At 41.4% G+C, this 72,089-nt stretch overlaps 1 non-coding gene across 1 annotated transcript; it reads left to right on the top strand.

Annotated features, from left to right (window-relative positions):
- The first annotated feature begins 558 nt into the window (after nt 1–558).
- Trnat-cgu lies at nt 559–633 on the top strand. The gene has a single exon. It is a non-coding gene; the product is annotated as a tRNA-Thr (tRNA).
- Nucleotides 634–72,089: the final 71,456 nt, after the last annotated feature.

The following is a 72,089-nucleotide window of genomic DNA, read 5'->3' as shown; positions in this document are numbered from 1 at the left end:
ACGTTGTCAGGCTTCAGACTGATTATATAAAGGTTAAGTGGAAACTTGAGAACCAGATTTTAAAAGTGGAGGAGATGTGGGTTTCCACCCGGAATTTGGCCTTCCATGCTAAAAGTTCTGAAAGGACAACCAGAGATTCTGAGACATTTCACAGGACATTCGGCATTAATTTTCTGAGATCACATCCACACACACTGACGGAAAAAAAACGCAGCGCCAAGAAGGACTCGTGCGACTAAAACGAAAGTTGGCAGGCGTATTTTTACGTCTGAAAGATTATGTCTCTACGAGTTTACCAGTTTCGCGCCAGTCGTGTAAGAGTGGGGCTTGCAGCGCCACTATGAGGACGAAAGTCATGTTTGCTTTAAATACACGCTATAGAGGCCGTGAGTGTTAGTTTCCTTTCAGACCGTTGGGGACCCGGTCAGATTGTCTACCGCGAGTAATGAGTGTAGTGGGCAGGGGCTCTACGAATGGAGTGTGTGGACATTAAGTTGGGAATGTGGGTCTCACGGGGAGCGTGCAAGGGATAAATCCCTACAGTCGTACCACCTCTGTGCCTTCGGTGGCTCAGATGGATAGAGCGTCTGCCACGTAAGCAGGAGATCCCGGGTTCGAGTCCTGGTCGGGGCACCCATTTTCTACTGTCCACGTTGTATATCAATGCCTGTCGACAGCTTAGGGTCTTGATTCAATCATCTTTTCATTCGAGTTTGAAAGAGGTCGTGTATTACGACTACGAGAAGATGGATGTTCCTTCTGCGATGTGGTGAAAAGACTTGGCAGGAATGTAGCCACTATAAATGACTGCTGGCAGCGGTGGTCTCGGGAATGTACGGTCTTAGAAAGACCGGGCTATGAACGACCACGTGCCACTACCAACAGGGAAGACCATCGTGTTTGGCTTATGGTTCTGGAGCATCGTACTACACGTGCAGAGCCGGCCGCTGTGGCCGAGCGGTTCTAGGCGCTTCAGCCTGAAGCCGCGCAACCGTTACTGTCGCAGGTTCGAATCCTGCCTCGGGCATGGATGTGTGTGATGTCCTTAGGTTAGTTAGGTTTAAGTAGTTCTAAGTTCTAGGGGACTGATGACCTCAGATGTTAAGTCCCATAGTGTTCAGAGCCATTTAAACCATTTTGAACTACATGTGCAGCAGCAATCTGAGCAGCAGTTGGCAACACTGTGACACAACGAACCGTTACAAATCGACTACTTGAACGATAGCTCCGAGCCTTACGCACTGTAGCGTACATTCCACTGTCCTCAAACCACCGCCATTTGCACTTCAGTGGTGTCAAGCGAGAGCTCACTGGAGCGCAGGTTCAAATGGCTCTGAGCACTATGCGACTTGACTGCTGTGGTCATCAGTAGCCTAGAACTTAGAACTGTTTAAACCTAACGAACCTAAGGACATCACACACATCCATGCCCGAGGCCGGATTCGAACCTGCGACCGTAGCTGTCGCTCGGTTCCAGACTGTAGTGCCTAAAACCGCACGACCACTCCGGCCGGCTGGAGTGCAGGGTTGAGGTCTGTTGTGTTCCTAGAGTTAAGGTCTTGGGTGCGATTTCTTGTGACAACAGAAGCACTCTCGTGGTTATCCAACGCACCTGCCTACAGATTACGTCAGTCTGTTGATTCGACCTGTTGTGCTGCCATTCATGGGGCGTTTTCCAACAGAGTAATGCTCGCCCACATATCGCTGTAGTAACGAAACATGCTCAACAGAGTGTCAACATGTTGCCTTGGACTGCTCGATCACCAGATCAAATGGTTCAAATGGCTCTGACCACTATGGGACTCAACTTCTGAGGTCATTAGTCCCCTAGAACTTACAACTACTTAAACCTAACTGACCTAAGGACATCACACATATCCATGCCCGAGGCAGGATTCGGACCCGCGACCGTAGCGGTCTCGCGGTTCCAGACTGCAGCGCCTAGAACCGCACGGCCACTTCGGCCGGCTGATCATCAGATCAATCGCCAATCGATCGCATATGGGGCATCATCGGACGAAACATCCAGCGTCATCCATAAACAGTATAACCGTTCCTGCATTGGCCGGTCATCTGCAAACAGGCATGGAACTCCGTCCCACAAACTGACGCACGGCACCGTACAACACACTGCATTCACGTTTGCATGCTTGGATTCAACATTCTGGTGGCTCCGTCGGTTATTAACGGACCAGCATTTCACATTTTCAGTGGCTTACGTCGCTCTTACATTAACCTGTGATCTCGTAATGTTAATCAATTAAATATGATACCTAGACAAATGTATTCGATGAATTTCATTACTCTATATTAATTATTTTCTGGTGTCGTGATTTTTTTTCGGTCAGTACTATCGTTAAAACTCAGACAACCACTACATTAAAATGAGTGATTCACATGGACCTCAACGATAAAACAATAAATGTGAAAAGCATTTGCAACACTACAAGAATTGAATTTAAAGTACAGAAATGGAATTATGACACATGTCAATTTTCTTTAAAAAGTGTTTCCCGTTATTATCATTAGAAATAAAGCTACTTTCCGGGTATCTTTAAATTTCTTGATGAGTGCCCCATTGCGGGAGTATCTTATCATGCATTTTCAGCTATACCTATAAGAGGTTTAGCTTAGCAGCCGTAGAGAGTCTTCAGCCTCGGAAAATGTGAAAGGAAATGCCAACTTGTTTTTCCTTCGATCGCGCTATAGACTTGAGTCTGGCTACCACGCGCAGTTGACCTATTTATAAAAGTGATGGAGCGCGCAGTTGACCACTTCAAAGGCTAGTAAAATTTTGGGCCAGCGCGCATTCCGGATCACCAGCCTGCTGCAGCCGTATGAAAGTAATAGTCGCAGTCAGCTCAAGGGAGGTATTGGCCCCGTGATTACGACACAGGAGTCCGATTCGGGACGAACTGGAAACATTTTGGAGATCACTTTAATCTGTTCGATACATCGAGCTCTCACGGTAGGCTTGCGCCTGGCCTGCTAATTCATCTACTGAAGTCGGAGCTCGTAATTTAAAATCCGCTATGTAAGAACATAGAGGCTCAGCACGGCCACATTTTAATACAGCTAGCCTGCCTGCCACATCCTTGATATGTTTCGTAAGTTACAGTTTTCTGTCGTAAGTACTGAATTTGGATAGTTCTTCAGCTTGTCCACAACACTGGGATGCAAGTAGAGTAGTTGCCAGTTGTGACATATTGCATACTGTCAAATGTTAGTTTGCTTATTTTCATGCCCAAAAGAATAGTTGTTTACTTTTCAAATTTCTTTATTTCCTCGTAGTCTACGTGTTCCTTCTTGAGTACAATTCAGGGGAAATTTTCCTCACCTCTTTTCATTTACTGCAGTGCCTCTATTTCTGCCTGAAATGTGTGTTTCGGCAGCATAAAGACGCTCTGGTTTGATGACTGTGTCGTGGTGTCTCAGTTTCGTGCATTTTTCAGTTGCCTTTTTATAGAGATATCTTTTCTTAAGACTGAAGGTTCTTTGCATTTTGTGGCATCGAATTTCGTAATTATTTTTTTGCGGGCAAGGCTCTTGAATGTTTTCCCCTAAATACTTGAACTGAAAAGGTGACTCTATTGCTCATATTTAGTTTTTGGGAATTTTGTGTCAGGTTGTTGCAAGATATGAATGAGGGACGTTCCAAAAATACATTTCTTCATTGTTTTTCATACGGAAACTTGATTGCGAAAAACAAGTACGCCGTGACATCATGATCTATACACCCTGAACTAGGTTTCTACATAGTCGCACCGACATAGAGACAATTGTCGTAGCGTGCAACCAGTTCAAGAAATCATTCTCGTAGAACTAGGTGCCTTGCGATTCACAGTGTCCTGTACCGTAGCGATGTTTTCATTCGTGGACGCTGAGGGACGTTGACTTCGACCTACATTCTGCGCGCTCTGCATTCCTTCTTTGAACATGCAGCAACAGCGACCAACCATTCGACAAGACATGGTCTCTTCACCATTCACTGTCTGTAGGCATTCATTTATAACGAATACACTAGTCGTAAGTGCCCATTCGTACCGGATAACAGCACGCACTTTCATTGGCATCCACACTGTCAGTACACGCCCGCCTGCCATCGTGGTGTGTACTCGAATAACCTCGGGGACGTCAGACGGCTGCTACTCTCTCTTCTTCGGCGCCCTGCGCATGCGACATTCCTTCTCGGCTGACGGCCATTCCCCTCGTTGACTCCACGTCACCTGTGTCACCTGGTGTAGCGTCTTCTTCCTCAAGAACAATGACGAAGCTTACTTCCGCAATGTCCATCGTATTTTTTTTCATATAATATTTGGAGACCAACTCTTTCTGTAGTTTCTTTAATAATGCCTGTTTATTTTTGTTTTGTGTGAATAAACTGACGTGGAATCACAGGTTATCTGATAAAGCTAAGGAGTCTATCTTAACTTTTATGTCTCTCTCCTGTTGTAGTTTCAATATATTCCCAAATTTTTTCAGTGAATTCTACCTCAGATTTTGTGTCACTTCCTGTTTCACTTTTAACCGCAATGGTTTTTGGACCCAAATCTTGTGCTTTCAAAATGGAAGACAGACTTACGGTCCATCGAGTGAATAATTGTTATTGTTATCGATCTACGCAGCCCAGATAGCCGAAAATCGTAGTACATCTGCATCTACATTTATACTCCGCAAGCCACGTAACGGTGTGTGGCGGAGGGCAGTTTATGTGCCACTGTCATTACCTCCCTTTCCTGTTCCAGTCGCGTATGGTTCGCGGGAAGAACGACTGCCGGAAAGCCTCCGTGCGCGCTCGAATCTCTCTAATTTTACATTCGTGATCTCCTCGGGAGGTATAAGAAGGGGGAAGCAATATATTCGATACCTCATCCAGAAACGCACCCTCTCGAAACCTACACAGCAAACTACACCGCGATGCAGAGCGCCTCTCTGGCAGAGTCTGCCACTTGAGTTTGCTAAACATTTCCGTAACGCTATCACGCTTACCAAATAACCCTGTGACGAAACGCGCCGCTCTTCTTCAGATCTTCTCTATCTCCTCTGTCAACCCGACCTGGTACGGATCCCACACTGATGAGCAATACTCAAGTATAGGTCGAACGAGTGTTTTGTAAGCCACCTCTTTTGTTGATGGACTACATTATCTAAGGACTCTCCCAGTGAATCTCAACCTGGCACCCGCCCTACCAACAATTAATTTTATATGATCATTCCACTTCAAATCGTTCCGCACGCATACTCCCAGATATTTTCCTGAAGTAACTGCTACCAGTGTTTGTTCCGCTATCATATAATCATACAATAAAGGATCCTTCTTTCTATGTATTCGCAATACATTACATTTGTCTATGTTAAGGGTCAGTTGCGACTCCCTGCACCAAGTGCCTATCAGCACCAAGTAATATATCTACGGAGATCTGCATCGGCGTGGGCTTTTATCCACAGAGTACCGGATATCCTCGGATATTTTTCCGGATATTAGCATCAGCACAGACCTCTACTCGTAATCATCATTAATCGAATAAGGGTAGTGCGATTTGATTCTTACGCGAAGAGCGCGGTGGCCGTTTGTCTTTCGTGTCCTTCACCAATCAGAGCGCGTGCTCCGCCTGTAATGGCTGCGTTTTGCTTCCTCCTGGCGCCAGCCCGGCTGCGGACTTTTTCCGCGATACGGGCGCGAAAGCGGCCCCGCCCTGTTTTACGCGGCGGCTGCGACAAGACAAGACAAGACCAGACAGCGTGCGCTTTCACTGTGCACCGCCGCCGCCGCCACGCTCGGCTGGCCTGTCCGCGGCCCCGTGCCTATGTCTGCTGTCGCTGCACATTTCGGCGACCACGCCTGGCTGAGCCGCGCAGCGCAGGAGTGGGGCCCGGGCTGGCGGACCGCCTCGTAAAAAACGCGCGGCTTTCTTCCTCCTGGGTGGGGCAGCAGACCCGCCTGCGGAAAACTTCTTCTGCTTACTGGCAGGACCCACACGACATGACTTCCGCTTATCCTTACAGGCTCTACATCTGACAGATCAGTCGTAGTAAACTACACAAAGACAGACACTGACTCTGACTCAGTGTCAGACACAGGAAGTGAAGACGGGATACACATTGTAAGACGTCGTGGTCTCCTGACCTTCATTGCTTACATATTCCGCCCTCACAATCATATTCCGCACATCAAGACGCTTCATTCGAACCCGAACTCCATAAGATAAAGTTAATGTTGTACGAATTCATGTAAACGATATGCAAATAACAAGTGCGCACCAGGGTTGAAATACTCGAGGCTGGCGTACGCACATACATTCCAGACACGACGGTCACAGGAGCTTTTAGTTCGAGAGAAGCAGACCACACACCGGGAGGCCGGTCCCTTCAGAGGACGAGTCAACCTCGGCCGCCCGTGGAGCAGACAGTGTGTGTCCGAGTGAAAGGGGGAACGACCCCGTGTTCGGCTTAAAAGCAAATTCCGCTACATTGGGTGGGAGCGTCCAACCTATGCATTCTATACACATAGCGCGCAATTTCAGAGATTTTCACAGGTAGACAGCTAACGCCAAACGCCGATACTACGGATTTCCAGATTGGTCGCCTTAAACGAAACGTCATTCTCCCGTTTTAGAAGAGCAATGTTGATTGGCAGACGATATTTCCGACGCCTTGAGCTGAAGGAGTAATGGAAGAGACCAAAAGATATACCCCTTCACGTCTGGCGTGGAGAGGCACCGTTCCGTTGTCGCTCTTGGAGCGAGGAACAAGTCTCTCCTCAGTACTTCACCTCTGTCGAGAGTGAATCGAAGTGCGACTCTATATTGAGTCCTTGTGATTAAGCATTGTTCACTGTGTTGGCCGACACATTTATTGTGCGGTGAACACGGACAGAGTTATAGTTAAACGCCTGCGAGCGAATTTTTGAGTGGCATCGCGGTGGACTGGTTATCTGACCGGCGTAACACGCCAATAGTTGGACTATGGGCGAATAGGAATCCTTGACTTCATCAAGACATAGGGAGAGTTTGATTGGCGAAGGTCAATCCAGATAGAACGAGAGTTATCTTATTTATCAGCAGCGAGCGGCGCAGACAGCAGTCATCGCAGCTTACAGTATTGTGCGCTACAGCTATCGCGAGCCACAACACTACACTTCGATAAAAATGGTTCAAATGGCTCTGAGCACTATGGGACTTAACTCTTATCTTAATCAGTCCCCTAGAACTCAGAACTACTCAAACCTAACTAACCTAAGGACATCACACACATCCGTGCCCGAGGCAGGATTCGAACCTGCGACCGTAGCGGTAGCGCGGTTCTAGACTGAAGCGCCTAGAACCGCTCGGCCACTCCGGCCGGCCACAGTACACTTCACTGCATTTCACACGCGACAGCCTCGACCGTACCTAGCAACATTCTAAAAGATAATTATTCAAGTTGAGTAGGCGCGCCTCTCAGCCATTCTGCCAAGTCAATAACAATCTTAGATTTTGTATAGAAATTTCATTAGCGAATTCCGAAAAGAACCAGGATATAACTTGTTCAATTCATAACTAAAAGTGCCATTGTGATTTCTCAGAATTTTTGCAAAATAAATAATAATTTTCGTTACTTTCATGTTTTTCTTACACGAACTAGCCCTACTCCAGTACCCAGTATCCCACTACTTACATAAGAAATTTTGTGAATTTGTGTGTCATTTCCTTACAGCGGACGACTCCAGAAGATATTTACTGCTGAAAGTTTTTCAGGCATTTCTCTTTAGAACGTTAGGAGCGTCTGTCTGACTTCTGTAGTAGTGTGGCGGTGGAAATTGCATCTTGCAGGAGCCACAGAGTAAAGGGTACATCTCAGATTAATCCGTTGCGCAGAATAACAGAATAGCAGATCAACCCCACATGCTCACAACATACAAACATAGCAAAGGTACGTTAAGGTTTTCAGACACTAAATAGAATTAATCTGAAAATGTAACTCTCTATGTCGTTGGTTGTTATACAATTTCATAACATGTAACACTAACTGAAGCTGTGACGTTTCTTCTTCTTTCGCTGCATCAGATGTGACTGCCTCGAAGTCTTACCGAGCTCTCGCACCTGCTACTGACTGTGACATATTAAACCAACTCCCAATCTCCACTGTTACCTGAAGTTCGGAAACATTTTGTGAACTAATTAGTCAATATATTATTAATTATTAGCGTAGTTAAGACAACACATGTAACAGACTTGCAGCAAACATGTAGAAAGTATAAAGGTAAGAACTCTCACAACATATTTAAGCCAACATTATTGTCACCTCTTATTTCTCCCATTAAATACAATTTTTAATTTTAACTTAAAATACAGGGTGCGTAAAAAAAATGGATACACACTTTGAAGCGTCGTAGAAAATTTATTTCCCGTTCTACAATGTTAAATTTCTGGAAATGGAATGCTTAAAGTCCAATTCGAAAAATAAATGTACTTTGCAAATGTGATTAATGTTCAAACTGGTGGCCATCAATATATTTCTGAGTACGAGTCACCACTGATTCCCTACATCGTACCAAAGTGTCCAATGAGATTTCTCCGCACCCCGCCTGAATCTCATTCCAAAGTGTGTCCAGTTTACGTGGTTTACGTTTGTACACCTCATCTTTTACTGTGCCCCATAAGAAGAAATCCAGCGACGTGAGGTCTGGAGAGCGTGCACGAAACTCGATTGGTCCCCTGCGTCCTATCCACTGCCCTGGCACATTGTGATCCAGGTATGCTCGTACGTCCCTATGACAGTGCGGCGGGGTGCCATCTTGTTGGAAATAAAACTCATCATTACCGTATAATGCACGAATGGCAGGGAATATGTCGTCAGCAAGCATTGTTAGGTACGTTTCTCCAGTAACAGTACCTTCAAAGCGGAAAGGCCCAATGAGTCCCCTTGCAGACAAACCACACCACACATTTACACCAGGCAAATTCACAGCCTTTTCAACTGTAATGTGAGGATTATCTTCAGCCCAGTACACACAATTGTGCCTATTGACAATTCCATTGAGTTTGAATTGGGCTTCATCCGCCAAATTATGCTACCCATAAATCCCGGTTGACGTCTCACGCTTCAAAGCTCAAACGCACGTCCGCCATGTTGCAGTTACTTCCTTGCCACTGCTGCCACCTGTTGAAGAAACATAACATTACTTTCTCACTACCTCCCATCTGTAGGTGACAGGTATAAGTTGTCTGGTTTACATTTGAGATTTAGTATATATGATGGGCAGTCAAATGAAACCGAATACCTCCCTGATAGCCGGCCACTGTGGTCGAGCGGTTTCAGGCGCTTCAGTCCGGAACCACGCGGCTGCTACGGTCGCAGGCTCGAATCCTGCCTCGGGCATGGGTGTGTGTGATGTCCTTAGGTTAGTTGGGTTTAAGTAGTTCTAGGGGACTGATGACCTCAGGTGTTAAGTCTCATAGTGCTTAGAACCATTTGAACCATTTGAACCACCCTCATCGGGACCATGGAATGGTTCAATTCGACAGTAACCATCACACGCGTTGACACATTTGTCCTACTGGTCGGCGAGACGATCAATTCCCGTTTCATAGAACTCCGTCAGCGGACGGATCCACAGCCGCACCCACTCTTACACTTCCTCGTTCCATTGAAACCGACGTCCTCTCATGTCTTCATGTCTTTCTTCAGGAAAATCTTGCAGTGTTTCCCAAGCAAATCGCTGAAGCGTAGCCTTCGTTCGATTGGAAGTGTGGGGATGGTCGCTGTCGTGCAGCAGGGTGATTCCATCCGACTGCATTCCGACAACCCGAAGGCTAATGGTAAAGCCAACAGTGGAAACATCCCACACCTCCCCCACCAAATAAATTCAAAGCAGTTTCGGTAAGCTAATGATGGGCTTATTCGATTCAAAGCTCTTCTGTTCGTCGAGTTCCTTATGCGTGGTAGCACGATCAACGGGCAGTCCTATGAAGACACTTTGCAGAAACTTCAACGAGCGATAAAGTCGAAACACCCAGGAATACTGTCATCCGGTAACGCGATAACGTCCCCCCTCCTCCCCCTCCTACCCCCTCCCCCCGCCCCCTATGGGATGAAGGTACCCTGCAATGATTTGGTTGGGAAACATTGCAACATCCTCTGTAAATCCCGGAGGATCTCTCACCGGGTAATATTCACATTTTCGGCAAACTTACGAAATACATGCGTGGACGTCGGTTTCTGTCGAACGAGGAAGTGCAAGAGCGAGTGCGGTTTTGGATCCGTCAGCGGCCGACCGCTTTCTACGAAATAGGAATGGACCGTCTAGTCTCCAATTGGCGATGAACGTCTTAACGTTTGTGGTGATTACTTTTCAACTGAACTATTCCATAGCCCTGTTGTGGTGGGTGTTCGGTTTTCATTGACTGCCCTCCTTATACTTCGCATTTACAAACGCGTAATTACTTCACCAGCAGTGACATTGTTAAGAGTAGAGCTGTACATCAAACTAACGCACGAAGGAAACGTAAGATTATGTAAATGTAATGTAAGATTACGTAAATAACAATCGCGGTTTTAATGGAAAAACGGCTTTTGTAAACAGTAAGTACATTGGCCGAAAGGATATAGTTTGAAACTTCCAGGCAGATTAAAACTTTGTGCCGGACCGAGACTCGAACTCGGGACCTTTGCCTTTCGCGGGCAAGTGCTCTACCAACTGAGCTACCCAAGCACGACTCACGCCCCGTCCTCACAGCTTTACTTCTACCAATACCTCGTCTCCTACCTTCCAAACTTTACAGAAGCCCTCCTGCGAACCTGAAAGAATTTTGGATCTAGTTTGTTTCCAAACAGTGCCGTTGAAGAAAGAGATCATAAGAGACGGAGCACAAGACCGGATTACTAAAGGAGAGGACAGGAACCCTTTCAAAGGAACCACGAAGGTATTTGTCTTAAGCGATTTTGGGATACCTTGGGAAACCTAACTCTTTATAGCCGAATGCTAGTCCAGTGACGTACCATCGACATTCAGACTGATGTACAGGAGGATACTTTAAGAAATGTGTCATACATGTCCTTCCACGCCAAGACCATGGCGCAAAAAGAGCAGGGTATTGTCAGAAGAGAGTACATCTTCCTGATATCCTGGAGACACAGTTCCGCTGGAGTGTGGAGAACAAGTGCATCACAGTGTGAGAGTGAAATGACGTGCCAGCTAGAAACGTGCTCCAAACTTGTAGTGCACGTAGCAGTACGATTACAGTGGGGAAAACGTCTGAACTGTGCTTAGATTCACTGTGAAATTTTGGCGGTATATGCAGTGTAGCGTCCCGTCGTAGCGAGATGGTGGCAACAATTTGATCAATGCCGCACAGATGTGGGTGATGCCGTTCGGAAAGAAAGACGATCAATATCGACCACAGACGACAATTTCCAGGCAGTCGAGGAATTTTCATAGTTATTTTAGAGCTCATGCTCTCCTGACGTTTTTGCTTTCAGTTATCGTTTCTGTCATATCCCTGAATACTGAGTATTTCTTCTGGGTCACCCTGCATATTGACTCTTATGAGGGACACCGGGTGTAAAAAAACTACTTACACAGCAATTTAGAGCTTTTAGAAGAGATAAAAAGGAACACTTTTTACATTGCACGGCAGAAATGTCACACATGAGCCATTTTCCCTCTAATAGTCCATGAAGGTTTCGAGTCTATTGACATTCAAGGTTGATGCCGAAAATGTCGTCCGTTTACATCAATGTGCAACTCGTCTCTGCGTACTAATGACTGTCTAGCACGCTTAGAAAAACCGGATGTTCCATGAATAATGTTTGCATTTCAGCTACACGAGCAATCAGCTCTTCCAGTGTGTCTGTCGGTGCCTCGTACACCGAACACTTCATCTTCCCACACAAAAAGAAACCCGTAGGAGCTCATCAAAATCTCTAAAACAATATTCATCACGCGGCAGTGTGAACACCGTCTTTCAACATTACTACCCGTAAAAATTTTGTGCGCATGCATAGTTTTTTTTACACTTTATGTGTAACAGCTGCGTAGTCCTGACGTAACGCGTCGCCAGAAATAACTAGACACTGTCGAAACACATGATTTTGAATGATCAAGCAGAAAATCGTGGTCTCAGTTACCTAAATGGTGCATGTACATCGAATAACATGCAATTACAAGCGCGTAAAACTGAATGTGGGACCTGCTCACATCGTTCCAACATCTAAACCTTCTGTTTCCCGCTCTCACGCCTTGGAAATGAAGCGAGAACTGAGAACCATGATGGTAGGATGTTCACGTCATAGTGCTTGTTTATTCTCATGTACCCTTGAAGGCATTTCAGCGGCGTTACAAGACATTAAATCAGATAAAGCTCAAGGTCTTGATGGGGTACACCCAGCATTCTTTCTGCACTGTAGTAGATATGCTAAGACATGGCTAGCCCAATGTTTCTCTAATATTCAGCAAACAGGACCCATTCCACGACTTATGAAGCAAACGAAGATCATTGTTAGCTTAAAATCAAATAAACGCAACAACAAAGATATAGTCCCACTGCCCTTCTGCGTATGATGTACAAATTACTTGAGAGGCTGCCGTATAACAGAATACCTGTGTTCGAGATACTTGGAAAGATTCCTACCGAACACGCCAAATTCCGACCAGAACGTAGCTTTGCGGACAAAATACCTCATCAAAGTATACATAGAAGCTGGCTTCCAGAAGCAACTGTAGAGCTCTGCTGTATTCATTCATCTTCCTGCAACTTACGACACTGTACGGAGGCAGGGTGCTGGCTATCAGATGCTCCATCTGATAGCGCAACTTCTTAGCAATTTGCTGACAGACCGGCCATTTCCAGTAATTATAGGCTATGCCACTAGTAACCTAAAGACCCTTAACAGCGGCCTGCCTCAAGTCTCAGTCATAACGCCGCTACTATTGCAAATATGCCAGCCAACTCACCACATAACGTTCGGTTATGGTGAAAGAACTAAGTAGAATGGGAGAATATGTTTCGTAAATAGGAACCGCTACTACTGCAAATATGCCAGCCAACTCACCACAGAACGTTCGGTTATGGTGAAAGACCTAAGTAGAATGGGAGAATATGTTTCGTAAATAGGAACCGCTACTATTGCAAATATGCCAGCCAACTCACCACAGAACGTTCGGTTATAGTTAAAGACCTAAGTAGAATGGGACAATATCTTTCGCAAACAGGAACCCTAACAAAACTGAATCCGTCTGTCTTCATCGAGTAATATCCTTGCCAACACTGAACTGGATATATTTTTGGTGAGTAAGCACCTTGCGCATAACAAATATCCACTATACCTATAAGCTATACTTCAGGGAACGCTGGCATTTAAACAACATTTAATAAAGACTGCAGCTAAATTGAGGTCAGAAAATAATTTTCTCCGAAAGTTATGTCGTAGAACATTGAGTTCTGTAGTCTCGACCTCACTATCAGTTGCCCTCGACTTATCTACTCAGCTGCAGAATACTGCTCCTGTGTACGGATAAACAGCTGCAACACAAATGCGGTACATACTCAGCTAAACCAAACAGTGCGGCCTGTTACTGGTACACTCCAGAATTATGTCTACCTGCTCTGAGCATCATTCCATCACCAAACTGAGAAGAAAGAATGTTCTTCTGAGGTAATATAAGAAAATCTGCAACTACACAAGAATGGTATAACACTCCATCAGAGCTCCATACCTTACTCAAAGTCAACAATAAACTGTGGAATGTCGATCTGACCCGTAGGACATTCAGTACACTCAACAGGATCCGAACTATCTATTATGCAGGTAATGAAAGACTACGACTCCGGACTGCATCTGTGGCCGGCCGAAGTGGCCGTGCGGTTCTAGGCGCTACAGTCTGGAACCGAGCGACCGCTACGGTCGCAGGTTCGAATCCTGCCTCGGGCATGGATGTATGTGATGTCCTTAGGTTAGTTAGGTTTAATTAGTTCTAAGTTCTAGGCGACTGATGACCTCAGAAGTTAAGTCGCATAGTGCTCAGAGCCATTTGAACCATTTGAACTGCATCTGTGGCTTTCCAAGTCAGATTGCCAGACATATTATTGAAGAGTGTCTTCGAAATTCGTACCCCGAAGACCACTCGGACTTCTTGAACACTAGATATGATCAATTACGTAAATAATATGTCCGTAAATTTGTAAATTATGTATATGTTTTAGTTGTATTTATAAAATGATATCTAACTACCATACCATTAATAATACACTACTGGCCATTAATATTGCTACACCAAGAAGAAATGCAAATGATAAACGGGTATTCATTGGACAAATATATTATACTAGAACTGACATGTGATTACATTTTCACGCAATTTGGGTGCATACATCCTGAGACATCAGTACCCAGAACAACCACCTCTGGCCGTAATAACGGCCTTAATACGCCTGCGCATAGAATCAAACAGAGCTTGGATGGCGTGTACAGATACAGCTGCCCACGCAGCTTCAACACGATACCACAGTTAATCACGAGTAGTGACTGGCGTATTGTGACGAGGGAATTGCTCGGCCACCATTGACCAGACGTTGTCAATTGGTGAGAGATATGGAGAATGTGCTGGCCGGAGCAGCAGTCGAACATTTTCTGTATCCAGGCACGTACGGGACCTGCAACATGCGGTCGTGCGTTATCCTGCTGTAGGGTTTCGCAGGTATCGAATGAAGGGTAAAGCCACGGGTCGTAACACATCTGAAATGTAACGTCCACTGTTCAAAGTGCCGTCAATGCGAACAAGAGGTGACCGAGACGTGTAACCAATGGCACCCCATACCATCACTCCGCGTGATACGCCAGTATGGCGATGACGAATACACGCTTCCAATGCGCGTTCACCGAGATGTCGCCAAACACGGATGCGACCATCATGATGCTGTAAACAGAACCTGGATTCATCCAAAAAATGACGTTTTGCCATTCGTGCACCCAGGTTCGTCGTTGAGTACACCATCGCAGGCGCTCCTGTCTATGATGCAGCGTCAAGGGTAACTGCAGCCATGGTCTCGGAGCTGATAGTCCATGCTGCCGCAAACGTCGTCGAACTGTTCGTACAGATGGTTGTTGTCTTCCAAACGTCCCCATCTGCTGACTCAGGGATCGAGGCGTGGCTGCACGATCCTTTACAGCCATGCGGGTAAGATGCCTGTCATCTCGACTGCTAGTGATACGAGGCCGTTGGGACCCAGCACGGCGTTCCGTACTACCCTCTTGAACCCATCGATTCCATATTCTGCTAACAGTCATTGGATCTCGACCAACGCGAGCAGCAATGTCGCGATACGATAAACCGCAAACGCGATAAGCTACATTCCGACGTTTATCAAAGTCGGTAACGTGATGGTACGCATTTCTCCTCCTTACACGAGGCATCACAACAACGTTTCACCAAGCAACGCCGGTCAGCTGCTGTTGGAAACTTTCCTCATATCGGCACGTTGTAGGTGCCGCCACCGGCGCCAACCTTGCATGAATGCTCTGACAAGCAAATCATTTGCATATCACAGCATCTTCTTCCTGTCGGTTAAATTTCGCCTCTGCAGCACGTCATCTTCGCGGTGTAGCAATTTTAATGGCCAGTAGTGTAATTGTTTGCGTATGGACGCTGCTGTATCAAGCACTGACATTAGATGTGTTTTCCTGACTGTCTACATGGCTCTCATTCTCTCTCCTTGTGCTATTTTTACGTCTTCAGCCCATATGATTCTTGTCGTTTTGATGGTAATTCTCGGGCTGTACTACCCTACAGTTTTCCTTTTGATTGAACAGATTTCTGTCTTGTACGTCCACTGCTTCTATCTTCCCTTTCTCGAGGTCCTTTCCACCTTCCAAAAGTTTTTGTCCATACATTGTAACAGCCAAAATCACTGTGCCTGAGACGATGTTTTCCGGAAACACTATTAAAATTTTTTAGAGAATATGCATCTGCAGACGACTGCAGAACTATTCTAGCCGGCTCTAACGCACATTTGGCGAAAGGATCGCGAAGACCAATGGAATTAAGGCTCCTACAGAGGTATGTAGACAGTCCCTCGCTCCAGTTGCGAGTGGGACAGGAAAAGAAATGACTACTAGTGGTACACGGTATCGTCCGTCATACAAGCACAGTGGATTGCAGTATATGTATGGAGATGGCTTTCTTTTCAACTTCTTGGATCCATACCATATTATCTAATCTTGTGTTGTCATACTAATGTTTTTCTCCTGGTACATTGTACATCCGAAGATGACAGCTGGCATCTGTCTAAACCGCTCATTGAGGGAACAAAAATATTACAGCACACAATCTTCGTGCCAAATAGTCTCATTTACCAAATATCAGAGCTCTCCTATCAAAATGTGCAACTTACATTGTTCAAATGAAATATACTTTGGAATGCAGCGATCTGGAACGAATGACATAGTATCGCGTTCAGCACCTTTACGACCTGTTGTTATTTTAGCTCATGTGGTACAAAGGATCGTTGCGATTAATGTTTCGTTGACAGAGCGGTGGGTACAGACGATGCGCTGCGCTCGGAGTGTTCATCGAACTTACGGACAACCCAAATTTAGATGGCAGGACGTTGATTTGGGTCCCACACTTCCTTATCGCAATTCCGTTTACTTTACGACTGTGTCACCATGCTTGGTTTGAATTCGATGTGGTAGAAATACAACTGTATTAGCCAGAAACTACCCTCTTTAGTTTATATAGTGATTTTTATGAGCTATAAAGTTACCTTTTCATCGATTACGGCATTTCTTTCTAATGTCACCTCGGCAAAGTCCAGAAGTACAAGAAAAGAAAAAATCCTCCATAAGTACAACACGATTAGTATCGCTTTCAAAAACGATGGTCTCCATTCAGCTACACATAATTCATGAATTAGCCAGGATTAATGAAGAAGGAGCCTCTCGAACATTTAGGAAAGGGGAAATGAAATAGTTATACGTAGTGCAAAGGAAATATTTCAGCGTAAGCTAAGAAAGACATTAATCTGTCTGGAAGTCTAGATAAGAAATCAGCTGCATAATTATTTTTCTACGAGAAAAGAAAGAGCGAGGATCGTAAAGTCATATTTGTCTTTCCACATCTGCTTAAGACAGTATTTAATTTCTTAAACGTAGTGGATGCGTCATAGTGAATGTTTGGTTGTGCCATATAATGTTACATTAATCACATAATCTTGACAGTCACATTAATTTCCAAGACCTTGAGATTATACGAAGTAGCAAGCAGCACGATCTTAGCTGGTATTTCTCGAGCCGCGCTGATAGACAGGTTTTAGTTCAAGAGCCTGCAGTGCCACCGTTCCGTTTCTTTGAATTAATTCTGTGCTAATGGGGCATGACCTTCATTTGACCGCGAGACTCCGGACTGCGGAGCGATTATTCTCGCGTGCAGTAGCAGCTCAGTAATTGCGTTTATCAAAATGCACTTCGTGTAATTTTTCCTCCTATCTATGTATTTATGTAGTTCTAAATTCGTCCCAGCAATCAATCATTCATGATATGTAACACAGTCATAGCACAGTCACTCAAAATGATTCAGAAATTTTACTTCTTAGAATGAAATCAGGCGATGATTCTTCTTCTCTGGAGGCTCGTGGTTTGCAGCACTCTGCTAATCTGTACAAATAAAATGCCTCATAATTTTGGGAACGTTGTATAATCAGTCGGGAAACCTCAGATCAAGCAGATATTTGGCTTTGACGAAGTTTAACGTTCCGAAGAAGTGATGGAGCTCTTGGATAATTAAATGCAGGTTCGTATCCAGTCTTTCGGAAGTTCCCTTCTGATTAACAACTACGCAATATATCGATGAATATCATTAATTCTCAAATGTCAAATACACACCTTTTGTATGAAGGAGCAATATATATATATATATATATATATATATATATATATATATATATATATATATATATATATATATATATATTGGAAAGGGAAATATATATTTATTTATTTATTTATTTATTTAGCCGAGCCTCAGGTACAGGGCGGGTCGCAGGTGGCGGATAGCGAACGATCCATCAGATATGGTGGACAGCTGCGAATAAGGGGAAACCCAAATAAGCAGTTCCGGACCGAGGCGGCAGCATCACGAGGGTGTGGGAGGGTTTTTGGCAAGGGTCACACTCATTCAAAAACCACAGAACACGAAGACGTTGCTGTGTCATGGCGAGTAAGTGCCGCCATTACAATAAGCACTGTCGACACCCAAATCCAGGACGCGTCTGAAGTGGGAAACATCGGCATCCTGGTCAGTGTCTGTTCACACAATGTGCGGCTGGTCATAATGCGCCAGGAACTAACAATCCCTGGTTCTAAACACTCAGTGGAAACACTGGACCAACTTGATTACAAGCAAGTATGACTCGTGCAAGTAATAAGAAGATTACCCCAGGTGGTAACCAATCCACCCATCAACAGATGGCAACCAGGAATTCGGATTCTGGGGAACCTGGACTTACACGATTACATCAGAGAAAGTCGGAGCTCTCTGGCAAACTTCCACTTAAAACACCTACATACATTGGAACCTTTAACATAAATACATTAATCCAACCAGGAAAACTTCTAAACCTTACAACAGAACTTGAAAAGCAAAAGATAGTAATACTAGCTTTACAGGAGACGCGTTTTACAGATGAAGAAACATCAGATTATGGCAACTATCGCATCTTTAAGAGCAAGACGGATAAACGAATCGGAAGAGGAGCCCCCCATCTCGGGATGGCGTTTATCATACACAAGAGCGTGCTCAGCTCCATCAAGGAAGTTACTCCCGTAAATAATAGGATAATTACGATGCGCTTACAATGTGCCAACAAAACATACACAATGGTTAATGTTCATGCTCCCACAAACGGAGACAACAAGAAAAACCCAATAGAAACAGAAAAGTTCTGGGAAAATTTGGAGAATATAATGGCCAAGATTCCAAAAGATGATACAAAAGTTCTACTCGGCGATTTTAATGCCCAAATTGGTAGAGAGAAAATCCACCAAAAAACCGTGGGCAAATATCCTGCACATAAATTTACCAATAAAAATGGTACAAGGCTCGTCGAACTATGTAAGCAGAATAACCTGAAGATAATGTCAACATCTCTAAGAAAATGTCCAAGAAAACAAAAGACATGGAGATCTCCTATACAACAAATTGGCGAGTTTCAAATAGATCATGTGGCGATTTCATACCCAGTACAAAAAGAAATTTACGACGTCCAAGTACGCAGAGGAGCAAACATTGATTCAGACCATTACCTAACTAGAATTAAAATCAAGTTTACAGCACGAAGAAGTCATCAGAAGAAAACGGAAATACAGAAATATGACACCAAGAAGATTAAAGAATCTAAAGTAAAAGAAGAATGGGAGAAGGAAAAGGCAAACACATGGGAAGAATTTCATTCTAAAATCACGCGAATAGCTAAGGAAACTATTCCCTTGAAAAAGATATTCAAACACCCTTGGTGGGATTCAGACTGTGAAAATGCATTGGAAAGGAGAAAAAAGGCATTTCAAGAATATAACAGTAAAAAATAACAAGAAAGTCTACATTTATTTAACGAAGTTAGAAAACAGGTTTCAAAATCTATTAGGCAAGCAAAAAGGAAGTACACAAAGGCACAACTGGATGCCATAGAAGAAAATTTCCAAAACTATAATACAAGAGACTTCTATAGAACTTTCGCAGATAAAATACGAGGATATATCCCTCAAAATTTATGTTTCAGAAAACCAGATGGTAAATTAGCCCTAACAAACCAGGAAAACTGTCAAGTATTGGCTCAATATTTTTCTAACCTACTAAATTGCCCAGAACCTAGTTTAAGGTTTCCCAAAGAAATCAGTGCCAACGCTCAACCGGATTCATTACCACCAACACAGGAAGAAATCAAATGTCACATTAAAAACTTAAAAAATAATAGAACATCTGGCGAAGATGGCATTGTTGCAGAGCTATTAAAAAACCTAGGACCAAGGACGTTGCAAGAGCTCACAAAAAATAATAACAAAAATATGGGAAACAGAAAAATTACCAGAGGATTGGAAATGTGCCCTTATTCACCCGTTACATAAAAAAGGAGACAGAACAAATGTCAATAACGACAGGGGAATCTCACTTTTACAAGTCACCTACAAAATTCTCTCAACATGCCTGCTGAAAAGAACACAAGAGCAGCTGGAACGCCAAATTGGTGATTATCAAGCAGGCTTCCGCCCCGGTCGCTCATGCATAGAACAAATATTTAATTTAAAGACAATATTAAAACACAAAGCAATTAGAAATGCCCCCATAATTTGTACATTTGTAGATTTTAAGAAAGCGTATGACTCAATTGACCGGCACTCTTTGTTTAACATTTTAGAGGAACTTGGACTTGACTCCAAAACACTAAGGCTTATCAAAGAATCACTGACAGACAGTGTATCTAAAGTTAAATTCAGGGGAGAAATCTCTGAACCTTTTCTCATAAAAACTGGAGTACGTCAAGGTGACGGGCTATCTCCACTTCTGTTTAATATAGTCCTGGATAAAGTCATTAAGGAATGGGAAAAAGAATTAAAAAATCAATCCTACTGGAAACCAATCCATCTTGGTAGAACCAAAGACAACGTGGAGATATCTTGCTTAGCATTCGCGGACGACTTGGCCATACTTGCAGATGATGAAGAAATCGCCACCAAACAAATAGAGATCCTTAAGGAATGCGCGGATAAAGTAGGTTTACAAATTTCGTTTCAAAAGACAGAATTTTTCTGTACGAAATTCCATATACACAGTTTGAACACAAAATATGGAAAAATAAATAGAGTAAAACATTTTAAATACCTAGGTGAAATTTTGGAGCCAACCGGAGGAGAGAAAGTTGCACAGAAGATCAGACAACAGAAAATGAAGAGAGCATATGGTATGACACATGAAATATACAATAAAAAATGCATCTCCTCGAACACAAAAATCAGACACTACTGGGCAGTAATTAAGCCAGCAGCACTATATGCTAGTGAAACGCTCACACTCCACACAAAATGTGATTTAGAAAAAATACTAAAAGAAGAACGCAAAATTATGAGAAAGATTTTAGGTCCAAAATTAACAGAAGAAGGATACCGGATACAATCAAGAAGAACCACAGAAACTATATCAAACCTGGCAGCAGACATAAGAAGGCGAAGATTAAAATTTTATGGACATGTCACTAGACTTCCCCCCATACGACTCACCAACAGAATTCTCACTTACATAGAAAAAGTCAAATCAACAACACCATGGATTAGCCAAGTAAAATTAGATTTACAAAAAGCAAATATTGAACTTAAAGATGTCAAAGATAGAAAAACTTTTAGAAATAAGGTGGAAAAGTGGATTGTACTGTCGGAGAAGGAAGCACTAAAGAGACCAGGAACAAAATGGACAGAAGAAAGAAAAAGAAAACATGGAGAACGAATGAAAGAAGTATGGAAGAAACGACGTCAGAAAGCTTTGCGTGATCCTTCTGGGTCCATTCGCGATAAGTAAGTAAGTATTTATTTATTTATTTCCCTTTTAATCGTACAATTTCGCATCAGTTATCTTCTGTCATAAATCTCAATAATCAGATTACAGTTCTTCAAACAAAGCTCAGGCTAATCGGCACGAAGACAATCTCGGAAGCTTTTTTTCTAACAACCCCCAGAGAGAGTACTACAAAGAATAATTATGCGCTCATGGCATAGCTATTGTATGAAACTACTTTGCGCATGGATTCTGCGAGTATGAAGATAGAAAATTAGTAAACGTCATTTAAGGGTAGAATTGTATCAGAATAATTCATCGAATATAAAGAGATATTACAATTGCCCCTCGCAGCGAGCAAAGTTAATGATAACTCACTTTACGAGCTAACAGGAAAAATTTGTTGGGTTGTTTATTCAAAAGAGGAATATTTTGAATTAATAGTATTTTACTGTAGAGAGTATGGGTAACATGTTAAGACAGTAAGTTACGAGAATACCTGAGCTGTAGCTTTTACATGTACCTGGGTATATACGCATCCCGAGTACATAACCAGGGAATATGTAGATTGGTGTAGTTACGAAAAGGTCTACCCATTTGGGAACTGGCCTTCACGGGGATATCCTGGAAAACCCGGAAGAATAGACCCCAGCTCAGGTATTAAAGAAGATAGGAAAGCCTAAATCCAGTAATTTTGAAATATATAGAATCTCCATAGATTAGATCGAATGAAAAGTGCCTCATAGCCAAAATAATTTTACAATATTGCTCAAAAAAATTTTCAAAATTCTTCTTTCGACGATGTAGCCGGCGATCTCGTTCTGAAGTCGATGGAACAGGAACACTGGATACGGACAGCTGGTAGGCGACGTACAGCGTTTGATTGAGGCGGTACGGATGACAGGCGATGGCTTATGGTACGGGATAGAAGCTGGTAATGTGCTGTAGAAACAGCAAGATGATCTCAGGAACAGATGGTCAGGGACGTGAACATGGAACAGGTTTAAAGTGGAATAAGAAAAGGTTCTGGCTGAATAAATCCCTGGAAGAGAGTGGATTAAGGCAACGAAGTCCATATTTCATCGTTGAACTCAAAATCGGAGTGGATTCTTATATTCTTACACCTGTACTAGACTGGAACATCCATCAGTCCTGACAATTCCGAATTTTTTTGTAGTCCTCAATACCAAAGTTGGTTTGCATTACAACTGCTGATTGTCCAAAACCTAGCCAAATAGACTGTGGGCATTTAAATTTTGTTGTAGCTCATATCGATTGTATTCCTCTCAAAAAAAATTTTTTTTTAATCTAATCTTCGTTTTGTTATAGTGCAGGTGGAAGTAAAGCATTGAATCTGTCAGAGGTTTGCTTTCAGTTACGAAATTTTGGATAAAATTTAAGTTTACACCTGATGAAAATTTTTAAACATTGGCATATGACACTGCGTCCACAAAAGGAATAATTTCTAGAAAAAATTCTCTGAAAAATTTTCATTATTCTTATAATTAATTGATTTATAGATCCACCTGCAAATAAATATCATTAATGATGACGTATGTTCATTTAACAAATCAGCCACTCGCAGAATCTTCTTCATTCTCTCATGAACATTTATGGAAATATATTTCAACAATTATGTCCATAATATGAAACACATAAAAATGCTACTCTTAAAATGTTAATTAAAATTCTTAAATTAATTCTCCTGGTAGAGGAGGCATAATGAAAAATCTAAAAATTATAATAATTTTCTCTCGGACAACCACAGAGTTTCTTCAATTGTTTGCAGCAGTGACGTTATCGACTGTTGCTCCATTTCACAGTTCATTTGTTTTCTCCCACGAACAGCGCACATCATACACACAGCGTATTTGCCTACATATCCCGCACTGTTCAAGTTTCACACGCAATTCTCACATAAGTGCCGTGTCTTGGGGAAATGTAGATGCACTTTCATTGTATGGCTTCTGCTTATAGTCCACACTTAAAAACACTAGTATTTAACAATTTCTTCTACCTATCTTAAAATTTTGTGCTAAACTATCACAGGAGTAATCTCACTGTCTCTTAACCTATCACAGGAGTAATCTCACTGTCTCTTAACCTATCACAGGAGTAATCTCACTGTCTCCTAACCTATCACAGGAGCAATCTCACTGTCTCTTAACCTAGCACGGGGGCAATCTCACTGTCTCTTATCCTCTAGTCAACATAAACTTCTTGATATTTATATACACATTCGACTCATAGTCAAATTCCACTCTAAATTCTTCTCCATATTTGGTATCACAGATCTATGATCCTTCAAAAAATTTCTTAATATCATTATGCGGGAATAATCCCTTTATTCTTTTCGATTCGGGATATGCCAACAAGTATGATCCAGGATTTGGTATATTTACAATAACATATGATCCGGTATAAATAAGATTCCATTTCTTTATGTTCTTCATCAGTTTCGAGGAATAGATGTGTCGCCTCAATGAAACCTTTTCTCCAAGATGAAACGTCTGAATCCGGTGAATCCGTTTATCATATGTCAATTTCCGTTGTATTGCCTTTTTAGTTAAATTGACAAGTGCGAGTCGAATCTTTCTCTCCCATTTTAAATTCTGGTCTTCATACTTTGGCAGATGGTTTATCCGGAAGTTCTTTTCAATCTGACTAAACATAAGCTCTGTTGGAGTAAAGTTAGTTGAGGTATGTGTCAGATTATTAAATATTTGTTCAAATTCTGACAAATAATCAGCCCATGATGTTTGTTTACTGTGACAGTATGTACGCATAAATCGGTTTAATTCTCGGAAAACTCGTTCTATTGGACTATCTTGTGGATGATAACATGATGTCAAAATTTGTCGAATACCAAGTTTGTTAATGTTTGCTTCCATTTAAATCCAGTAAAAATTCTGGCATTATCTGTAATTATGGATTTCGGTAAACCTACATGCGGAAGATAGTCACGCACCAATCTCACTACAACACCTCTGGTAGTAGCACACTTAATGGATATAGTTTTACATATTTTGTAAACACATCAAAGAATCCAACAATGAATTTGACTCCTCCTCTTGATCGTGGGAGAGGGCCGCAGATATCACACGAAATTAACGCCCTTGGCTCTCGTGGAATAATTGAATGCAGAACATGCTTACTACCTGTATTATCCGGTTTTGCCTTTTGACAGGGTAAAGAGTTTTGTATTGTTTGGTGCACTTTTCTCCGAATATTCGGAAAATAACAGTATGCTCCTATTTTATTGGCACATTTAATTACACCAAAATGTCCCCATGATAAGTGGGTAAACCAAATTAATTTTTCCTCATATTCCTTCGGGATACATACACACCACCGTGGATTGTTGTCCTTCCCACATCTGAAGAATAATACTCCACTTACTAATTTATAATGATCTAAACTAGCCCTTGGATTTTGTTGTTCCTTTAGCTGAATTATCTTCTTCCATCGAGGGTCTTTTCGTTGTAAGTTTCCCATATCTGTCCAAAGATGTACATAATAAGTCTTGTAGATATTGTCCTGCAACAGTAATACTGGAAAATCCGAAGTATTTACTGATTCTATTTCCGGCGTTAAACCTTCTGGGGATCTTGACAGCGCATCCGCAATAATATTTTCTTTGCCAGACACATGAATAATTTTAAATTGGTACTGTTGTAGTGTCATTGTCCAACGTGACAGTCTAGGATTTAATAATTTACATGTTTGCAAAAAGGTCAGTGATTGATGGTCACAATACACAATGGTTTTCGAACCGTAAAAATAATAGTTAAACTTCTTGAATGCCCAGATAACCGCAAGTGCTTCAAGTTCTGTGGTCGTATAGGCTCTTTCACAGGGCGATAACACTCAACTAGCAAATGCTATCGGACAAAATGTTGGTACCCCTTTTATTTTCCTTATTTGGAAGAGACAAGCACCTAATCCAACATCCGATGAATCCGTGGACAGACAAAACTCACAATTCATATCAGGGTGATATAATAAGGATGCGTTAACGAGTTGGTCTTTAATGTCTCGAAAAGCTAGTTCACATTTTTCAGTCCATTGCCATGGCACATCCTTCCGTAGAAGCCGGTTTAATGCTTCAGAATTCATGGCTTGAGTCTTTATGAAACGACGGAAGAACGATGCGATACCTATAAATCCCTTCAGCTGTCTTTTATTCCGTGGTGATGGAAAATTTCGAATTGCACTTATCTTCTTCTCGGTAGGCAGGATACTGTTCGCATCTATCATATGTCCTAAGACTTTAATTTGTGGTAAAGCAAAATGAGACTTTTGTAAGTTACTGTAATTCCGGTTTTCTTGAAAACAGCAAAAATCCTTTCCAAAATATGCAATTGCTCTTCCCATGTTTTCGTGGCTATTAATAAGTCGTCAACAAACACAGTTATACGACTACGCAATTCTGGTCCAGAACATAATCCAACCCTGAAATAAATATTCCGGCACTAATATTAAGTCCGAACGGGACAACTCTAAATTGGTAACTTCTCCCAGCATAGATAAACGCGCTATATTTCCTAGATTCTTCATCCATTTGGACCTGCCAGTCCGAACTTCTCAAATCAACACTAGTTAAGTACGAAACATCTTGAAAATTTTGAATTAATTCATCTATATTTTCCGGATGAGTTCTTACAGGTACTATTATTTTATTAATCTCTCTCGCATCCAGAACTAATCTAACGTTACCTCCAGGTTTTGGGACGACTAAGAGCGGAGAACAATATGGACCAGTTGATGGCTCAGTCAAGTTCCATTGTAACATTCTATTTATCTCCCTTTGAACGGATTGTTTTAAACGCCAGGGGATCAGATAGTGCGTGTAACAGTAAGTCTGATGTGGCTTCACTTGTAGGTGACAAATATACCCTTTAATAATTCCTGGTTTCTCATCAAAAATCTCTTCATATGCCTCTAACAAATAATGAAGCTGCTGCCTTTGTTCTCCGGTAAGCTGATTTGATTCACTAGCTTTTATCATTGTTGTTTGGTTAAAGTCCTCCTGTTGTGTCAAATCCTTTGAAAGCTCCTTCCAACGACCGTTTGTAGTGTCAATTAATTGAATTATGGCACCGCGACAATATTTCTCATGCACCGTTTCCTTTCTATTTAAATCCAGTGCTATCTCTTCTCCATTTAATCTAAATTTAACTATTCCTTCCAAAAAATCAATCTGACAATCGTACTCCTGCGTACTCCGAGTACCAAGAATACAGTCCACTAATAACTTCTCCACTACAAGGAACGTGCATTTTATTGCTACATTTCCCATTTTCATCTCTAATTGTGTTTGTATTTTGACATTGGGAGAGCGTGCTCCAACAGCTCCGATGATTTTGCAGTTCTGTACTGGAAAAATTGGTACCTTCTTCTTCCTAATAATTCTCCGAAAAAGTGCGCCTGAGATGACATTGGCGGAAGCGGTGGTATCTAATATCACATTCGTTGGAACTTCCTCTATTTCAACAAATACTTCCGATACCGGAACACTCGATCTGTCATTATGATACGTTATTAAATCCTTTGTTAACTCTTCAGCCAACAGCTCACCATCATTATATCTTAACAATTGTAATTTTACTGTTTCGCCCCTAACAGATCCCCTGACCACTCCTCCGGGGCACGATGCGGTCATGTTTAGTTTGACTGATTATTGGTCCGATTGGTATTTGTCTCGTCAGCTACTTCAGTGATTATCGGTTGTTGTGGTGAATTCTGTCTATGTTGTCTTGCTTGATTCGTGTAATTATTGTTGTTGTTCTGATGGTGTTGGTAGAACTGTCCTGTGTTGCCATACATTGGGTTATATCGATTAAAATTCCTACTGTTCCTAAAATAGCCCCTCGCTGCACCATTACTAAAGTTTCCATTATGGTAATAATTATTGTTTGCATTTTGTCCATTGCTAAGTCTCCTCGGAGAGTGTAGTTGGTTATGATTATTGTTACTGCTACCATTACTGCCATTCCCACTCGAGTTGCATCTCGGATTCGCTTCTATTGCTCTTCTTTGATATGACATTTCTCTTGCCCTTTTATTGTCCTCCTCAATTATATCAATACGATCAAGCGTAGTCATAAATGAGCCTATATCCTTATCACTTATATATAACAGCTGATTCCTTATACTGGTGGGTAGTCTGGGCTTGAGTATTCAAAGTATATCCGGCAAAGGAATCGGTACATCCCAATACAAAGATTTATTAATGTATTTCTCAAAATATCTCTTTAGAGATCCTCTAGAAAATGAGAAAGGCTCAGGATATAGTACTTCCTTCCTAAGTCTTTCTTGTATTCCAGCAGACCAATATTTTGCTAGAAAAGCCTGCTCAAATTCTTTGTAACATTTACAAGAAGATGTTTGTTCTGATACCCACAATGCTCCTGATCCTTGTATATATCCAGATACAAAACTAATCTTTTGCCATTCTGTCCAAGATCGTGGAAATAGACCTCTGAAACTTCGAATAAAGACCACAGGATGAACATTCTTTTTGTCAGGGTTAAAGATTTGAAATTGTCTCTGTTTAATCATCTTTTCCTCAACGGTACTACGATTCCTAAAATCATCCTGTTCGTACTCTTCCCTGTGGCTATCCGTTATATCGAATCTAACTTGTGAGGTTCCACTTCTGTCTGCATTGGATCTTGACGTGGACGGAATTTCACGCGCAGATTGAGAATGTTGTTTCCTACTTGTCGCTGTTTCTAAATCCTCCTGCGAGAGATTTAGTGATCTTTCGATATTTTCTTTCCAACGTGAGAATTCTTCGCCAAGTTGTTCTCGAACTTCCTTTAACCCTTTGTCGAAAAAATTCTCCTCTAAACTCTCTGAAATTGACTGTAAAGCTACTTTCACAGTTTCTTCTATGGTTTCCGAAGCAAAATTTTGCCGCTCTAATGTCATTTCTGAAAACTTTCCCGCAAGTACGTTCATTCTATGTTCCACTGTCTCCTGTTTTTCCTTCACTTCGTCAAATTGCTTCTTTAGATTATCTTGGGATTCTATAATTTCTGGTATCATAGCTACGGAACACTGTATGTCCTCTTGAGCCTGTATTACTTGAGGAAACAGTTCTACTTGTTTTTGTATCGTGTCAATTTTGAAGGATACACATTCGGTTAGTTCCGCTTTTAATTTACTATTGTTTTCTTGGCATTGTTGGCGGACCTGCTCAATTTGAGCAATAAGATTCTGTTCGGTCCTTTCTGCCTGTTCTTTTATTTCCTGTGTCTGGGTATTTAATCTCTGATGTCATTCGGTAAAGGTTGCTCTTAACTGACTTTGTAATTCTGTTTGATTTTCGGCTAATTGATTTTGGAGTTCATTTTGTGTAACGGATAAGTCTCGCTTTACCTCCGCTTGGCCTTCGGCTAATAGAGACAACTGTTGCATAATAGCAACTAATGTGTCAACAACAGTCTGATTGGCTGTTGTATGAACGTTTTCTGAACCAGCGGTATTATTTATATTGCTACCGCTAGCCACAACAGTCTCAGAATTGCTATCCGTGGCCGCTGCTCTTGCGCAAACAGCTGAAGGCTGTTGCACTTCTCGTTGCTGATTCAATAACGTTTTAAATGCCGCTCTAATCAATGCCATTAAATAACTGTCAATATCAGGTTCTAATCACTAAATACAGTTTCAAATTTACTGTCGTAGACACACTTAACTTTCAAATTACTTCACAGATGGTATAAAGTTCAATGTCCAGATACGAAAATCACACAATATACAGTTCTGCAATCTAACTACTATCTGGAAAAAAGTTCTTTCTAAATTGATTTCAAACTATTTTAACCACAGGATAAAAAAATTAGATTTCTCTGGCCTTGTTCTGCAGTCTCGGTGTTGTCCAATAGTTGAAATCGTTTCTTGGTATCAGCAATCTTTTACTATGGGCAGCGAATCTCTCTTCAGATTAGTTACCTCTCGTTCTCGTTGGTTTTTATGAAACAAAAATTACATATATTATACAACAATCCAAGAGAGTCCTGTCACACTGGCGCCACTGTAATTTTTCCTATCTATGTAATTATGTAGTTCTCAATTCGTTCGAGCAATCAATCATTCATGATATGAAACACAGTCATAGCTCAGTCACTCAAAATGATTCAGAAATTTTACTTCTTAGAATGAAATCAGGCGATGATTCTTCTTCTCTGGAGGCTCGTGGTTTGCAGCACTCTGCTAATCTGTACAAATAAAATGCCTCGTAATTTTGGGAGCGTTGTATAATCAGTCGGGAAACCTCAGATCAAGCAGATATTTGGCTTTGATGAAGTTTAACGTTCCGAAGAAGTGATGGAGCTCTTGGATTATTAAATACAGGTTCGTATCCAGTCTTTCGGAAGTTCCCTTCTGATTAACAACTACGCAATATATCGATGAATATCATTAATTCTCAAATGTCAAATACACACCTTTTGTATGAAGGAGAAAATATATATATATATATATATATATATCCCTTTTAATCGTACAATTTCGCATCAGTTATCTTGACATAAATCTCAATAATCAGATTACAGTTCTTCAAACAAAGCTCAGGCTAATCGGCACGAAGACAATCTCGGAAGCTTTTTTTCTAACAACCCCCAGAGAGAGTACTACAAAGAATAATTATGCGCTCATGGCATAGCTATTGTATGAAACTACTTTACGCATGGATTCTGCGAGTATGAAGATAGAAAATTAGTAAACGTCATTTAAGGGTAGAATTGTATCAGAATAATTCATCGAATATAAAGAGATATTACATTCGTTAAACGATTTTGCACGCTAGCTTCCACACAAATGTATAACTAATTAGAATTTTAGTTAAGTGGAGGAACGAATGTTTTATTTTACTATTATCTGTTCCGTCACTTTGAGATGACCGCTGGTGACACATTACTGCAATTCACTTGGTTCAATTGGCTCTGAGCACTATAGGACTTAACATCTGAGGTAATCAGTCCCCTAGAACTTAGAACTACTTAAACCTAACTAATTTAAGGACATCATACACATCCATGCCCAAGGCAGGATTGGAGCCTGCGACCGTAGCGGTCGTGCGCACATTACTGCAACCCCTAGAATACCTCAGCAGAAACACTGGTATCTGCATGCATTGTATGGAGTGTGCCAGAACTCCCCATTACACTGAAAACAATATAGCCAACTTAGCGCTATTCTTTGCATTGTGTAAGCACTCAGTCTGAGGGCGAAACATGGGAACGCGATTCTAAGCATTTTTGTGAGACAAGGTCCGTCTGCGAGAGTGGAAGTAGTAGTGTCGGTCGAGAGCTCGGAGACAGAAGACGTGTCACGCTGCCCTCACCTCGGTGATGGCAGATCTTACCACTCTCAAGGCCTGATTTCATTTATATAGCCAGGAGAGATTTAAATGGCTTAACTACGCTTGAAGAGGGAATTCAACGTAAAATTCGCAAGCGTAGCGCAAAAGCAATTGCAGGTTTAGTCTGTGATTGTTAGTCTGAGTTTGCAATAATTCCATGTTTTGCTTGTCAGTTAAAGAAGCCTCCTTGTGCTCCAAATAACTATAATTATTCGCAATATCTAACTAATAAATAAATACTGTGGTTATCAAATGTCAACATAACTTTGAAATCGAAATAAAATGTTAATCTGGCACTTAGCTATTATTGATGCCTATGTCATTGTCATTGTCATTGTCTACTATTGGTCATGATGAGTTTTAAATAGACTTCATTTATGAAATCCCTTCTCACAGGTTATTTAGTAATTAACAGGACCGAAGCAAACTCCATTTTTATTTATTCACTGTTTGTAACAATAAGTTTTAGCCACTGCTGCTGCATGCTGCTGCGAATTGTTGTAAACCACATGGAAAAAAGCAGCCATCGAAAGAGGTGAATGGAAAACTTAAGGCCAAAACAGAGACACTGGCACACCACATGATGTCATTTACTCTAATCCAGTAAATTTCGTTTCACAAGTCAGATTCTGTATCACTTGTAAATTCTTGTTCAAAAATGCTGTCAGATAGCTTACCCAAATGTTAGTTTTAAGTTTTTCATGTAAAGATCTATTGAGGCTTAAATGACTGTGAAACTGACAGTCATACAATAGCACACAGTGTTACACAGGTTAGATTTCGATTACTGATAGCTCAGATTGCTTACAGAGTCCATTTTCACAGACGAACATAGGCAATGTTGGTTGTAGCTACGTTACGTATTTTTTGTAGCTACGTTACATGTTAGATGTAGGTACGTTGCAGCATTTATGGTCACGTACTCTGTAAATAGGTAAAACACTTAAAATGCACAACACATAAGTCACTAATATTCAGCGTTAAGCATCTAAGCAACCTGCATTGGGCTGAAGGTTGAATGCCCGCTGTGATAAAAGTTAGCAAAAATCCACTGTGTCGACTGTGTCGTAATTATATGAAACGTATTAATTAACTTAACTCAATTTCAACACCCTACATTCGTACTGCAAAAACACTTGAATTTCATCACATGTAAGGAACTTGAGATTTTCACTGATTTTATTCATCACGGTGCCTACGCTGTTTAATGGAGAAAATGGCACATTACCTTTAGAAGTCAACTTCGATGTGTAGAATGTTATAACTTATTAATTTTAGACCAGTTATGGGAAATTTAGACTTGGAAATCATTCACGATATACATAATAGAGCACATAACACACAATTCAGTGAATGTACAAACAATTGTTCAAAAACTAAACATCACAGTTGAGAGATACTTGATTTATATGGAACACAATGTAACTTTGTGCAATGGTTCCCTCACGATGTATTCACTAATTTTCAGAACACTCATAATATAGATACATCTGGCCACAGTTGCTTCAGTGGGCACTAACCTTGCCACCATCGTGAATGCTACACAACTTCATGCAGCTACTTCGCTTCAGAAAGTAGCTTTCAGTACATACAAACTGCCAGATCCCTTGTAAAAACTGCCAGTTAACACCCACGAGGTACAGTTTTACATGCATTTCACGGTTGTCATAATGGCTATTATTTACTTGCAGAAAGTAAGCCAAATTACTCCACTTAGACGATATATGAAACACGTATGTAACATAGCAGCGATGGCGAGGCATTGTAGCATCTGAGTTCAGAGCAGTACTCTATCTGTAGTCGTTGCGAGTCGGTCAGTCAGTCGTTGCGAGTCTGTAGCTGTGTCTAGTTGAGAGCAGTACTCTGTCAGTAGTCGTCGCGTGCAGTACGCTAATAGTCGTCATGGAGAGCGGTCGGTCAGTAGTAGCAGCCCAGTGCGGTTGTGTGATGTAGGCGGTCGGCAACACTGGTCAAGATGGTGAATAAGGTATACTGTTAATTAATATAATCATTAGATAATGAAAAATTTTATTTATTGTAATTATTCTCCAACAAGCCCCCCAATAATAATTTTTATTTCAAAAGCATTTTTTCAAAAATTTGATTTTTTATTGAACTAAAGATTTCGTTGCATTTCCCATTTCATTCCACTTCTTTTGAAGAAAAATTTCACTAAAATCACAAAAAAAGAGAATATTATTATTTGCAATGCAGTTCCTCCAAGCGGTGCGCAACAACAAGAGCAGAAATGTGACATCCATTTATTCTGAGGTAAGACTTTAACTCTGATTGTTTTACACAGGGCCAAAGACCGATATTTCGGTTTAATTGAATTTTCTTATCACTGAATGGACTTTAATTTTTTTTTATGAAAAACTTATATTTGAGTCAGATTGCGAATTTCACATTTTGTTGCCATTGTCAGTACATTTCATTGTGGGCAGGTTACGCTTAGAGCAGTGTCCATTAGCATTCATAATTAAATATTGTCGTGTTTCTTTCTTTCAAATTTTTGTGGGGAGGTTACACTCGGCTCCCATTTGTATTAAGTATTGTCTCTTTAATTCTTTTAAAATTACGGTGGGGAGGTTACACTTGGCGACACCCAGTCCAGGATCGTATTTCGTTGAGAATCTTTTGAACAACAGTCAGATATCTGCTCTTATTTGCTTAGATATAATTAGGATTTGGCGCAACGCTTTTATTAACTTGTGACTTTCTTTCTACAGGTCAACGGCAATTCGTTGCTCTGTTGTATTTGTTTGTTGCCTTTTTGCATTTGTGCTTATTGTTTTGTGAATATTTGTGACTATTGTAAAAATGCCGCGAAAGACTGTGAATAGTGTATCGCGAGGTATTTTGCATGAAATTACCGACTTAAACAGCGTGACCGATAGTAATTGTGACACGCAGTGTAATGATGACAATCCTGCGTTCACCAACAATCAGTGCATTACAACCACTAATTATGACTTTTACCTTAATGATGAACAAACGAACCCAATTGTCTCGTCTGTTAATTTAACGACAATTGATGACGCGGGACGCCCTATTGTAATGAGCGCTGCCGAGCTTAACACAACCGATTTGGAAAATTCAAGCAACGTACAGACAAATTTGTCTAATGAAAATGAACAGGATGCACAAAGTAGGACGGATTTATTTAATTCCGAAATAGTGTCTGACAGTGTACATCCGATTGATAATCCTTTTTGCAAATTACGGAATGACCAAATGGTCACACAGAGCGTGACAATTGCATGTACTCCATCACAGAGCACTGAGAATGCAAATGCTACTTTTGATTTGAATCAATTTATGGCAATAATGCTACAGTTTAAGAGCGACCTTACCAAACAACTTAGTGAACAGTTCAAACAACTTAGGGAGGATATCAAACAAGATAACGAAAAACTCAAACAACAACTTGATGAAATTTTCGACAACCATTACAAACAACCTGGCGAAACAATTGATAAAAGTTTCGAACTCACAAACGAAAAACAAGACGATCTTAAAGAACAGAACAAACAAGTTAGTGAGCAGATTACAGCTGTTACCGTGCAATGTCAGGACAGTAAAGGACAATTACGTGTGGATACTAAGACTTGTGCTAATAACAGTAATGAAGAAGTTGGCACTGTTGCACAAGAATTAAGTAGCACACGTGTGGGCACAACAGAATCACATAAAGACAAGATTAATGCAGTCACTGAACAATGCCTTAAAAACGCAGTACAGATTCGCGACGAGATTAATTTAGAGTCAGTGGAAGTTTCACACACTCCGAATACGGAAGCTGACGAGAAATTTGCACGACAGATCAACCAAGTTGACGAAAGTGTTACAGTAACAGAGTTGAAAACTATTTCAGTCACCAATACGTCACAGAATCCGCCACTTTGCGAAGATTTGTCAGACTTACGCAGCGCGTATAATGTGAGCAATTTACAGAGACTACGAGACGTAAAATCCGAAAAGCCACGCGACTTAAAATCTGAAAAGCTACGCAACTTGAAGTACGAAACGACACAGACGAACAGATTCACACACAAACCTGAACGTGTTATCAAACTGAGTGACGAGAACGTAGATTTCGAGCAATTTGCATTTGTAAGAAAATGTAAAGAATTTAATAATGACAGAGCACAGATACACGATTTACACTGTATACGACAATTTGTTTTTGTACTTTCACCGGTATTGCCTGTAATGCAGAAGCTAGCTTTAAACCTGATGCGACAATTTGCTATTGCATTTTCATCAGCGTTGCGTGTAATGAGGAAACTTGAATTAACGTGCTTACAAAAATTTACTTTTGGAATTTTACCGCTATTGCGTGTAACGCAAAAGCTAAAATTTATTTGCAGTGCGTAATTGACCTCAGGGGATTCATTACGCTTTAATGAATATGTGCCGTAGCGAGCATAGGGCCCCGAGCTGTAGTAGTGCTGTTTCATCTTTAGTTTTCTGCACTGCTGCCTTTTCTTCTACTATCCTTTATATCTATCAAAACTGCTCTTTAACTATTGCTCTACCTAGAATTAAGAAAAATGACAAAGAAAACCGGATACGACAAATCTTTTACCGAATGTGACAATTTTCAGTAGGCACTCCAGAACCAGCGTAATTTTAATTACAGATAAAATCGTAATCATCAGTATGTGTAAAATTATCAGCAATAGCAAACCACATTTTTGTAACAATAGACGTTTTCACCGCAACAGCATGAAAGTCAACCGCTTAGCATACCTAACCAACAATGCAGTCTACAAGGTCAAGCAAACTTTAATGTTTCGCCGCGTGCACGTATAGTCCCAGCTCCAACAAATAGTAACGCATGGCAGCAAAGAAATAACTACGTACAGACAACACACTATTTCAACTCGTATCGCAATACACCGTATAGGAATGACTACCACGACAGACGTAAAAATGATGAGCACAATTTTCAGCGTACATTTAATACAAGTCGATCTCTTCAGTAGCAACAACATCAGCAACAACAAATAATCATGAATGAAACAGACAATAGGTGTCATCGATAGCGTAACACGTCAGTAAGAAATAACAGAACAGTTCATATAGTGGATATGCCACAACATTCTCCCGTAAATAATAACACGTACGATAGATTTTAACCAGATACAGCACAGATTGCATATTACAGTAACGCAAACATTACTTTTGACACGCAGAATTTTGCTCACGAGAATGTTATTTGAAACATGCTTTGTTGAATGCTCCACTTTTATCGCACCCAGATCTTACCAGAAATTTTTCCATTGCCACTGACAGTTCCAACACCGCTTTAGGCGTACATATTTTTCAGGAAATTGAAGAAGATGGCTCTACAGTAATTAAAAACATCGCATTTGCAAGTCGCATTCTGTCACCTGCTGAGCGAAATTATTCCGTTACAGAACTGGAAACATTATGTGTTGTATGGGCTTTTACGAGATTTCGGCATTTTCTTTATGGCAGACATACCACAGTTTACACAGACCACAGAGCGATACAATTTTTACTTTCGGCTAAATTCACACACGACAGGTTAAGTAGATGGAAACTATATTTACAAGAATTTAATTTTACAATAGTTCACATTCCTGGCACACAAAATGTTATAGCAGACGCACTATCGCGTTCTCTCGGCAACAATCAGCAAGACGTAGCAACCAACTTCTGCAAAACAAATTTCAGTGTCATGTACATTCAGCAAGTTGCATTTGAAAACTTTATTTCATCGTCATTACAGGACATAGCAAAGGAGCAAAATAAAGACAATGTGTGGAAAGAAATTAAACAGCTTTGGCAAGATAAGAATAATGTTACGATTAGGAACCATTACACTGTACGCAATGACATTCTGTTTCGCCGCTCTCATCCTGACAGCAACAATTGGTTATTATGCATTCCTGACGAACTGGTTAACAAATTAATTTGGTACACTCATTTAAGTTACGCACATTACGGAGCACGAAAATGTTTTCTTATACTGAGACAGAACTGTTATTTTCCCAACATGGAGAAACGTATACGACGAGTTTTAGCGTCTTGTAAAATTTGCCAGAAAGCTAAATCAGACACCACTTCACATATTCCTCCATTATATCCCATTATACCTGTTAAATTAAGACACATGGCTGCAGTAGACATTTTTGGTCCGATTCCCAGAACTAACAGAGGTTTTTGCTACATCTTTGTCGCTGTTGAGCTCACTTCAAAATTTGTTACTTTCACTCCATTACGCAAAGCTACTGCTAAAACTGTTTCGAAAGCATTTGTAAAACATTTTCTATCTCATGTAGGGCATGTGATGAGAGTAATTTCTGACAATGGATCTCAATTTCGTAGTACCGTATGGACACGCATGTTACGAGCCAGAAACATTTCTCCGATCTATATATCCAAGTACCACGCTTCTTCGAACCCCTGTGAACGATTAATGAAAGAAATTGGTAAGCTGTGCCGAATATACTGCCACAAAAGACATATTGATTGGGATACATACATACTCTCATTCCAAGATGTAATTAATTCCATTCCAAATGAATCCACTATGCTATCTCCGTCTGTTATACTGAAAAATGCTGAACCACCTAACAAAATTAAAGAATTAATAACATTTCCTACATCTCGTCGATTACGACACCACGAAATAATTGACATTGCGCTGAACAACATCAAACGTGCCGCAGAGCGCCGGAGAAAACAGCAAACACAAACACGCCGCGTCTTTCACGTTGGACAGAAGATACTAGTACGTACACACTATTTATCCAGCAAATTAAAAGGTAAGTGCAGTAAATTTGAACTTCTATACGCAGGTCCATATCGGATTCGCAGCATTCCTCACCCCAATGTTGTACATGTCGAAACTTTGAGAACTAGAAAATCGAAAGGCAATCACCATATCTCAAACATTAAACCGTTTATTGAGTGAAACCACTGTATGATTCAACACACTATGATGCCATTTACTAACGCAATTATTTCACCTGACTAATTACTGATGATTATCGTATTTTTTTTTGGCAAGTGCCCGACAAGGTAAGGTTAGCAGGTCGCTTTTCTTGTCGTTACACATCAGACCGTGCATATTTTTTCACACTTACGTATTTTATGACTAATTATGCAATGTTAGCTAATGACATGTTAATTTCATTACATTTTTTTTATTAAAGTCTTTAATTCTCGCCTTGATTAATTACACTACATACAAGCTGAACACAACGAACGTCACATTTTTGTCTTTTTATGTACGATTGTTTACATGTTTGTTTGTATGCATTGTGAAATAGCTAAGATATAACACACACCAGTTGACTTTGACATTTTTTTTGCCTTATGACATCTCAAGATCGTGACTGTTTTACATTTTTTGCTGCTGCATCGTATTATTCTGTGTACATTTTTGCATCTGAACACTGTCAATGTCTTTGACATATTACGTTTTCTGTCATGATATGCTGTATGCTTAAGTATGTTACCATAAACCAGTCATTATTTAGTGGGTATATGATTTAAATGCAGGACATTAATCTTTGTTCATGAATTTCAGAAAGAAATGATGCATGTAAGAAATAAATTCAACAGAAATGGGAATTTCACCTACGGAATAAACGAAAGGAGATGCAATGACTTTATGAGGAAGAGTAAATGGATCAGGATTAACAAGCATTAACAAGAATATACTATACTCATCATAGAATAGCAGTCTTAACTAATTTTTTCTTTCAGAATATAAGGTAATTGATGCAGGCTGTCAGACTGAACTACACATCTTAGTTTTAGTGATGAAATATGCTAGAGATAAGGAATAGTTATGTAATGAGTAATGAAGTGATTTTTTTTTACAGATGATAATGAATGCTGATGAATAATTATGAAGAATATGCTGTTATGAATAATGAAGTTTTTCTTTACAGGTGATGATAATAATGAAGTTATGATGATATGGATAATGAAGTTTTTTTCTTTACAGATGAGGATAATGTTGAAGTTATGTATTTATGCTACGTAGTTATTTAAGTATTTGTTGCAGTTTGCTTTGACAGCAGGTGTTACATTGCATAGTAGGTTGACAGAAAGTTTTGGAAAGGACAGCTATGGAACACATTTTTATACACATTTCACTACCTGTTAATTCGAGGTTCACTACTTTTCAGCATACTAATGCGTTTCTTCTTTCAGGTCAATAATCCATTTTGTATTTTTTCAAGAGAAGCTTTTCATGATACTTGCTAAACCTGTTACTTATTATACCTGTTCTAGTACTTGCATTTTTATTTTTTACCCATTTGTGTTTATCATTTATGAATGTGATCACATATACTGCCTTGTTACATAACCTTGGTACAGCTGACTCATGACGAATGACGTTACCTATCCTCATTTGCAGCAATAGGTCAAAAACAAATAGTGTTATGCCTCAGCAATCAATTATCGATCCCAACGCAATGCATTGCTAACAAAAAAAAAAAAAAAAAATGTATTACCAGTCCCACATAATGTCACTAGTTTATGATAATTCTGAATAATACTGATTAGCTCTGAATAGTATGTCACTTGAGTAATGACTTCTTAATGAGACAAAAAAAAAGTATATATTTAAAATAATGCTTTGTCACTAGTTAATAACTGCCACTGTTTATTGTAATGAGACTACTTATAATGCCTATGATTACTAATGCTATGACTGTAATTAGCTGATTTTAATACTACTGAAGGAGAAACACTGTTTATTGTAATGAGACTACTTATAATGCCTGTGATTATTAATGCTATGACTGTAATTAACTGATTTTTAATAATGACTTCGTAATAATCTGAATAATACTGAATGATGAACTATGTTTTATTCTATTCAATACTTGCTGGCCACTGAGTGCCAATAATTAATGTCACTCGATGAATTGTCATTAATTATGCCATTAATTAGCTCTTGTTTTCAATGTTCATACTTTGTAACCAGAAAAGAATGTGACTGTTTAATAATGCTTTGTAATTAGGAGAAGACTAATGATTCTTACTATATTAGAATGACAAATGATTAATTAACTGTAATTAGGAAAAGGCTAATGATTATTATTGGAATGACAAATGATTAATTAACTGTAATTAGGAGAAGGTTAATGATTCTTAATTATACTCTGTAAATGAAAAGAATGCGATTATTTCATAATGCTTTGTAACCAGGAAAAGAAGGCTACTGATTCCATGTAAAACAATTAATGAACATTTTTCTGTAATACTACATACTTGGTACAGAAATGTTCAATAACTGGGCTATGAATGCCACAAACTAATTAAGTCTCTAATTGTCAATATTATGTGACTTGATGTCCTTCACCTCATAAGCTGACTACCCTGAATTATTGCAATGTCCATTTGTCCTGTTTATCCTAGTGATCATGGAGCACTATATTTGGTTTTGCACTAATTCTACGTTGGTGCGCCTTGTAAGAGCGTGGTGTTGACACGACATGCTGTCCACCACCGTGAGCGATGAAGACGTTATTATGGTCCCACTGTTTGGTGTACCTAATGTACTGCCAAAATGAAAACATGGAATATTACTGCGACAGTTCAGTGTCTTGGGTACGCTGATAAATTCTGATGGGAAAAGAACTTCAAGTTGTGTCACTTGGTGTTGTACTTCTGTGGAAAGATATGGACTTTCAGAGCAGCTGTGTGCAATCTAAAGTGCTACAACCATGATGCAATCCTTCCCTTTCCTATCCTGATTCTTGTGCGAGTACACTTGTGGCACTGGTAGACATGATTTTTTGCCATTATGTTTATTTGTTGTGAAAATGCTAAAGACATTTCTCCAGTGCGTGTGCACTTTGGACATGATTTTTTGTCATTATGTTTATTTATTGCGAAAATGCTAAAGACATTTTTCGATTTGTTCTGAAGTACAGTATGCAGTATACGTATGTACACTCTTGTCTTTTATATTGTATATACATTTTTATTTTAATGATATGTTCTGAACTACAGTGCATGTGCACTTATGTTAGGCGTTAATATGTTTTCTATTGAACTTCAGTGCCTGTACACTTTTCTCATTTTTCAATATGATTTCTACTATTCTGTATATTCAATACTTTAATGCGAATGCACTTATGTCATTTGTTACTAATTGTACATACATTTCATCAATTACTGATATGTTCTCAACTGCAGTGCATGTGCACTCATGTCACTTGTCAACATAATATTTTGCCAGTCTGTTTATTTGTTCTGAATATGCTAAAGAATTTTTTTTCAGTGCCTGTGCACTTTGTTATCTGTCAAATAATTTGTATATACATTTTTCTGATTTGCTACTATGTTTTGTACTCACATTTTGTCTTTGTCTGATATATTTTGTACTTAGTGCGTGTGCACAACATTTAAATAATCTGTAAGTTGTAGAATTTTGTTAATTAAAGAAAAATTTTGCCGCGCTTGGCAAGTCCAAATGACTCACCATCGCTGCCAAATTTTTGCCCCCCCAGTGGAGGGTTATGAAACACGTATGTAACATAGCAGCGATGGCGAGGCATTGTAGCATCTGAGTTCAGAGCAGTACTCTATCTGTAGTCGTTGCGAGTCGGTCAGTCAGTCGTTGCGAGTCTGTAGCTGTGTCTAGTTGAGAGCAGTACTCTGTCAGTAGTCGTCGCGTGCAGTACGCTAATAGTCGTCATGGAGAGCGGTCGGTCAGTAGTAGCAGCCCAGTGCGGTTGTGTGATGTAGGCGGTCGGCAACACTGGTCAAGATGGTGAATAAGGTATACTGTTAATTAATATAATCATTAGATAATGAAAAATTTTATTTATTGTAATTATTCTCCAACAAGCCCCCCAATAATAATTTTTATTTCAAAAGCATTTTTTCAAAAATTTGATTTTTTATTGAACTAAAGATTTCGTTGCATTTCCCATTTCATTCCACTTCTTTTGAAGAAAAATTTCACTAAAATCACAAAAAAAGAGAATATTATTATTTGCAATGCAGTTCCTCCAAGCGGTGCGCAACAACAAGAGCAGAAATGTGACATCCATTTATTCTGAGGTAAGACTTTAACTCTGATTGTTTTACACAGGGCCAAAGACCGATATTTCGGTTTAATTGAATTTTCTTATCACTGAATGGACTTTAATTTTTTTTTATGAAAAACTTATATTTGAGTCAGATTGCGAATTTCACATTTTGTTGCCATTGTCAGTACATTTCATTGTGGGCAGGTTACGCTTAGAGCAGTGTCCATTAGCATTCATAATTAAATATTGTCGTGTTTCTTTCTTTCAAATTTTTGTGGGGAGGTTACACTCGGCTCCCATTTGTATTAAGTATTGTCTCTTTAATTCTTTTAAAATTACGGTGGGGAGGTTACACATATAGCTCTTGTATCTCCGCATACTCCACAACCAGCATTTTTATACAGTTTTCCGAGGCACAGTAAAATGTACTCACCTGCGTTCGTGAAAGTATATTGTAAGAAAGACGTCTAAACTAGTATTTGTATGGGTCTGGTTGGCATCTGATAAATTGTCATAACTTATTTTGATATCGAAGTATGTGAATCTCAGTGCAGGGCAACATAACTATGTAAAACTTAAATTTTGAACGGAAATATGCGGAGCTCACGCTACACGAAGCGAAATCCAGACTAGCCGGTACATCAAACAATTCGCCTACAGAGAGCAATCCGTTTTCAATGAAATTTATTTAGTATTTGCCTACGAAATAAATGACTCGGATTAAAATGTTGGTCCTGAATATTATTAATCTTTATTTTTAGTCTTGGAAGCAATGACTGTACCAGAACTGTTAATTTAATTGCACAGCAAATGACTTTCTGATAAAATTGCTTGAAAACTGACAAAACAGCACTTTACTGAGATCTTCTACTGGTATTAAGCTTCTGACCTAATACATTATTTCCACAAGTAACCCTGTGACAATCAATGTGCGTTACAATGGACATGAATTTTGATGATAATTAACTTCTCTGGCCTACCTGAGCGCACGGAACACTTGTCTGTTCTGGAACCCACTACTATTAGGAATATTGATCTGACTGTCCAAAACCAAATTCATTTCGAGTACGTGCTATGTGCAATGCAAGACAGTATCTTATCACTTTTCATGAAAATGCTTGTGCAGCACACAACTCGTGCAGCGCAGTGCGAGTACACAAACACATTCATAAAGGTAAAGAATTGGAAATGAGGAACTAAACTTATCGTCTGATAACTGAGAACTAAGACTCCAGGTGTAACTATGCTTCATTGCACCGTAATAGCAATACACACTTTCATAAAGTTCTCACAACTAGACAAGTTAGTAAAATATTTCTTCATAAATTTCCTGTGTACGATTACTTTCCTTGAAACTTGTTTCAATTATAAGGCAAAACCATACATTGCATTATAAAATTTCTGCACTAAACTTCAATCGTACGCAATGTTCTAATAATAAGAAACTATACAATTACAAATATTAAAAAAAAAACTGGATTATCTTACACGTTGGCTTACATAATGCATGCTATAATACAATCCAACTTACTCAGTATTTTTCATGAAAACATATTATTGCAAAATTCTTTCCTTCTAAACACTGCTGCCTCCCCCGCACGACAGACCAGCTTCCATCCTTCAGACCAAACACATTGCCATACTGTCTAACACACACTGACTGCTACTCTCGTCAAAAAAAGTAATCTCTCTGACTCAGATCTGCGGTCTCAGGAACAAACTTACAAAGAATATGATTACGTCAGTACTACGGAGGTCGAGTACATTTTTCAAATTTGCAACTTCATTAACACTTACGGCCAAAACTTTTTGAAACTCGTCATGGCAAAGGAGGCAGTTACCTTTCAGAGCAACTTCTTTCTATGAATCTCAAAGAAAGACTGACTAATGAGAGAGGCCGAACCACATAGCGCTCTTTATCGCGTGGTACTTCCCCTGGTCGATGTTAGAGATAACCTTTTACAGCCATTGCTCTTTTGTTGAATACATAATTATCTTGACTATATTGTTTATCAGTTTGTTTTACATATGGCATAATATCAGTGTTAAACCTTTTAATAATTAAAATATGGTAGAGAAAACACAATAAAGAATTCATTTAACTACTTCATATCTTTGGCCCTAGGTGACAGCAACATGCAGTAAAGTTCTTAGTGCGTCATGTCACGCTACATGACGCTTGCTTTATTTTCACAGCTGCCGCTACAAGTCACAGGCTTACACGTAATTCATCTCAACACTGATGCTGGCATTCACCCAGATCGTCCGCCCAAAATATATCCGTTGCCAACTTAGAAAAAGAAAACATATTCTGATGAAATCATAATCATAAGGTGTATTGTTACAAGCTCCAAAGAAAATAATGAAGCAAATAATGTTATAAAACTGCTCACATGAATCATGCTAATACAATGCAGAAAAGATACCTATCCACCTTTAGCAAGGAAACCGTTTGATCTTCGTACATCCATAGTTGAAATGGAGGACAGTGGGACGTGAGCTGGTGTAAATTTATATTAAAAATGAAGAAATTCCTCCAGCTGTATTTAAGGGTCGATTTTATTTTGGCAACTGGTTTCAACGTTGTAACAACGTCATCTTCAGGCCCTATATGTAACATCAGTAATCTACGAGTTATTATGTAAACAAATATATTATAGAGATATTATATAATGGACAAATTAAATAAAATTTAGTATGATGCAGTGTTATGCAAACATAACTCTATTTCTACCTTTACCGCCCTTTACTATTCCTTAATAATGGATCTTACCCTATATATGTCTGATTAGCAATGCATATTCTTTTTAGCACTGTTTATTGTCCACACGCGTAACGGCTTGTCACCTAGGTTTATATATATATATATATATATATATATACACTCCTGGAAATGGAAATAAGAACACCGTGAATTCATTGTCCCAGGAAGGGGAAACTTTATTGACACATTCCTGGGGTCAGATACATCACATGATCACACTGACAGAACCACAGGCACATAGACACAGGCAACAGAGCATGAACAATATCGGCACTAGTACAGTGTATATCCACCTTTCGCAGCAATGCAGGCTGCTATTCTCCCATGGAGACGATCGTAGAGGTGCTGGATGTAGTCCTGTGGAACGGCTTGCCATGCCATTTCCACCTGGCGCCTCAGTTGGACCAGCGTTCGTGCTGGACGTGCAGACCGCGTGAGACGACGCTTCATCCAGTCCCAAACATGCTCAATGGGGGACATATCCGGAGATCTTGCTGGCCAGGGTAGTTGACTTACACCTTCTAGAGTACGTTGGGTGGCACGGGATACATGCGGACGTGCATTGTCCTGTTGGAACAGCAAGTTCCCTTGCCGGTCTAGGAATGATAGAACGATGGGTTCGATGACGGTTTGGATGTACCGTGCACTATTCAGTGTCCCCTCGAAGATCACCAGTGGTGTACGGCCAGTGTAGGAGATCGCTCCCCACACCATGATGCCGGGTGTTGGCCCTGTGTGCCTCGGTCGTATGCAGTCCTGATTGTGGCGCTCACCTGCACGGCGCCAAACACGTATACGACCATCATTGGCACCAAGGCAGAAGCGACTCTCATCGCTGAAGACGACACGTCTCCATTCGTCCCTCCATTCACGCCTGTCGCGACACCACTGGAGGCGGGCTGCACGATGTTGGGGCGTGAGCGGAAGACGGCCTAACGGTGTGCGGGACCGTAGCCCAGCTTCATGGAGACGGTTGCGAATGGTCCTCGCCGATACCCCAGGAGCAACAGTGTCCCTAATTTGCTGGGAAGTGGCGGTGCGGTCCCCTACGGCACTGCGTAGGATCCTACGGTCTTGGCGTGCATCCGTGCGTCGCTGCGTTCCGGTCCCAGGTCGACGGGCACGTGCACCTTCCGCCGACCACTGACGACAACATCGATGTACTGTGGAGACCTCACGCCCCACGTGTTGAGCAATTCGGCGGTACGTCCACCCGGCCTCCCGCATGCCCACTATACGCCCTCGCTCAAAGTCCGTCAACTGCACATACGGTTCACGTCCACGTTGTCGCGGCATGCTACCAGTGTTAAAGACTGCGATGGAGCTCCGTATGCCACGGCAAACTGGCTGACACTGACGGCGGCGGTGCACAAATGCTGCGCAGCTAGCGCCATTCGACGGCCAACACCGCGGTTCCTGGTGTGTCCGCTGTGCTGTGCGTGTGATCATTGCTTGTACAGCCCTCTCGCAGTGTCCGGAGCAAGTATGGTGGGTCTGACACACCGGTGTCAATGTGTTCTTTTTTCCATTTCCAGGAGTGTATATACTCCCTTTTCATTTAATGCTTGATATTGATCTGTAATAAAACGATCATGTATATATAATTTCATTTGTACTTGTTGGTACCACATAAATTGTTAATTTCCAGAATGATTGCATTTAATGAAAACGGCCAAAATGTAATTTTATTGAATTCGTCCATAATGTAATATGTCTATAATATATTTGTTTACATAATAACTCATAGATTACTGATGTCAGATTGGTTGTTGTATGTACGGTATATTTTATAGGGCCTGAAGATGACGTTGTTACAACGTTGAAACTAGTTGCCAAAATAAAATCGACACCAGAAATACAGCTGGAGGAATTTCTTCATTTTTAATAGAAACCGTTTCAAGTCACGCAATGTGGAAAACAGTTCATATTCTGGAAGACTGGAATTCAAATTCTTGTCCATTCATAGACCAAATTCTTGTCCAGCCACCGGGTTTAGATTTTTCGTGGTTTATCCAAAATAGCTTCAGGAGAATCTCGGTGGAAGGTGTTCTACAGCAACGCTAGCCCGACTTGCCCTTTGCGAGTAGCTTCTCTGTCATCGATGAGCATGGGACATTGAATTTTAAACTCCCGTTTTCTTTTCCATGGGTCTCTTCAGTTGTAAAGCTCTTTCTGGCAGCGTCCGAATTCATCTGAAGTATTGCGGCCCGGTGGTTTTGCAGAGTACTAGCCACAAAGGAGAGAAAACCGCACTGGAGTCTACCCCAACATTCCTGTGTTTCTATGATCAGGTCGTCGGCGGATCCACTGATTCAAACATTGTGGCAGTAAGAAACATCACCTCAGCAATCACAGAACGCAATCCAAGTGTGAAGGACGTTCCTGAAAAGGTGGACGAAAAGCATTTACAAGCTCCATTTACGCGAGTCTGAAGTAAGTTCAAAGTGAATTCTTATGTGGCAGTAAGAAACATCACGTCAGCAATCACAGAACGTAATCCAAGTGTGAAGGACGTTCCTGAAAAGGTGGACGAAAAGCATTTACAAGCTCCATTTACGCGAGTCTGAAGTAAGTTCAAAGTGAATTCTTATGTAACAAGTTCCTATTGGATCGAAGTAACGCTGTCTATTAAAATGTTAACACATGATTCGAAAGTACTTGACTGAAAAGTACTCTGACTTCAGGCACAGACACTAAGCAGCAAAAATAAATTCCACAATGAAAATTTTTTCCGGAGTTCATTTAATCATAGACTTCTACAATTTGCGCACATTCTCTAGGCTTTACTACCAATAGTCCTTCATTATACAGACCGTGGTAATGCTGGAGTATGAAGTTACAATGATTAGCCTTAATGGCAGAAGGCAATTTCTGTTCTGTACGTGTTATGAAATAACCACAACTTGTCTTGCTGCGAGAGTTGAACCTGTAATTGTAAATACAGCCTGACAGAGAGGAAGGCTAACGAGTCTCTCTATAGTAACCAACGACGTCGATTGAAGTTAACTGCTACAATTTATTACGATATTACTCAACTCGCATTTGTAGGGCGCGAGGCAAATTTGTAGTTGTATACTACAGACTTTGCGTCTACCTGAGAACTAAAATCTTCTTTAGGGGCAGATATTTGATGTTAAGCTAGGGGAGTTATTCTACTTTTACCATCAGCTCTTGTAATGCTATTGTTGTTTTTTCTACATATGTAACAAGTTCTCAATTTAAATTTACACAGAAACGCACGTTTTCGGGTGATGCCATACATATGCATCATGCTGACCGCGCAGACACACTCCGCGCACAGTGTAAGGGACCACGTTAATAAAAAACAAGGATTTCTTTGGATTGTATAATTTCTCCTTTTTCTGATTTCTGGTTTTGTGTTTTTCTTCTAGAGCAACATGTTCCTTCTTTGTGACAGCACATTGTGAGGAGAACAAGTAGCTAAAAAATCTGGAATATCACTGAAGAGACTACCGCTAATGTGCTTCCAGTTGATTTTCAACTTATAACTGTCGATCCTACGGCAGATGGGTGTCAATGATGGTAGTTCAAAGTGTTTCGAACAGAAACAAGGCAGAAAAAATATTCGTAAACTATTCAAAAAGGGTACAAATGTTAAAAATTTAATTTATTCATTTAATATATAACAGAATACGGATTTGTAACTCGAAATGTTAATAATACTTAAAGTATTGGGGTTTTCTTGCATGTATTTAACGTGCAGAGGGTGTGCATATTCTTCTCTTCTTCAAATGGATAGAGAGCTCCATTCATACTTCATTCTTTCTTCAATGTAAAGATCCCTACATGTTCACAGAACCGGCTGAAAACTACTGTTTGTCATACTACATAGTACGAATGTAGTGGTCGTAGCGTTTATAATAATCATATTGCTTGTATTTTGTAAGCTTACTTTGTCCTCACCTACACTATGTGATCAAAAGTATCCGGACACCTGGCTGAAAATGACTTACAAGTTCGTGGTGCGCTCCATCGGCAATGCTGGAATTCAGTATGGTGTTGGCCCACCCTTAGCCTTGATGACAGCTTCCACTCTCTCAGGCATACGTTCAATCAGGTGCTGGAAGGTTTGTTGGGAAATGGCAGCCTATTCTTCACGGAGTGCTGCACTGAGGAGAGGTATTGATTTCGGTCGGTAAGACCTGGAACGAAGTCGGAGTTCCAAAACATCCCAAAGGTTCAAATGGTTCAAATGGCTCTGAGTACGATGGGACTTAACATCGGAGGTCATGAGTCCCCTAGAACTTAAAACTACTTAAACCTAACTAACTTAAGGACATCACACACATCCATGCCCGAGGCAGGATTCGAACCTGCGACCGTAGCGGTCGCGCGGTTCCAGACTGAAGCGCCTTTAACCGCGTGGCCACACTGGCCGGCCATCCCAAAGGCGTTCTATAGGATTCAGGTCAGGACTCTGTGCAGGCCAGTCCATTACTGGGATGTAATTGTCGTGTAACCACTCTGCCACAGACCGTGCATTATGAACAGGTGCTCTATCGCGTTGAAAGATGCAATCGCCGTCCCCGAATCGCTCTTCTATAGTGGGAAGCAAGAAGGTGCTTAAAACGTCTATGTAGACTTGTACTGTGATAGTGCCACACAAAACAACAAGGGGTGCAAGTCCCCTCCATGAAAAACATGATGATATCATAACACCACCGCCTCCGGATTTCGCCATCTCACAACCTGCCATCGGATCGCCACTTCGTGTACCGTGTTTCATCACTCCAGACAACGTTTTTCCACTGTTCAGTCGTCCAATGTTTACGCTCCTTACACCAAGCGAGGCGTCGTTTGGCATTTACCGGCGAGATGTGTGGCTTATGAGCAGCCCCTCAACCATGAAATGCAAGTTTTCTCACGTTCCGTCTAGCTGTCATAGTACTTGCAGTGGATTCTGATGCAGTTTGGATTTCCTGTGTGATGGTCTGGATAGATGTCTGCCTGTTACACGTTACGAACCTCTTAAACTATCGGAGGTCTCTGTCAGCCAACAGACGAGGTCGGTCTGCACGCTTTCGTGCTGTACGTGTCCTTTCATGTTTCCGCTTCACTATGACATCAGAAACAGTGGACCTATGGATGTTTAGGAGTGTGGAAATCTCGCGTACAGACATTTGACGCAAGTGACTCCCAGTCACCTGACCATGTTCGATGTCCGTGAGTTCCGCTGAGAGCCCCATTCTGCTCTCTCACGATATCTAATGACAACTGATGTCGCTGATATGGCGTACCTGGCAGTAGGTGGCAGCACAATACACCTAACATGAAAAACGTACGTTTTTGGGAGTGTATCTGTTTCAGTATGCAGCTGAGTATAATTCATGCTAATAAACTCGTTTCTCGCACATGCTAAAAATGTTTATATAGTTGTTGGTAGTTCATTGTAGCTAGGTGTAGTTCCTCATCCTCTTTCTCAAATTCGAACAAATATATTGTTTATTTTCTATCTTTTAAATTGCGCTATAATCACGTATTCTATGTTCTTACTCCAACCCAAGCCACTTATAAACTCCCATTCACAAAGAAAGAAGTGATCGCCAAAGATGGCGTGATGACTAAAGGTACACAATTCAATGATATAAATTGAGTATAGCGAAATATTAATCTTTTATGTAACGGATTTATATTCTAAATTCTAATATGATCATGATTTCACAAAATCAGACAAATTTTTGAAATCATAACAACCTTACAACGTGGAAAAAATAATATAAAATTGTTTCATAGCTGATTTGTATGTGACAAACCACATCGCATTTGGTGATTTCATAAGGCATTGCTCATGATTGCGAATTTGAGTGAAGTGACCGACACCAATGAGGATGCAGCGGTGACGATGAGTCCCTGAGCGGAGAAAATCTCCGTCACTGCCGCGAATCGAACCCAGGCCGCTGCATGGCAGTCAAACACACAGACTACTCAGTCACTATTAACCGCCGCCTACACAGTTCGTTCAATATGAGCATCAGAGACGTCGACGAGATGCTGCACAGCGTCAGATTTACACCTGGTGGCTAAAATTGGAACTAACTTCTTTTCAGCGTAAATCGGTTCTGCATTAACGCATAGGAATATCTACCAATTTTCACTTCTATACGATAATTACAGCCCATAGGGTGCCTCTGCGAGTAGCAGCGCTTTAATTAGGCCTATAACCACCCAGAATATTCCGCACAAGAGCCGCGAAGACAAGTAAAATTAGGACTCATAACGTGGCGTATAGACAGTAGTTTCTCACTCGCTCCATTTGGGAATGGAACAGCAACAAGATACCCTACGCCATACACCACACAGTGGCTAGCAGAGTATAAAAATATCAGCAGTAGTCCCAAGATTACAACCGTCGTTGCATGACCAAAAGAGAAACTGAGATCCAAATAGTACAGCGAGCGCACGTTAAAGGTCATCACGTAGAGCGAAAACCGATTTTTCGGTGAGAAACGCCATGGTGACGGTCTCCTTGGGACTCACACGCTATCATCTTGACTGACTTTTGGGGGCGGGGGGGATAGTGACTATAATATCTCGTTATGCAACTATGTGCGAAATGAACTGAAGTCGCAGCCACGGAGTTAAGCTAGTAGAAATGTAGTCTTGCACCAGGACAAAAAATCTGATCATCACACATCAACCGTTCTGATGGTAGACCTGCAAGAGCAGGAGTCGCCTTCCTCCCCCCCCCCCCCCTTCCGTTCCATTCTCCACCTAATGTGATTTTGGTATCTGTTGTAACCATAAGGGGATCGAAGGGAAGGACATTTCGCTGAATTAAGAGGTTATCATGGCACTAACAGGTATTTTACAGTATTATAAATAAATTTCTTCTTTGAAGATATAAAAAAAGGTTCTCAAAGGAGATAATGTTGAGCATTTAACTTTTCTTAAAAAAATGAATATGGGTTTTACCAAATTTAACAGTAATTTCGCCGAGTGGCCGAGTGGTTCTAGGCGCTACAGTCTGGAACCGCGCGACCGCTGCAGTCGCAGGTTCGAATCCTGCCTCGAGCTTGGATGTGTGTGATGTCCTTAGGTTAGTTAGGTTTAAGTAGTTCTAAGTTCTAGGGGGCTGATGACCTCAGAAGTTAAGTCCCATAATGCTCAGAGCCATTTGAACAGTTATTTCACCAGCAAATAACATCATTGACCGATTAGTGCGTACCACTGATACACTTCTAAGATATCATTCTTCTTGTATGAGTATATCAGTTTCCGGAACTCTAATGCGTCCTTGTACCTGAAATTGTCATGGTAGAAAACTTTCGATGTACATATCCCAACACACCTGAAAGGCAGTAACTGAAGACTGGTGTATTCAAATACCAGCTAATTTGCATTCGTCTATTATTAAAGACGTGACTGCCTGCACGTGATTAAGAAGTCAATTGAATCGCTTCGGGCACTATTTTATCACCGAAATAAAACACATTCCAAAAATTAAATTCTCATTTACAGTCAAGAAAGTCCGTTATTGGCAGCATATTAGCTGTTTCAGTGTTAGCTCTGCGTTACTAATTAGTCTGAAAACTTCGTGATTCCACACGCTAGACGTACTGGCATTCCCCAGAACGCGAGTGATTTAAGTGAAGTCACGAGAGTTTTCACAAACTTTTCCAGCTGGTTCGCAGCTCATCACGTTGCACGATTTCCAAGTAGACAATTTTGTAAACCAAATTTCAAAGAGAGCTCACAAAACATGTGGGAAACCAGGATGATCTGGACGAAGTCGGATCAGCAAGAGCACAGAAGATAATGGAAGGGGGCGTGAAATAAGGAATGTAGTGATACCGTCACAAAAATTTCAGGGAGTGATGCCAGCAGAAGTTAAACCGAGTGCTGAAGGCAAACCATGGACAGCACTTCTTATACAATTTTAAAAAGAAATTATTGCTTGAAAACAAGTGTAATTCCAAGTTGATTTTTAGAATTTTGTACCTCAGTTCATAGAAACGGAACCATTATAGGGTTACTTTTCTCCGTCTGTCTGTCTGTCCACATGTTAAAAACGCTTTTTCTCAGGAACGGATGGATGTGTCACGTTGAAATTCATGTCACTTACTAATAACTACGGTCTCTTACCGGTGTAAGAAATTGGAGCTTTTCAGTCAATGAAATCAAAGGGTACGGCCGTTTATGCCATGTATTTTGATAATCGCAAACTCATTCATTAAAACCTGTAGGGGACTTCCCGTTGACCTAAAATCATACAATTTGCCAAGAATTGATGTTTCATAGGAAAACCAATAGGAATAAACCAAATACCGTGATTTTGTAATTATATCACACTAAAATTTTTTCTGTCATTTGCTATCTGAGTCTCTAACAATTCGTCCGTCTGTTAACACATTTTTTTAGGAACGGGTAGACGTAGCAGCTTGAAATTTATTTCACATACTAAAGCCGAAGGCCCCTTGTCGCTGTAGAAAACTGAATCTTCTAAGTCAATACAGTCAAAAGGTACGGCCATTTATGTCACATCTTCTAATAATTGGGAACGGGCTCATCAAAACCTGAAGGGTACTTCACGTTTACCTAGAGTCATGAAAATTGCCAAGAAGCATGGTTTCATAGTAAAAGTAAAGAAAAAAGTTCTAAAACTGTTCATTTGTAATTATATCATACGAAAAATTATTTCTTTTGCATCTGCTATCCGATATCCAACTAGAAATTCAAACATGGTCGAATATGTTCGGATCCCCGGGACCTATATCTTGCCAGCATCAATGTCGGTAACATGCAAAAACTGTCGAGACTGGTTGATGACCTGTCCATATACATAACTAACTTTGTATGGAACCTTCAGTGTAACACGCACCTGGGTAATTTTTAATAATGAATTCAGTTTGAATACCAATATTCCACTTCTTGTCAGTATTATTAAGTTTCTTATTTGATAACAGAGACTTGTAATTTGCTGCTTCGAGACATAATTGCACAGTTGTATATCACAAGACATAGTATAGGATAAAATATGTAGGGCACGATAGGTAGCAATATTTGAATTTATTATTTTCTAACAGCTGTAAAGTAATACATAGTTCACCTTTTTATTTTCCTATTATAGATTATATTTGCCAAATTATTTATCGGTGTAAATTGTAGATTTTCTTAGTAAACTATAGGCGATATTCGTAAATTCATAATCTCCAGTAAAGTGCAGGTGATGTGTAACACTCACAAGGCAACGTAAGAAAAAGAAATTTGTCCGCTATTATACGGCAAACATATAACCCGATCTCTATACCCAAGTGGTAATACAGAAACAGAGTGTGTGGTTGGGCACGTATTATAACACGAGTCGATTATGAAAAATGTAGTTGAAGGAGTGGCGAAAGGAAAAAGTCGCTGGGACAAGCCTACATACGAGTAAATGAGGAAAATCGACGGTGACACTGCGTGCAGTAATTATGTTAACTGCGAACTGCTGGAGACGTTCTTCAGTGTTGATAACCGAAAGGATAATGACATGCATAGTTCTGCTCCTGTGAGTGGTGTCTCGCGATTTGTATGTTTCTAAATTTATTCGTCCTTTTCTTCGTCTTTTTCTTCTTCTTCTTGTTTCTATTATGGCACATACAACAGTCCAGATGGATTCAGTTGTACATCTAAATATGTACTCCGCAAGCCAACTCATGGTGTGTGGTGAAGTGTAATTTACGCTCCACTAAAACTACCCTCCTTTCGTGTTCCATTAGCAAGAAGAATGATTCTTGTTCTGTTGACAGGGAACAGCAGCTTTATGTAAATTCCTTAAAGCGTTTGGTAATGGTTCTGTCAACAGTTCCAGTATTTTTTGGCGAATAGTTTCGAACCCTACAGATTCATTTTGAAGCCTGGTCTACTGAGGTTGCACCGACAGTGTTTGATCTTAATAATAAACATTGCAATTGTTGACAAAACCATCAACAAACGCTTTAAGGAATGACTGTTGGGTGGCCTCCATGTGAGCTCTAATTATATCTTCATGGTCTTTTCCCGAGTTATACGTAGGAGGATGCGATATATTGGCGGAGTCATGTAGGAATGTACTCCCTAGGAAACCACACTGTGATGTACAGCGCCTACCTTATAATGTATGCCACGGGAGTTGGGTGAGCATCCTCGTGCCACTTCAGCAACTGAGACGAAACGTTCTACTCTTCTTTGTACATGCTCCATTTCTTCTCTCAATCCTATTTGGTGACGGTCTCGGCAGATAGTCTTGATCGAGCGAGGCTTTTGTAAGCTGCCTGATTCGTGGATGTACTACCTCATCATTCTTCCAATAAATATATCATTCCTACTCCCAGATGTTTAGTAGATACTAGCCTTTCCCCTACGGCTTCACCTACATAAATATGCGTCATATATAATGTACTTATTGCATGGTTCATCTCCTCCTGCCCACACTCTGCCCATCATTTCCACATCTCCCCACCTGTCCATCTCCTCCCCCACCTAATTAGCGCATCTCCTACACCCTCTTTCTGTCCATCTCCATCTCCGCCCCACCCTCTGTCCACTCCTTCCTACTCCGTCTCCGAACATCCCCTCCAAAACTCACTCTCTGCCCCTCTCATCCTCCCACTCCCTTTCTGTACATCCCCTCCTGCCCTCCTCCTCCCTACTCTTCCCTCTCTTCCTATGCTGGACAGTCTACATGCCACTGTGCAGGGCAAGGAGTTGGAGTGTCAGATTTGGCCCAATTCGGTCCAATAGCCTGGTAACAGTTCTTACACACACATACAAATGCTTTTGAAACTTCCTGGCAGATTAAAACTGTGTGCCGGACAGAGACTCGAACTCTGGACCTTGCCTTATGCGGGCAAGTGCTCTACCACTGAGCTACCCAAGCACGACTTACGACCGGTCCTCACAATTTTACTTTCGCCAGTACCTCGTCTCCTACCTTCCAAACGGGTCGTGAGTCGTGCTTAGGTAGCTCAGTGGCCCTGCAGTGTGGAGAGCGGTCCAGAAGCCGTTCCTCCCCACGCGGATACGAGCCGCGTGGTATCAGGTGGTGAACGGGAAGGTTGTAACACGACAAAGGCTGCACGCTATTAGGATGACGGATTCCCCCCTTTGTCCACGTTGCCACCTCGTGGATACCGACGAACACCGTTTAACATGTGGATCGGCGTTAGAGGTATGGCTGCTAGTGCAGAAGATCCTCGCCTACTACCTACGTATCGCGCCTCGCACTATTGAGCCACGGCTCCTCCTTTGTCCAGAGGATACTTATTTCCCACCTGCGAAGACTCACGCTCTCACTTGGTTTAAAGGCTTGTCCATATACTACCTCCTTCGAGATGATGAGAAGATGGTACTTGATTACTGGCAAATTCTCCAGGACAGTCATAGCGCACTTGAGTGTACACCCCGATACCGACAACTATTTGCGAACTATTTGCGCAGTGTCTTCGATAAGCCCCCTCACAGTTGGGGAGTACCGGGCAGAGGATGACCGCCGTCATGGAGCTCCACAAGCTGCGAAATGTGTTATCAATTTGGAACATGGGTCTGTACGCAGATGAGCCACGCACATGGAATGGCGTGCGGGATTGGTTACATTTTTCTTCCTTTATTATCTATCATCATCCTATTAGTTTCAAATTCTGTTTCATAGTTTAGAAGGGACTTTTGCTCTGTTGTTGCTACGGATGTACATTGTAATTTTGTTTGTCGTAACTGAAAGACGCTTTAAAAAAATTAAAAAAAAATAAACAGAAAAAAGAAGTGGTAGAGCACTTGCCCGCGTAAGGCAAGGTCCCGAGTTCGAGTCTCGGTAAGGCACACAGTTTTAATCTGCCAGCAAGTTTCAAAATCAGAGCACCGTCCGCTCCAGAGTGAAAATTTCATTCTGGATACATCCCTTCCTGCCCCCTTTTTCTCCTTCTCCGCCTCTATCCATCTCAACCTTACCCCCAGCATGCTCATTCACAGGTGTAGCCCCTGCTAGAGGTCGATAAAACGGGCTTGTACTACTCCGACAATACATGTCATGTACAGCACAGCATATACGCGCCAAGGGCTTGTAATCCATGACATACAGACTGCCATGCAAAACATGACGATAAAGCAGGTCGACACTACAGTAGCACAACATACTTGATGTGCTGGACAGCCTATACTACAGGGCTTAAAAACATAGATGTGTGTCCCTGTAAATATTAAAGCTAGAGCGTTATAACCCCCCCCCCCCTACCTTGGTCCTCTCAGGGCAAGGAGTTTGTGTGTCAGATTTGCCCTAAATCGGTCCAGGGACCTGGGAGGAGTTCTTAAACATACGTAAGTACATAGGCTTGGCTGTATATACAGAGTGTCTGATAAGTTCGTATTTTTAAACAGTTATAATTATTTCATTTATGAACCAGTTTTCTTGTAAGTACTTTTGTTAGAAACAGCACTCCTTAATGTTGTGTTTAACATCATTTTTTCTGTTGTTTCAGTTGGCAAATGCCGCCTGTGTTAATTGTGAAAGAATGGGCCAACATAGCAGCTCGTTATGAGGTCTGGGGATCTGTGGTGCGGGTACAAAGGTGGCAGAGGGCTGAACGAGGAATCCTGGCAACAATGTACGAAAAAACAGTTAAGAACTGCCATTCAAAATGGTTGAAATGGCTCTGAGCACTATGGGACTCAACTTCTGAGGTCATCAGTCCCCTAGAACTTAGAACTACTTAAACCTAACTAACCTAAGGACATCACACACATCCATGCCCGAGGCAGCATTCGAACCTGCGACCGTAGCGGTCGCGCGGTTCCAGACTGTAGCGCCTAGAACCGCTCGGCCACCAATACCGGCAGCCGCAGTGGTCCGCAACCCCACGATGACTACTGCAGTCCACTTCACCCCTCCGCCGCCCCACACCGAAACCAGGTTTATTGTGCGGTTTGGCCCCCGGTGGACCCCCCCAGGGAACGTCTCACACCAGACCAATGTATGTTTGTGTGGTAGAGTAATGGTGGTGTACGCGTACGTGCAGAACTTGTTTGCACAGCAATCGCCGACATAGTGTAATTGAGGCGGAATAAGGGGAACCAGACCACATTCGCCGAGGCAGATGGAAAACCGCCTAACAACCATCCAGAGACTGGCCGGTTCGCCGGACCTCGACACAAGTCCGCCGGGCGGATTAGTGCCGGGGACCTGGCGCTCCTTCCCACCCGGAAAACCGTGCGTTAGACCACTCGGCCAACCGGGCGGGCTTTACAACACTTACTTACAATGATTATATTAGTGCACTGAATTTGTGCAGAATTTATATTGCCCTACTATTCGCATTACTTTATATTAATAGTAACACATACAAACATCAGTTGTTTCTACTAAGAAATTCATCGTTGGAGTATGCCGGCCGTGGTGGCCAAGCGGTTAAAAGGCGCTTCAGTCTGGAACCGCCCGACCGCTACGGTCGCAGGTTCGAATCCTGCCTCGGGCATGGATGTGTGTGATGTCCTTAGGTTAGTTAGGATTAATTAGTTGTAAGTTCTAGGCGACTGATGACCTTAGAAGTTAAGTCGCATAGTGCTCAGAGCCATTCGATCCATCGTTGGAGTAGAGGAAGTTGGTCATCGTTAAACCCCTTAGGCTTCTCTTAAACTGAACTTTATTGGTAGTTAAACTTTTTATGGCTGCTGGCAAGTGTGTTTCTGAGCAATGGACACCTTTTTGGACCAAAGAAAGTCACTTTAAATCTTTGTGAAGATTATTCTAGTACTGATGCCCTGAACTGAGCTGTTGGTTTGAAAAAGAGACATATTTTTAATGAAAATTTTCATTAAGGAATCAGTGTATTGGGAAGCAGTAGTTAACATCACTAGTTTCCTAAACATGCCTCTGCGGGATGTTCTTGAATAATTTATATTATACGTCTTTGTAACTAGAAAACTTTAGCATGGCCTGATGAGTTACCCCGTAGAATAATCCCATACGACATTATCGAATGAAAGTACGCATAATATGTCAGCTTCCTCATTTTTATATCCCCTATGTCTGACAACAGTCGGATTGCAAACAGAGATCTGTTTAGGCGCTGCAACAGTTCTGTGGTGTGCTACTTCAAGTTGAATTTATTATCAAGCTGTAATCCCAAGAATTTAACACTGTCCACTTCTTCTATGTGTTTGTCATCGTATTTTAGGTATATACTGTTGGGAAGACTGAATTGCATGTACTATGTTTTTTCAAAGTTTACTGCCAAAGAATTTGCCAGGAACCGTTTATTAACGTCCATGAAAATTTCATTAGTCTGTCTGTCTAAGACTATTTTACGTGTTGTTGTTAAGTAGTTTGATGTAGTTTTTTACGAGCCGCTCGCTTATCCCCTAGAAGCCTCTTTATCTCTACATAAGTACTGCAACACACACCCCTTTGAACCTGCTTACTGTAGTCAAACCTTGGTACAGTCATTACCCCACACACTTCCCCACCACCAAATCGACTGTTGACAAACTGCCTGTTGGCTTCTCTCTCAAGTTCTTCGGCTGTCGTTTGTTTGATTTTTTGACGCGAAACATCCAAGGGCTTTCCCGTGGTCATTTCTAACGCCGTTCTTCCATTGCTATCTGCAACGGACGTTCGTTGCAGCGCGTGAATCTAGGATCCGTTCACCTTAAGGCTTTCTTCTTTCTTGTTCAAGCTATTCTCATGTCTGTGTGTTTCTATAGCTTCTCTGAACAAGCGGGTGTGATAGCTCTTCTCTACAGCAAGAACTTCCGTGTCGGAAAATTTTACTATGTGTTCGCTCTCACACAGTGCGTGCTCTGCCACAGACAATTTCCCCATCTGCTGCAAGCTGCAATGCCGCTTATTTTCTGTGATCTGCTACGGTCACAGGTTCGAATCCTGCATCGGGCATTGATGTCTATGATGTCGTTAGGTTAGCTGGGTTGAAGAGTTCCAAGTCTAGGGGATTAGAGCCATTTGAACCATTTTTTTCTGTGATCCTGGCGTTGATTGATCGTCCAGTCACTCCAAAATAAACTTTTCCACATGTACATGGTATGCGGTATAATCTCAAAAATGGTTCAAATGGCTCTGATCACTATGGGACTTAACGTCTGAGAACATCAGTCCCCTAGAACTTAGAACTATTTAAACCCAACTAACCTAAGAACATCACACACATCAATGCCCGAGGCAGGATTCGAACCTGCGACCGTAGCAGTCGCGCGGTTCCAGACTGAAGCGCCTAGAACCGCTCGGCCACAGCGGCCGGCGGTATAATCTCGACATTACTAGTGGGTCCATCTTCTCCTACGCCGACCTGGGACACACTTGCAACGTCGAGAGTATTCCTATTGCTCCTTGTCTACTTGTAGTTATTCAGTTTCTATTGGCTCCATCTTAGCACTGTAATTCATGAAGAATTTAATTAATATGCTAAATGGAATGCAATGAATACTAAACAATTTCTAAGTGATGTGGGTAGGGAGACAAGAGAGAAAAAATGTGTTGCATGTTACAACTGGTAAACGGATATCATAGCCAAGGTCAGCACTCGTTTCCAGCCGGGGATATGTGAGTAGGTTTCAATGTGTACGTAATCAGATAACTTTAGTATAATGATGTCTCGCTCGTCTTGAGCATTTAAAGGAAATGAGAACCACAGCAAAAGGCTTTGACAGTCGTTCTGTAGTTTCATCGGTGCCTGTTACAGTGCCATGAATTCCACTTCTCTCACAGTAAAAACATTTTTCACTGCTTCAGTGACTGTGAGCCAGAAGTAAGTGGCACTACAGCCGGTTTTACCTCAGGAAGTGAGAAACGCCAGTAGCAACGAGCTTTCTCTCACTTGACCTGGTGTGCTCACTGTGCTAAATGGCGGAATTATGCTCTCGCGGTGTAGAATTGAGAAAAAGGTGCTGAAAAAAACTCACTGCTGTCAGTAACAAATGACATCTTGCTGCTTTATAAGCATCTGAAATGATTCTGGGTGGTGTGAGGGAGACGTATGTTAACAGTTATCCTCTGTCAATCCAATTACGGACAGCAAAAGAGATACGTCTAACAGCGTTATATCATTTCAAAGAAGTGTAGTAGCGCTATCGTAGCATCAAACAGATTTGTGGACCACCTTCCGGTGGCTTTGAGATTAAGAATCGGTTGCCAGATGAATGCCAGAACATAGTTCTCTGGGAATCGTCTCACGCTCATACTTGCAGCGTCACCTGGCTTTATGAACTCTCTCCGCTGCGTTCTGCACCATGTGACTTCCACGCCGGTACCTGTTTTCCCAGAAACTGCTCCCTCACTTCGATTGCTAAACGAGCCGCAGATGAAACTGCAACTCATAATATGCGTTTGTGAAAATCTCGCGTTCATTACGTGTCTGTCTGTTGCATAATCTTATTGCTGTAATACAGTGCCTGTTTTCTTTTTTCTTGTATTTATACAGTTGTTTGCTGTTTCAGCTTACAACGATCATCTTAATACCTTTCACACATCAAATCACCAGTCACACGTCTAATGATAAGTTATCTAAGACAAAACAGATAACTTTCATACAGGAAACGAGCAGGCTGGACTATATTTAAATAAAATCCTGCCAGTGTTTGTTCTTTCACTCGTCTAAAACTGCTAATGTCTTACACCATCATCCATTAACCAGTTAGTATATCGAGCCTACCTTGTTTGTCTGAACCGCATCTCTGTAACGTTTCATGTTCAGCTTACATTGTTAGTGCTTATAATTTCAGATTTACCTTACAGGTTCCAGGAATCTTCTATTATCCATGTTTCGTAGTAATGGCTACAATAAAAACTGTCTCTCAGTCATCTCACGATATCTTTATTTTCTATTAGTAGCTCTTATTTTAAACTTCGTTTTATTTAAATACTGTTTTTAAAAAATAACTTCTAATATGAATATTCATTTACTGTGAAACATTTTATTCTATGCGGAATTTTGCAATCACATAACCTTTCCTGAAAAACTGCGGCAAAATTTTGTGCGACGCCACTTGTCATTTTACTGAGACTTGCGAAGCCACTGGAAACTTCACTGTCATGACACGGACTCATGTCTTGCTTGTGTCCTGTTATTGTGATTCAAATTTTCCTTATTTTCGCTAAAAATGCGTGCACTAAATGCGTGCAATGTCGCTGTACGGTATATCACAGAACTGTAAGCAAACGGGGTTCCTTCCATAAGCCATTCCGGTTTTCTAGGAAATGAATTTGCTTGTTAATCCCTTTGTTCGATATTTTTTATTTGTAATACGAGTGTGCGACTGTTGTGCCAGTGTTCCTAATATTTTACGGTGTTTGTCACAACGATTAATTTGCTATGTACATTTTATTATTATTGTTGCTTTAATGGTGAAGATTTAAATCTCAGGTCTGTAATCCTCGTAAAAACGCCACTAGCGCCAATTTTATAACACTTATCTTTTCTTCTGAACTGTTTTGGATGACACCTATAGGGTCAACATTTGCAGTTTTGTGGATTTTTAAAGCATTATTTCTAGCACGTCGGTTAACTTTCCACAGCTGCATAAAGAAAGAGTTATTACGTCATTCCTGTATGTCCATTTTTCGAGTCGTGTCAAGTTGATGAATAATTATTTTCGATCAATAATTACATCTAGCTACTTCGGTGTCCTGCCGCTGCCGTGGAATATATGTGCTAGGAGAGACAATGTAATGTTTTCGTCAGATAGTTTGTCGATAACATTAATACCTACTATGTCCGCACTAGCGCTTCTCGGTTGATTTGAAAATTAGTACACTCAATCCTAAGTTGATAGATTCCCTAGATATTTGTGTCTAACGCTCAGTAGGTTCACCATAGCAGTAACTTCTCCCACCAGCTGAACATGAATCAAAACAGTATGATTCGCAAAACAGAAAGAAAGATAAGATTTTGGCAATCGCTTTGGGAAATTTCTCTGAATTCGACAACCCAAAGGTGCCTCTCCCTACTTCTTCAGCTACTACATGTGTGAATGTTACATTAAACTTTCATAGCTGAAAAAAATTGGGACTGATAAGCGACTTAGAAACACACAAATTATAAAAAGATATATGCCTGTAGTACAAGGAGTTCAAAGTAACGTCATTCTCAAATTCATTTGTTCGAATAAAATAATACTGTTAAATTTGACGCCTATCGTAGAATTCAGATCATTAACAACTGCTTCCTTTCATCGTTATAAGTCAGCGCCTACACTAGCGTGTTGTAACTGGCACGACTGAGCTACTGTTAATCGTTCAGCAGACAGCACTGCTTCACCCTCTGTCTATGACATCGTCGGAGTGTACGAAGATCTGAAATGAGTACTTTTTTATGAATTGTTGGGTGCCTGTGTAATCTTGGAAGAAATGAGTCCAGGTGGCTACACACCTTTACGTACAATTGGTTTGCACGTGAGACTATCACTTTCAACTTCGTAATTCGATTCTAGTAAATGTACGATGGCGTGATGAAAAGTAACGCCTGAGAATTTTTTATGTGAAAAGCCTTAAAGATTTTTAAATAAAACAAACGTTATAACACTCTATATCTTTATTCTTTATGTTTACATATTTATTTTGCAACATAGTCACGCTGACGATGAAAACATTTCTCCGACCGATGGACTAGTTTGTTGATAATGTCAGTGCAGAATGTTTAACTTTGTTGACGGGGGTGCAACCTCAGCCCTGCTTGCATCGTTTGATCCCTATCATAGTGAAGTCCTCGAAGGTATATTTTAAGTTTTGGGAACGGATGAAAATCGGATGGGGCGAAGTCGGGACTGTATGGAAGACGATCGATGACACTGAACAGAAGGCGTCGAGTTGTTGCAGATGCTGCAGTGCTCGTGTGTGTCCTGGCACTCCTATGCCGAAGGATTGTGTGCTCCATGTGTGGAAGAATGGTTCAAATGGCTCTGAGCACTATGGGTCTCAACATCTGACGTCATCAGTCCCCTATAGCTCAGAACTACTTAAACCTAACTAACCTAAGGACATCACACACATCCATGCCCGAGGTAGGATTCGAGTCTGCGACCGTAGCGATCGCGCGGTTGCAGACTGAAGCGCCTAGAACTGCTCGGCCACCCCAGCCGGCTGTGTGGAAGAACTCTTCGAATTCGTGCTGCCAATTTTCTGAGGGTCTCACAGTACCTTGCAGAGCCTTTAGGGATGAATTCCACATGCACAGCAAGTTGAACATCTCAGAAGATGGTGAGCATGACTTTGCCTGCTGATGGCATGGTCTTGATTTTTTTTGTCGTCAGTGATCCTTAGTGGCACAACACCATTGGCGATCTCTTATTTTCGGATTGAAACGGTGAACTCAGCTTTCATCATCTGTCACAATGTTGTTAACGAACCCATCACCCTCACCTTCAAACGGCAAAACATATTTTTTACAGGTGTCGAGTCCCCTCTGTTTCATGTCACGAGACAGCACTTGACGCGCCCGTCATGCGCACAGCTTTCTGTAGCGCAGTTCAGCAGTGATGGCCTGTACACCAGACAGCTGCATCTGTGTTATCCGGCGTTTCCTCTGCTGAGTTCATCAACCCGATTACGACGAGTCTCGTGGGTTGCCGTACGTGGTCCTCCACCCCGAGCTCTGTCACACATGTTGAGATTAGCATCATCGTATCCTTCGTTACGGGCACGAACAAATTAACTTCACACATTACTGATGTCGATACAATCATCACCGTACACAGCTTTCATTAACTTTTCATAAATGGGATTCACAGTCATATGGAAATTCTTGAAAAACATCATGTTTACGCCAGTGACTGTTAAACTTTTTATTTCCACTATTGCAATTTCGACCTTAGGCATTATCAATTGCAGATGTTTTGCCTTTAAGTCATGTGTACCTTATACAGGCTGACTAGTATATAACATCAAATGACAACGACATATAAATGTGTCAGCTTGTAAAAAGTAGACATGGCTTTAAAGTCAAAACATCTGCACTTGATAATGGCCTAAGACCGAAAATGCAATAGTGGAAATAAAAAGTTTAACAGTCACTGGCGTAAACATGATGTCTTTCAAGACAGCTTTCATTCTTCTATGACTTTCGACTGCATGTACTGTTCCTGCGATTAGAAACTCAATTACTGCACGCTGTGTCTCACGTAATGACATATGTACGTTACACATCTCCATGTTACACACTACAATTCAGAGCCCTCTAACAACAATGGGTTGCAACTTGCGTCACCGAAGCAGGAAAGTATCCTGCATGATCAGCGGCATGTATTTCCCCTCTTCCACGTCACACCTCATACCTTCACAACGCTGTTACTTCGCTCTACACCAGAGATACGTATGAAAGCGACATCATAACATAACAATCCACAAAAACAGGTTTTTCAAATGGACTCATTAGATTTCACAAGGCTGTCACTTGTACACGAGAAAAAGTTAGATACTCGGGGTAAATTTTAAGTTATGAATTGTAACTTGCGCTTCAGAACTTTAAGTTCACCTTGGTGCCCATTACAAGCTGCCGATTCATTTGGTTGCTTGTGCAGGCGTCTCTCTGATGAAGCTCACTCCGTCATCCACAGTCTGTCGAACCGAGGTACCAATAACACAGCAGCAAAAAGTGTCTTGCGCTCTCCGTTTCAACGGGAGCAGCTCAGCTGCAACTGTGCAGCGCGACTTTCGTTGAGAGTACAATGGCGCTGCACTTCCTACACCGTGACGGGAGTACGGATCTCGCATTGTACCCTTGGCCTCCAAGGTTGCCTGATGTCAGGGAATGTGATTGCCTTTTAGGGGTCTTGCAAAAGACACCGTCCATGTGCCTCCACTTCAAACAACTCTGGATGCATTACGACGCCGCGTAGCAACAGCAGCAAATGGAGTAACTCTAGATATGCCTGCAAACGTATGCTACGTGTTTGACATTCGATTGGCTGTTTCTCGTGCATCCCATAGAGGGCACATTGAACACTTATGGGATGAAAATGTATCATAAACTTTCTGATTTTCCTGATAGGTTTTCGAAAACGAAATACCTATAAACCTAATTCAGGAATATGCCCCGAATTGAACATATCTTCTCATGAACAATGTTTTGCCCCGTTAATTAACAAGGGACGTGACCTGGTTGCCAAGTTTATAGAACAGTGAAACTATAAGTTAATGCAGATTAGTAGGAAAAACGAAACTGTAAAGTTCAAATACAGCATTAGAAGTGTGCTTTTTGAAGCAGCCACGCCGTTTAAATATCTGGACGTAACGTTGCAAAGCGATGTGAAACGGGAGGAGCATTTGAAGATTACAGTAGGGAAGTCGAGTGGTCGACATCGATTTATCGGGAGAATTTTGGGAAGTGTGGCACTTTTGTAAAGGAGAACGTATACTAAACACAAGTGCAACCTATTCTTGAGTACTGCTCGAGTGTTTGGGACTCTTACCAGGTCAGATTAAAGGAAGACATCAAAGCAATTCAGAGTCAGGCTTCTAGATTTGTTACCGGTAGGTTCGAACAAAAGGCAACTATTACGGAGATACTTAGGGAACGCAATGGGAATCCCTCTAGGGAAGGCGACGTTCTTTTCGAGGAATAATATTGAGAGAGTTTATAGAACCGACATTTGAAGCCGACTGCTTAACGATTCGACTGCGGCAACGTATATTTCGCATTAGGACTACGTAGATAACAGTAATTAGGGCCCACACAGATGCTTATAGACAATTGTTTTCTCTCGCTGTATATGCGACTGGAACAGGAAAACAAATGACTGATAGCGGTAAAAGGCATCGTACGGCGCCTTGCAGAATTGTATGTCGATGTAGCTGTAGATAGGAAAGACTTACTTTGTGCAACGATTTGCAATGGAAATAGCGAATAAAAGTGAATTTACGTTAACAAGAACAGTCATAACAAATATCTGATCTCATGTGATACTCATATAAGCAACAGACTTATAGCAAAGTTGCGTGCAATGGGCATGCGGACCCACACTGGTATTATCACACACAAATGCAAGAAATCAGATAACCGCACTTCTCATCGAATGAAGAAACTGCTACTCTGCCACCTACATCAAACACAGAGACCTCCTTTTTGTGCTGCAAAAACAGTATTTGGTTCTAATTTTAACATTAACTATCATAAGGAGTCTAGAAAGTTACTAACATTCCTGTTGACTGATAGTGCACCCTGTACTTAGTAAAACTGTGCTAACTGCTGAATTCAGTTAAATTCGTCTAACAAGGAGACCACGAGGCAGTTGGGTTTTTATAATTTTTTATATTTATGGTGAGCAAAGTCTAGAATTAAAATATTAATCACACAAAGCAGTTCGATGTAACTCTCCAAAATTCAAGAGAAAATCGATTCTGAAATTTTAAAGCTTTTCAAGGTCTATTTTTCGGTAGCCAGGGCTGCTGTGTGGTAGAATCTCGACTAACAAGTGGGTGGTCTGGGTTCGATTCTTGCGTGATGCAAATTTTTTAAACAATTCATGTTCTAGAAGCATTTCTATTAAGCATAAAATCCATAAACATGGAATAAAAACAGAGATAATCACTGGTGCAACTGTTTTGCCACAACATTATGCTGCCTGTCGGAAAATCGATTTTCTCGAGGTTTCTGGAGAACAGAATCTAACATTGTGTCATAGATATTAGAGTTCTAAACTTTACGTACCATAAATGTATAAAAATTGCAACAATCTGATCGCCATGTGTCCTTCTTGTAGGTATAAAAGTAGCGACAAAGAAAGAGAGTTAATTTAAAAGATAACTGCAGATAAATCCATACAATTGCCTCCAAAAATAGTTTCGTAACGATATCACGTGCAACGTTAGTGTCCAGAAAACACGTGGCACGCACAGATTTCAACAGTCGAGAAAATGGAACAGAACGTAACGTATAGACAGTGGGAAACATTGAATAAACCTCATTGGTAGGGAGGATGAGGAATTTAAACTTTCTACCAGTCGGATGGATTATTAGCAAACGTATTATGTGTCTAACATCGACACTTATTCGGCTAACAAAGGGGCAAAGTCCATGTCTCCACATGGAAGACATGATTTAAAATCACCTACGTTTCGTGAAACCCTCACTCTTAAACTTTGCGATACGAAACAAGAAATAAATTACGCATGAACCACAGGATGTCTGTAAACGATTAAGAAACTCTTATTGTAAATGTGCTCATCCCGCACACAGGCAAACTACATCTAACCACACCGTTGTGCCGAGAGCAGCCAACAACTCCATCAACCTGCCAAAACATGACCTCATGCCAACCTCGCATTAATTAATGTGTCTTCAAACACGCCACCCGTAGTTCGCCACGAGTCGGGCTGGGGCGTCATCGATCCGCTAAACCGAACCTCGGGGGAACTCTACCTAACGCATAACGGATTATTCCAAAGGCACACTACGCCGGTTGTGATCGATATCCAGGAACACAAGGGCATATTTGAAGTAAACCTGCGGTAAGTAATATGCGAAATAATTGTACAGTAAAGTTGCAAATGTAGTGGACAACTTGCGACGTGATTACATAAAGTACCGTGAAGTTGTCTTTGCGTGCATGTAATAGATACACTGAGGTGAAAAAAGTTATGGGATACCTCGTAAGCCGGCCGCTTGTGGCCGAGCGGTTCTAGGCGCTTCAGTCTGGAACCGCGCGACCACTACGGTCGCAGGTTCGAATCCTGCCTCGGGCATGGATGTGTATGATGTCCTTAGGTTAGTCAGGTTTCAGTAGTTCTAAGTTCTAGGGGACTGATGACCTGAGATGTTAAGTCCCATAGCGATCAGAGTCATTTGAACCATTTGACACCTCGTAATATCGTGTCTGGCTCCTTTTACCCGTGTAATGCAGCAACTCAACTTACCATGAGTTGAAGTTGTTGGAGGTCCCATCCAGGAATATTGGGCCATGCTGCCTTCGAAGCCATCTATACCTGCGAAAGTGTTGCTAGTGCCGGATTTTGAGAACGAACTGACCTCACGACTGCGTCCCACAAATTTTCGATGGGATTCATGTCAGGCGACCTAGAAGGACAAGTCATTCGCTCGAACTGTCTATAATGTTCTTCAGACTAATCGCGAACAGCCGGCCAGAGCGGCCGAGCGGTTCTAGGCGCTTCAGTCTGGAACCGCGCGACCGCCACGGTGGCATGTTCGAATCCTGCCTCAGGCATGGATGTGTGTGATGTCCTTAGGTTAGTTAGGTTTAAGTACTAAGTTCTAGGGGACTGATGACCTCAGAAGTTAAGTCCCATAGTGCTCAGAGCCATTTGAACCATTTGAACTAATCGCAAACAATTGTGGCCGGCGACTGTTTAGGAGCATGAAGTCCATAAACAGCTGCAAATGGTCTCCAAGCAGCCGACATAGCCATTTGCAGTCAATCATCGGTTAAGTTGTACCAGAGGACACAGCCAGTTCCATGTAAACACAGCCCACACCATTATGGAGCCACGAACAGCTTGCATAGTGCCTTAATGACGTCTTGAGTCTATGGCTTCGTGGGGACTGCGCCACATTTAAACCCTCCCATCGGCTCTTTCTTAGCAACTGAAACCGGTTGTCATCTGACCAGACCACGGTTTTCCAGTCGTCTATGGCGCAACCATATGGTCGCGATACAGGAGAGCCACTGCTGCCGTGTCGTGCTATTAACCAAAGATGTTGCGTCGGTCGTCTGCTGCCATTTACAAACGTAGACAAGTATTGTGCACACATTTTACCTTGGTTGATTGTATATGTGGAAGCAGGGCGTGTGTGAGGTAGCACTGGAGAGAGTAGTGGTGCAGAGGAAGTATACTTGGTAACAAGTGCCTACAGTCAATGTGCATAGTTAGCATTGTTTTCTGAGAAGTTGTAGGTACCATTCGCGATTTACTGAGAAATTTCATCATTATTTAAATAAATGTTGTTAGAAATAACCAGTCCTAATCGTCTCATAGACTAATTACTACGGAGTTTAATAAAATACGTACTAAAATTGTAAATAATTTATCTGTCGTCATTTTAAAAATGGAAGTATTCAAGTAAAACTCTTTTTCATTGTGAAGTTTTGTTAAGATCTGATGTTGGCTAAGGTGGAGTGGGGTGGGGAGAGGGGGAGGGTGAGGATGTGAATCCTAGCTATTATCTGATTGTATTCACTCGAGGATAATCTTTTGAGAGACACTCTGCATTCCTAGAGAGCAAGGAGAGTAGGCATTGGTTCAGAACAGAATGAAGCATGAGACGCTGACGGTCAGAGGCGCAGCGCGCGTGTGTAATTTGCTTTCGCAAAGTGGTGCGCTGCTGAACGCTGGCAGGACAAGCGGTACGGGCGCGACTAACACGGCGTCCCCGCCGTACGCTAGCGGCGGCAGTGAAAGGCAGCGGGGAGCAGCAGGTGATGTGTGGCCGCGCGCGACTCGTCACTCTCGCGCCGACTGCGAGCCCGCCCCACACGTCGCCCTGCCCGGGAACGCCCTCGCTCGCCCGGCTGCCCAAACAATTAAGTAATGCGGAACTGCCGCCGCGCCGAGCCACCGCCCCCTGTTGCGAAACGGAACCCGTTCAGCCGACCGTCTGGCGACCGAGTGTCGCTTTCTCCATTGTGTGACACTCCGGCGCGCTCGGCAGCGACACGGGGTGGCTAGTGGAACGCTGATCTGCAAGCACGCGTACCCTGTATAGGCGGGCGTGCCCGCTTCATTCTTACCTTGGCTTGTACTGCCTTGTACCACCGACGGTGCACCACGAAGTGCTTATTCACAAGGCTAGTGGAATGTAGTCGAATTAAATTAGAGGGAATTAGAACAGAAAATGAGACACTTATTGCGCCGGACCACTAGGCGGCCAATGGTGGGTTCCTTTGTTTGCTCCGGAAGGAGATCGAATGGAACTGTAAAAACTAAAATAATACTGTGTAACCTCCCGGCGTAGTGCAGCAGCTCAGCGTGGCATGGACTCAACAAGTCGTCGGAAATACCCTGCAAGAATACTGAGCCATGCTGCCTCTATAGCCGTCCATAACTGAGAAAATGGTGTAGTGTAGTATTTTGTGCACGAAGTGACCTCTCGATTACGTCCCATAAAAGTTCGATTGGATTCATGTCGGTCGATCTGGATGGCCAAATCATTCGCTCCAGTTGCTCAGAATGTTGTTCAAACCAATCGCAAACGGTTGTGCCCCTTGACATGGCGCACTATCATCCATAAAAGTTCCATCGTTGTTTGGGAACATGAAGTCCATGAATGGCTGCAAATGGTCTCCAAGTAGCCGAACATAACAAAATAGTTCAAATGGCTCTGAGCATTATGGGACTTAACATCTCAGGCCATCAGTCCCCTAGAACTTAGAATTACTTAAACCTAACTAGCCTAAGGACATCACACACATCCATGCCGGAGGCAGGATTCGAACCTGTCACCGTAGCGGTCGCGCGGTTCCAGACTGAAGCGCCTAGAACCGCTCGGCCACCAATGGCCAGCCGAACATAACAATTTCCAGTCAATGACCGGTTCATTCCATGCAAAGACAGGTCACGCCATTACGGAGCCACCACCAGCTTGCAGAATGCCTTGTTGACAACTTGGCACCGTGGCCACACTAGAACCGTACCATCAGCTCTTACCAACCAAAATCGGGACTCATCTGACCAGGAATAGGTTTCCCATTCCGTCTAGAGTCCAACCGGCATGCTCTTGACGCTGTTCATCTCGCAATACTGAATTCCCTAACGATTTCCGAAATCGTTAGTTCCAACTACTATTCCGCATTTAACGTCTGTTAATTCCCGTCGCGCGGCCATGATCACGTCGGAAACCTTTCCTTATGAATCACCTGACAAGGGGACGCCATGACATTGGGATCACAGGCTTACTTCAAACTTTCTTCACCTTTACTAGGCCTTTGAAACAACAAAACTTGCAAGTAGTAAGGTGTGCTTCTCTGGCAATTCTGAGAAAATTGCAAGACTAGTTTTACGTGTCTGTTACGTAAATGATGTCTCTGAGCGTAAGTGCTTCACGTTAGAGTTCGTGGTGGTTAAGTGGTTAGTGTTAGAGCTTCGCAAGACCAACATCTATAGTGCGACGATTCGACTCCCGCACAAACCTTCGTTTTTGTAGTACGAGTATAAAGTCTGTTATATTCAAAAAATTTGCTCCTACACTGTTCGTTTTTGCTTCATTAGCAACGTCTCACCGCTAAACAGGTTACAGTGAGTCCCAAAAGTATTCGTCTAGTTGTAATTTTTTTTAAAAAACTAAGTCTTTGTCACGTGAAAGGGAAGGAACATAAAATGTGAACATCCAGTCATATGCAACGAACCTTGGTAAGTCATTGTTATTGATGGACAAGGAAATAAATACATCCTTAGCGATAACAAATTTGACAAAATGGAGAGTTTATTCAAGGGCTACTTCAAAAAGTATGCGTCCACTCATTTTTTTTTAAAATTTGTAA

Source organism: Schistocerca piceifrons, chromosome 1, assembly GCF_021461385.2.
Source record: "Schistocerca piceifrons isolate TAMUIC-IGC-003096 chromosome 1, iqSchPice1.1, whole genome shotgun sequence".
Taxonomy (NCBI): Eukaryota; Metazoa; Arthropoda; class Insecta; order Orthoptera; family Acrididae; genus Schistocerca; species Schistocerca piceifrons.
The sequence above is the reverse complement of the archived record's forward strand: the minus strand, read 5'-3'. Positions and strand labels throughout refer to the sequence as shown.